Source organism: Pararge aegeria, chromosome 17 (genome assembly GCF_905163445.1).
Source record: "Pararge aegeria chromosome 17, ilParAegt1.1, whole genome shotgun sequence".
In the NCBI taxonomy this organism is placed as follows: Eukaryota; Metazoa; Arthropoda; class Insecta; order Lepidoptera; family Nymphalidae; genus Pararge; species Pararge aegeria.
Window position 1 is genome coordinate 8,517,615 of NC_053196.1, and position 69,610 is coordinate 8,587,224.

The window sequence follows — 69,610 nt, forward strand, 5'->3', positions numbered from 1 at the left end:
CGTTACATAATATGAGGTAAATAGGTACAAAATAAAATTGGTCCAAACATGTTTGCCGTAAAGGCGTGCAAATTTTTTTGCGATACTAATCTATACAATCGTGGAATTTATTTGTTTTTATTATTGTCTTGTTAATATTTTCATGTTCCAGCATTTTATATGAATGAATGAATACACTTTTATTGTACACCAAAGAAAAAAAAAAAGTAGTTACAAAGATATAAATACATATCAAGAGAGTACAATTTGGTGGCCTTATCGCAACATAGCGATTTCTTCCAGGCAACCAATGGCGTAAAAGGAAAAAACATAGAAAATATTATAATATAATTATATTTTATTAAAAAAAAAAAGTTTTATTTTTCTTCCTTTTCATCATAATCATCATCCCATTAACGGCCCACTACAGGGCAAGGGTCTCCTCTTAGAATAAGAAGAGTTTATTTCGTAGTCTACAGACTTCACACTCCGTTAAGAACATTTTGGCGAACTGCGCTGGCGAAAAAATTTTTACTTCACAGTTAATGCAAGTAATATTTAAATTGCTTAAATTAAAACCAAAAACGCACATACCTCGGAAAAATCAGTTGTGCGTGTCGGAGGATCGAACTCCATCACCACGAAAGGAAAGCCGAAGCTTTACCAACTAGGCTGTCAACGCTTATTTTTTCATTTATAAATTACTATTCCCTACAACGCCTTTAGAAATTTTACTTCCAAGTGACGAATAACTATTAAATACGAGCTACTTAATTTGTGGAATATTCTAAACATCAATCTTTGAGGTATCAACTACAAACGATATAACAATGCCTCGACTAGTCTTAAAGTGTTATGATCGCCTGTTGATTTCCACATAACGTGTAATCCCAAGACGCCACTCGATTTTGTTGTGACACACGCCGTCTTGCCATTCATTCATTTTAGCACTGAAGAAATCAGGAGTGACATTGTAACAGATTTTTGAGAACATTTTCGAGTGTGCTTCATTCATTCGCTTTTTTTTCATCAAACCCATGAATAATACGTGACATGCATTTTGATTTCATTTTACATTGAGCGTTAAATTTTTCTTTCGAGTCACATTTTAACATACGATTTTTAATAAAAGTAATAAAACTTCAGAATTCTACTGATTTCCAATAGTCCTAAAAACGTACGTATCTTACTAACTGATTTTCGTAATGAAAAAATGTTCACCTACTATATTAGATACAGCTGTTCTCGCAAAATCACGTCGATTCACCAAAAAATTAAACGCGTATCGAATCGCACAGTGTTCGCAGGACACTCGCATACGCTGCTATCGACAATACATCGATACAAAGTCGATAATTTGCATGACGGCTTTTTACCTACTTTATACCTACCATTGTTGACACCTCACTGGCAGCTGGATTTTGGAAATAAAAACATCTAGACGGAACCATAAACGTGTCTGAAATTCCTTATATTCGTATCTTTTGATACATATATGTAAATAAAATAAGGTTTAAGAAATATTATATATTTCTTAAACCTACGAGTATTTTCTAGTAGCTCATGTAACTAAACTTAAATTTTGATTCTTATTAATATTATGGATACATTTTTAGAAAAATAATAAGCCTCAAATAAATTACGAACTGTTTAAATTTTTGCTGTCGCAAAAAAAAACTTTTCCAGAAGTAAGAATTGTTAGTATTGATAACAAGCTCTTATTCTTGGAAGTATTATTAAACTAAATTCTAACACCTACATCCTTTTCAAACTACATTTGTGTTGATTGAAACATGACTTACATAGTAAAATCAATCATAAAGATGTTGTAGATATTATTCAGGTACTGATGTCCTACTCTGTTTCCACATATTTATATAGAAATTCACTTATACTGCAGTATTTTTCGCCATAGATCGACTGTGAGCGACAAGGGCGCCTTCTGTATTCTACTTCTTTCTTCGTGTTCTTCTTGTATATATTCTTAATTTGATACTTGATATGGACGGTGATGATTATATGATAAAATCATTAAAGAATAATATTAGTTAAAAAAGTGTGAAAGTAATGATCGTTAACATCAAAACTAAATGCCATATACCTACTTATATAAATTGACACCCTTTTAAATGGAGCGACTCTTCTAACATATACGTGACTTTCCCGTGATTTACTATTATTACCAGTAAATAAAAAGTGGTAGGGGAGCAAAGAGGTGGAGCGAAATGCTATTGTAATGGCCTATGAGTAGGGTCCCGAAATAATAGTGGCGGTGGACTTTGTAATTGATTCGCTCGTATCATAGCTATACTGCGGTAGGTTTAATGCTAACGTAACATGTCAAAAACAAGTTTAAATGAGTTCACTAAAGTTTCAATTGAAACTTAGGTATGTATAAAAAAGAATCCACAATAATAAGTTTTAAAATGATGTGCTTCAGTTCTCGTGAATTTGATAATAATCCGTGTATAAGTGAATAATACTGTGTTGTGAAAGATAATAAAATTCGATCGCAATTAAAAAAACAAAATGGATTACTCATCAGGAACCGCGTCTTCCATGAACAATATGAGACCAATCTTCGGAGCATACGCTTTTCAAGGTGAGTCACAAATTGTTATAGTCTTTAGACACGAATAGGAGATGAGAAAAAAGGTCCGATATGCTTAATTACAATGTTTCCAGGTACCAATAAAACAAGCAATAATACGTCGGAATCAAAGACCCGAAATCAATATCGAATATTGCTTAAACAATAAAAATTTGGAAACAGCGCATTACAATTACATTCCATGAGCGGTTCCGTAAAGAATTGCTGTAACTTAGCAACGCAAATTTTCTCGAGATACATAAAACTATCAAACTATGCCTAGACGTGGCTGACTCATAGTAAACATTTAAAAATGATAAAGAGCCACAAGCTTAAGAATCAGACGAATCTAATAAATCTTAATTATCAAAACCCGAAATAGATATTTACAATAATATAACGATCACAACAATCCGATCTTACAAATCGACTCATATTCCTATTATTGCCGCGGACCTCTAAAAAACGAAGATACCTTTCAAAAAGCCGCTTATTAACCTCTCATCGAATCCGACCGTAAAATGTAAACTCGATAAAGCCACCAATTAAAACTAAATATGAGAATTTTGATAATCAAAGCTCGAGCCGCTACATCTGACACCGAAAAACATTTCTTCCAATAAAAAAATAAATCGTTTTTTTGTATCGAAGGTCACAAACGTAGCATGATTTTCGCCTTCCGACAGGGATTACAAGGCAACAATATGCCCCTATACCGATACAAAAATGAACGCTGTATCTCGAGGCGCATATTAGAATCGGGACAAAAAGTCCCGTTCGAGAACGACAAAATGCATTTTGGAAAGGAATATAAGACGGGGTAGGTGGTGATAATAACAATGCTTTATGAAAAGGTTTAGCCAACTAATTTGTTTTTTCTCGGCTACTGTCGATCTCGGTAGCGATGCAACCTTTTTTTGTTGGAGGAGATCAATCAGTCAAAATAACAGTGTGATACCGCCTTTGATGCAGTCCGCCCGGGCTGGTTTAATCTCGCTCTGATACATGATTAGATGACCGATGATGCAGCAAAGCGGGTAACTGATCCAAAAATTGGACCAACATAACGCTTCGCCGGTAGATTAGCTAAAGATAATTATACAGTGCGTTTATAAGTATTTAAATTGATTTTCACATATTTGTTATCAGTAGCTATAGCAGTTTATTTTTTGTGTATATTTGGGTGCCTTTACATAACCTTTCATTCGCAAGCATATTATTTATGATTTAGAAGGAGTTATCTATAAGCTTATAAACAACTAAAACTTCAAAACGTTCGATAGCCCAAAGCCACAAAAGGCGCGGCTCCAGCGCGTAACGCAAAGTAAATGAAGGCGGACGAAACAAATGATGTCAATGACATCATAATGACTGTCCATCATTACCAGCCGTCAAAAGTGTCTCATCGAGCTTACCAGGGCTGCCCGCTGTATGTCAAACATACTATGTTATTTACAAAGTTTAAAACTATATATGTATGTATGTAATTAAACTGTGAGCTAGTTAAGCTAAACACACTCTGGCTGGTCATTCATTTCTTTATTATTTAGTATATCTGTTTTACAAATGCTCATTTTTAAACGAAAACCAAACATTACTTCTATTTTGTAAACCTTTACTTCATTATAGAGTGATTATTCTTCACTGAGCTTCAGACGACTATAACTAAAGATAATAATACACATCTGTAAGACAAAATTATAAAATTAAGATTATTATAATTAATCACTGTCACCAATAAAGTCATAAAGTTTTTTATAAGCATCGCATCAAAAAAATAAAACTAAAATATCTTTAATATTTAAAACTCATAAGGATCTTGCGTAGTGATAAAAGAGGACTCAACTATTCTTCTATAATCGACTTCCGGTGCTCACCTCTCAACCCTTATCGGCGCATCATCGCAATGGTATCAAAACCATTTATTGACATTATTATGAAACAAACAATCGGAAATCCATATCGAATAGAAAAAGGCTCAGTTTTTACCAAGCCTTATCTGCTATATCAAATCTGCGGCAACTAGATAAATCTGTTAAGAATATTGTGTAACTTATTTTAGACGCACAAGATTTTAAGCGAAAACTGTGGTTGATAAAAAAACTAAATTGCTAAAAATATCTTTATATAAAGTAAATAAATAACAAGATTTCCTCACCACAGATATATTAAGCCAAAATTTAAATTTTGACATCCCTTTAAACTTGCATTTCTGATGGCTGTTAACTTGCAAGTTTTTGCGGCATCTGATAAATTTCGCACCGACGTTACAAACACAAAGAGAATCCTCCCTTCTTTTTATATGTAGGTAGCGATAAACTCAATCATTCCAGGCTATCTTGCCGAAATCTTATTACATTTTTCCTCTTCATTCACTCTTTTGTTAAATGCAATTTCATATATCTAATGCGATTATACGATGTTCATTAATATAACAACTTTATTAAAAAAGAGGCACTATTCGTAATTTTAAAAGAAAGCACATTTCTGGCTATTGGTTGAATTTATTGAATATGTTTTAAAAAAGTAAAGTTAGAAAGCGGACTCTTTAGCATTCAATGTCCACATTTATCCAGTTCTTACATTGAATATTTATGTATGAAAAATTATCTTTTCATTTAAAACATGTACTTCTGTTTTCCATATTATTTACTAACTCAAAATTGTAATGGGTTGCTCGAAGATCGGAGAGAGTTAAAAAATATTTCAATGCATTAGATTGTTTTGCAAGACTATAAAAACAACGATACTGAATAAAAAACTTAATTTTACTACTAGTTATTTGGGTTTTGGGTTTGGGTTTCAGTCAGAGGTTAGTCACCAGAAATCCTTTACAATTTTAATAATATCCTACCTTAGCAGAATGATTTGCTAGCCAAAAAGCTTAGGAAAATTTATCATCATCATCATATCAACCCACTACCGGCCCACTTCAGAGCACGGTTCTCCTTCCACAATGAAAAGGGATTAAGGCCGTAGTCCACCAAGCGGGCTCAGTGCGGACTAGCGGACTTCACACACCTTTGAGAACGTTATGGGGAACTCTCGGATATGCATGACCTAGAACGCAAATAACTTAGAAAAGTTAGAGGTGCGTGCTGGGAGTCGAACCCGAAAAAGACCAAACCTACTGTGCTATCACCGCTTCTTAAAAATTTGTACTAAGTAGTTATTGATATCCTTAATAAAGACAGGGCAAGACATCGAAAACACAAATTTCTTTAAACTACATAATCAATCAGTTCTATAAAAAGAAAAACACATCACAGTTGCTACACACTAGAGTGCTATCAAATTAAATCGGGAGCTGGGTTAGTCCGCGTCCATTGAGAAACACAATGGTAATCACAAATCACACGTCTTGTGATTAATTACCCAGACGCGGACCTTTAATTCACTTCGGAAATACCTGTAGTATATCGAACCATAGTAATGAAAAAAATTATAGAATAAATCCAATAAAAGTTGCAGATATGTAGTAAAATTTGAACACAAACACAAAGGTTGTTTTTCGTTGATTTTCAAAGTTCAGACAAACTGTATACCAATCTCAAGAAAAGTAAAGATGCAATTAATATATTCTCATCTGTTCAGACGCTTAGATACATAGTACGACTTGTGCTCTATAACAAATTAAATAGAAAATGAAGAATAAAAATCGGCCGCGAAATCAATTTTGTCAGCCACATAAATCTCTACCTAAAGCTATTTTTGCTGTAAACGACATTTATTTATAGCCCTATATAGTTCGATCGGTAAAATGCGCGGAATTTCTCCCATCATGTTTTATCTTTCTACTCTTCTAATTTTATAGCGTTTGACGCTTGCTCGCTCAGTAATAGAAGTTGACATATTTGTTGGGCAGGAACGCGGCTTCTGGATGAAAAAAGTGCAAAATGCCTATCGTGCCACGCCACCGGCAGGACGGACTGATTGAGTTATAAGCTATAATGGCAATTCCATCGTGTTTTTGCACTGTTTTTCACTTGAATGCCATATGGTGAGGCGTCTACTCATATTTAATATACATTAGGTGCAGTCTTCGATCTTTGATTTGAGCTTTCTTGCTCGCCTACGGGAATGCGTGACTTGTTTATTTTGATTTGTCACCTTTGATATATGAATCCTTTTTGTTATTATCTGTAATATGTTATTATGGATGACTGGAGAACTTGATTACATCGCTTTTGAGTCTTCGTTACCATTTTCATATTATAACCGATACAAAGTGTTATAACTGAGTATGGTGTTTTGCTTATATTATGTTATATTATGTTATATTATATTATGTTATTTAGTTTATTCATATTAATTTGAAGAAAGATTGAATTTTGTTATGATGAAATACGTAAGCCACTATCTTTTTGGTATATGTTTGGTATTGAAGCTATTATAGTTTATATCATAAGATGGTATTTTATTATTATATATTTTTTTGCCCTTCTACCTTATATTGTTAACAATTCTTTACAAATATATAGTACTACATAGCTTTCGCAGTCTCTGCTTATTTGTTATCTTTTTAATCGGATTCCTTAAAGAACTGGTTCGATGTTTAATTTTATTTTCAGTGGCTTTTCTCCACCCCGTCGTTAAATCAGTTTTAATCATTGTCTTTTATTGACCGTCGAAATAGTAAATATTATATTTTTTTTAAAATTAACATCTATATGAGACACGTAAGTTGGTTTCGCGTTTTTAGGGTTCTGTTAACAAAATGGTTAAAATAAATCCCGATGGTGCGACTTTGTCCATCTATCACAACCAAATGTTTAAAAACCATTTTAGAGGTCATTAAAAATTGGATGATTAATTATCGAAAATGCTTGTTCAGCTTGCTTTGTTTTATTTTATTTAATCAAACTCAAGAAATTTGAATACATTTTCTAATATAAAAAATAAATGTAAGACTATCTATATACCATAATATATTAATGCTTTTGTAAATTAGTTTAGGAGTAAAAATAATACTGCTTAATGTTATATGTACATTATTATACATTGTATAGAACACGAGTCCGATTACTTCCAGAAGAATGTTATCAAAGGCGAGACAGCAAGTCGCCTGTCCAGATTTAATGCAACATAATAAATCGTATTACATTGACGTAAAGCATATTCTTGCTTGAACTTCCGATCTTTTGAATGTCCGGAGAAGGTATTTCATATTGACCGAATTGCGCTATCTCTGTTCACAAATTTCTTTATATTCAGCCAATTGTGTTGCAAAGATTAGTTGGATGTGTTTTGAAACTATTGGGCTTCCAATGTTAGAAATAAATATTTCAAATAGGTGATAGTATTTGATCATGCCTTTAACAATACATATGGTATTTCTCCGTCAAAAAGAATGCTCCAAAGTTCTTTAATTACTAAAAAGAGGTTAAAGCTTGTCTTGCTGTTGACCTACGTTTTATATAATCGTATTAGATAGGTCCTCGTAAAGCGTAAAGTTATTTATTGAAACTTTATAATGATTATTAAATCATTCCGCATTTACTTACAAATACTTATAATGAAACTATAAAGGCTTGAATTCTGCACATTGAAGGCATTACGAATTTTTTTAGTACCTATCCCGTTATATCCCGGTACAAATATTTGCGATTGGCAATATTTACTTGATTTATGGTATCAAATAGTAGATGATTATAGCTCAAAGAGAAAGAACATTATAAATATTAATAGCCCTCACCTCAGTCGATTGTTTTAATAGGTTGAAAGTAGTAGCATCGCTATCTTTCATTTATGTACTTAATATCAAAGGGATATATATTAAACACTACCAGTAGGCAGTGGCGTGCACAGAGTTTCTGTCCAGGGTATGTATAAGGAAGGAATATGCCATAAAATTGAACAATCCTTCGCATTTATGCGTTATACAAAAGTTTTAGGGTAGGCAGACCTTTTGTGCATGTATGAAGTGCACGCCGCTGCCAGTAGGTATGATTGAAAAACTTTGCGATAGGTATCTGATTTATTGAGGAAGGTTGTAGCTATTTTTTCGCGGGCGAAGCCGCAAGGCACAGCTACTACGAGTTGAATACAACATAGAAAACGGAAATCCTCCTATGTATAAAACCCTTTAGGGTAGGCAGTGCTTTTATAAAAGAGCATACCACTGGACTCAGAATACTATTTAAGTAAGAAGTTAATCGAAAAAATAATTATTCTGCTATATTTATCCAGACATACACGATACGAAAATGCTTAAAATCTGTGAATGTCCACTATGTGTAAATATTCCTACCGTTTTCATAATCACTGCTTGTCCAGTCATTGGGAATCTAGCCTCGATCGACGCTGGTTTCAAAGCCGGGTAGCCGCCTTATAATCGAAAGGCTGCTGGGATGCCTAATTAAAGGAGTGAATACATCACACATCAATGTACCAGTCACCTGAGATCTCATATTTTATACACCTCTTGAATATGTCTTATCAAGAGACCAGGTCGTGAATACAAATGCCTTCGGCTTAAGATATTTCTACAATCGTTATGATTTGTTGTAAAAACAGAGGATAGGTTCAACACAAATTTGTATAGTTGCAACGCTCACGAAATATAATAAAACAGCACGTTTCAATAAAATGGAAGTGTGTATATATGATCTCCTCTAAACCCAATTCCTATTTTAATCCTATTAAATAGAATTTCGAAAATACCAGCAAAAATTCTACATCGCGCTGATGAAGTTTTCAAGCTTTGAGGTCTCGCGTTGGAGGAATATAACTACTGCCGACAGATACATAAGTCCTACAATGTTATCATACCTCAGCTCGGATTGAGATATTTATTTTGGCCGCATAATCTATTTATACATAACTTGCCGAAATGACGTTATTAAAATTAAAACTAATTTAGGAATTATTATTATATGATTATATTAAAATAAATATCCAATATTTATTTTAATATAATCATATAATGAAGAAGGCAGGCGTTACTTTGCGGAATTCTATGATATATTATGAAAATTAAGCTTATTTTTCTCAACTCCTCGAAAAGCAGGAGAATCTGTTTAATTTATAATTTCGTCAATCCTTATACTCCACACCAAAAAGATCTTCGGCAATGTACCCTCTACGCACGTTTCGCTCCGAATCCGGAACATCCCCAGGAGATTTTGACTTAATCGTTGACTTAGTCAATAACAATTTTCATTATATTAAAATAAAAAGTTATCAAAGGTTTTTCTTTGCTCTGTCCAAGTTCTATTCTCGAGCGACTACGGAAATTAACTTTATTAATCAAAATTAAATACTCTTATGTACGATCGAATGATCGAATATATGAAAGTTCCACTTAGTTTCACTATTGTTTTGCCAATTTAATAAATGAAGTTTTATTTGCTTTGACTTTCGCTTTTCTGCAATTGCGAGTCGTAGCCTTGCAACGACGTCATGAAATATGGTTATTGAACAATAATATGTATAAATTGTAGCCAACTAATAATTCTGGTGCTAAAGCTTTTGGACCTAGAGATTCTTTAAAGGGGTAAAGGGGTCCAAGAAAGTGCAATAAGTAAAAGGTGTTTTTTAGAAAAATTCTTCCAGACTTGACCGTATCAAAGCATAATTGAAACAATAAGAAATTTTAAATGTCGTGTGGTTACGGCAGATTAGAATGCAGTGGTCATTAACCTTCCTCTGCCCGCGGGTGTCGTACAAAGCGAGGGAATATAACGGAGAAGAGGCAGCGTCCTCCTCTGTGTTACTACTACCGTCTACTGCGATTACAAACTATAAATGGGAAGACACCCAGCCAACCCTCCCGTTGGAAGAGGCCTTTAGTCCAATAATGGAATGTGGCTGTTATAGGATAGGATAGGAAATTTTATGTCGTGGAGTTTCCAAAAAAAATATATCAAATATATACCTATTATATATTTTTACAATAAAGTAACAGTTCCTCCAGTTTTTTCTATTAGATATTAGACGTATACACTCTATTAAACGGTTAGATGAAAATTACATACAAAAAATGAAATATATCATATACATATTATAATATTTCTATAATACAAGTTAATATTTAGGCCACCAGTCGATTTAATTCACTTGAGATGATTCTTTCTATTATGTCTCGACTGAGGCCGCGCCCTGGTAGAGATTTTGCTCTACTTCTGTACTATAGAAATATTTTAAGACGATATTACCTCATTCACCTGAGACTTAGTTTTTCCCGAATACGGAACAATAAAATCAAAATATTTCATTGTGTATAAAAAATAAACAGTCAAGTGCGAGTAGAGCCCGTGCTCTTAAATTTCGTGCAGCGTACCGACTCTGAAAATGGCGATCTACTAATTTATGGTTAAACGAATTTTCATTGTTCATTTTCAAATGGTAAAAACGAAAGCTTACAGCCACTTAGTTTATTACAATTTAATATTTTATTCCATAGATTTACATCTTGGAATTTTGTTTTATAACGTGTATAAAATAACTACAAATGTTTGTCCGAAAATAATGAATTGTCCATGGCAATTGAAATTTAAAATTTACACTTTTACCTCAACTAAGCCTATTTTTAAAGTCACTGAGAAGTAAATGATAGGTTTTACTAACTCATCAGAGAATTAGACTTTCAGAATGATAAAATACGCAATAGAAGTCTTATCTTTTTAAATTCTTTGAGAAATCTATATACCTTAGTATGCCATACTTATATTTGAACACAAGCAGATCCTGATACAAGAGACCTAGGATTTCCAATACATCAACAGACAGACAGAGAACAAAGCGACTTAATAATTAAAAATCGAATGACATCTCATTGGCGCAGAGGGAAGACACACCTATTCTCCTTCTTTCTGAGCGAAAGGCTGTGGCTTCGATTCTCACAGCTGTAAAATGTTTGTGTGATGAACAAAAATGTTTTTCAGGGTCTGGGATTTTTCTGTAAATAATAGTTATTTATTTAAATTATTCATATAATATATATATATCAGTTATTTTCGTACCCAAAACACAAGCTTAAGCGTACTTTTGGGGCGATGATGTTTGTATTTTCGTAGTATATTTATTCATAATAATAATACTTTATTACACTTAATAATACCCTTTTTCCGATACGAAACCAGATTAATCATGTAAAAAAAGTAACTTTGCGTGCGAGAGAAATGGACAGAATCTGTGTCCTTTGTCCTGAAAATCCTTTTCTCTCCCACGCAAATATTGTAAACTTTGTTTAGTAACGGATTCACGTTCTTTTAATTACAAGTATTTCGTATTTCTTAAAAAAAAAAATTTAAGGACTGTCATGTCTTTGAACCACATTAAAAGAATAACAGCCACGGATAAGCAAATAGGTAAGTAATATTAGAAGCAATAAAATCGTTATCGGCAAAGTTATCGCCGTGCAACGGAGCGCATTTTGCACGGCTCTAATGAACGCCTTATGAAACAGGCAATTTATCACATACGGCCTTATCACGAAACTGATAAATTTTATATGAAGAAACTTATTTAAACAATGGCCGCTATGTACCTTTTCAAACACTAGTTGGCATAAATTGGAAATACTGTAAAATTAAAAGCTTCTCACTGCTGAATAAACATCGTAACATAACTCTTCTTTATATTATGTGGTTTACACAATTTTATTTAGTGTTTTTTAGGTTAGTTTTATAAGTTCTAGAGTCAGGAATTCCACTGCTTAAAAAAAACATTGGAGCAACGATAATATTTATTTTATAATTATTTTTATTTATTTAATACTTTACAAGCCCCTAAACTGCATCAGTTTTATTAATTTAGAATTCCGCAGTTTATTCTTCGCATTTTAGTTCATACTGGGTATGTACCTACTGCGTCTTCTTTCTTTCCCAAAAAAGATGTATTTTCCACGCATGGCCTAAGTATAGTAGCGAAGCAAAAATGTATTGCAGTAGGTTCATTAGTTAATACTTATTTTAGTAAAGTATTAGGGATTGAGCTTCGCAAGGCGCAAAAATAGATTTTTTAAAAGATTGTCTTGCCTGCTTGTAGTATGATCGCCCATATTTTAATCATCTATTACTCATAAAAGCAATAAATCACAGACCTATAAATTGGATATTTGGTGTAGAATTTGGAATCAGTCCATTGTATAAAATAATGAATGTTGAGTTAGTAGTTAGTTAGGTTTTAATAGACACTTCTTATCTAAAAAAATTGATAGAGATGTTTATACTTAAACTACATTTTTTTGAATACTAAATGTACGGAAAGAAACGAAAAACTCGGTCGGTCGAAAAACGCACCGGAAAATAAATAGGTCTTCCATTGTACCTATTTGTTTTCTAAATTCCTAAACCTTTTAACAATTAGGCGTTCGGTTCGACTGAAGCTGTACGTGCCTCGTTATTTTGTAACGTTTCACATAAACTCTCATTACCAATTCGAACAAGATGTGTTTCAAAAGGAGCGTCTTTGTCGGCGCCTTGTATCTTCTTTGCGACCATGAATAAATCAATGAAAACAAATAGTATTCGGCTACCAGTGTTCCCAAAAGCCTTTTTTTAAATGACATATAATCTTGCATTGTTTCAGCTCTCGTTTTGTTAAGAAAACCTCATATATGTTAATTTATTCGGAAAGTTATAATAGGTAGAGCATATTCTCCTGCCAACATTTGAGTGTTGTACGTATAGATAGATCCGAGGCGTAATTTGGTAGACACCGAAACTAATTTATTTAACAAAGGACCGGCCGACTGATAGAACACTTTTTATACGTATACAAACATAATACGCTTGTAGCTACATGTAATTACTAATATTCTTAATTTGCTACCTGATGTACCCCAGGCCCCAGACATTCTGACCCGTTCGCTGCATAAAAAGCTTCATTCTTACATATGTAACGAACGGGCAATGGCCGCGGAGTATTCAGAATAAACTGTTCCTGGAAAATGTGTACCTAGTTTACATAATACTTCTAGCTTCTATTAGAGGTATAGGATGTTTTGAGGACTATAAATTCAAACCAAATATGTACTGCAGAGGATCACATAATGTTCAATAATTTTCACTAATTTATTATTTATTACATTTATTTATGCTTCTAGTTATTAGGTGGAGTTACAAGCATGACACTACAAATTTGTAAAGATAAATTATACACAAATTCGAATGTATGCACTGTTGTGTGTATATAGGATGTTAGGAGGACTATCACTTCAATCCAAATTGTTTTCAATAGACTCATAAAATTCAATTCAATGTTATTTGCTCAGACTTATTTTTATAGTTTATTTATACTTCTAGCTTCTACTCGTAGGTATACTTGCTATCATGTCACTTCACTTTTTTATAGAATATTGATACAGATATGAATTCAAATTTATGCATAGTCGTGTATATAATGTGGGATGATTTGAGGACTATCACTTGAAACCGTATATGTTTTAATGAAATGAGGAATAATATTTACCCACACATAATTTTTCCATTTATTTATGCTTCTAGCTTCTAGGTAGCGTCGCAAGCAAGTCCATACACTTTCGATTTTGCATTGTAGTGTATATAATATATTAAGCTTGGAGGACTTCAAAGCGAATGTCATTCATCGGGTTACAAAATTAAATGTTGAATAAAATTTACTCACGTATTTTATATTTACATGTTCGAAATTAATGACAGTCTAACCTTTAGTAAAGTGGACAGGGTTTTAATTATTGTGTATAGATAAAGAAGACTTAAAAAGAAAAAAACTGAAGAGATTTTGAAGTATCTAAATAAACATCTAAAAAATTAAAAAAAAAATCAACTACGCGGGTTTGATTTCCGGCAGAAAAGACTTAGGAATTTATAATTTCTGAATTTTCTCTGGTCTGGTCTGGTGAGAGACTTAGGCCGTGGTTAGTTACCTACAGGTGCAAAAACGTGCCGCTAAGCGATTTAGGTTTTTTTATACTAGATAGACTTTCGTTTGACAATTATCATGCCTCATCATCATCATCATATCAACCGATAGACGTCCACTGCTGGACATAGATATGAGGTATTTTGTAGGGAGTTCCAAATTCCACGATTTTGTGCCGCTTGAATCCAGCGGCTACCTGCGACGCGCTTAACTCCAACTCGTTGAGGGTCGACCAACGCTGCGCTTACCAGTGCGGGGCTGCCATTCCAGCACCTTGGGACCCCAACCGCTATCATGCCTGATGTAAAGCAATGATGTGGTCTAAGTTGGGGCGCGCTTGCTTAGAAAATGCCTATTCACTCTTGCCCTGAAGGCATTCAAGTTTTATGTATCAGGAAACACAGAAGCCGGAAGAACGTTTCTAACTTAGTAGATGAAAAGCGCTTCGTGCGTGTTGCCTGTATGTCAACCACAAAAAGATGCCACCGTTCAAGGTGTTTCGCTGTTCTGTGGAATAATGGTGCCAAAGTATATCCTGAAAAAAACCCCAAGACAAGCAACATTACGACGGTGCTGCAAGCTGTGTAGTTTAACCTCAGTAAGGGATTCGTTGCCAATGATACTTCTGGCGCGACGATCCACTTAGTCTAAGGCTCAGTCTGGTAATTGGTAGAGCCATCCCACAAGTGTTCCGGTGCGATGTAGCTTTGAAAGCTATTAGGGGTATAACAACAACAATAAGAATACCATACTCCCTAACAGGTTAGTCCGTTACCACCTTAGACTGCATCATCTCTTACCACCAGATAAGAGTTCAGTCAAGGACTTAGTAGTAGTGGAATAAATAAGTAAAGCTCTTGAATGCATTCTTATTTCTTTTTCTTATTTTTTTAATCATTGCTAGCATCCAAAACTTTATACTAAACCTATTAAGCTACTCAAAAATTTCAAAAACGTGTTTATTCTCGATAAAGAAATGACTTCTAAAAAATGTATCGAAAGTATAATATATCGGCACATAATACAATGTAATTGTTAGTAACAAATTAAGATTTCTCATCCTAATTTGTTTGGACATGAAAGATAGCATTTCTTTTTTAGATTATTATTAAAACAGAACTAAGAATTATATATGTCTTTGCTAGTTTCTTTACATAGCAGTGTTATATTCGGTAAAGCCCGTTAACCTTTATTAGAGCAGTGTGACGGGTACAAACTCTAAATACCTAATTGTTCATCAGTAGGACGTTAATAGGACTACGATGATGATCATGAAATGCAAGTCACTATTATTTCTGTGAGAATCACGAATTTTAACTAATTTTGGGATTTAAGGTAAAAAAGTGAGAGGAAATGAGACAGGAACGATTGGGGGGTCGGTAACGAGACTCGCCTGCTTGAGTGAACATGGCGTTTCCGGTGGCTTCAGTGGAAATTCCATACACCTGTTGATGAGTTTTAAAAGTAGTATACAATAGTAAAATTAAGAACATACAGAAACCGTGTACATGACTGTATTGGAGCATCAAAAACCATTCCACTTATTAGTCGTCCCCGAACATGCAGTTAATCACTTCATACCTTTTTATACCTTTTCGACGGCCGATTGGCGCAGTGAGTAGCGACCCTGCCTTCTGAGTCCAATGCCGTGGGTTCGATTCCCACAGCTGGAAATTTTTTGTGTGATGAAAATGAATGTTTTTCAGTGTCTGCGTACATGTATTTTATAAGTATTTATGTATATTATTCATTAAATTATTCATCAGTTATCTCAGTACTTTGCAAGTAGATGGCGATTTGTTTAGTATCGTATTATATTTATTTTATTTATTTATACCATTTAGCAGTTGACAGTAATTATTTTACCTCTAATGTTCTAAACGTTTACTAATAAATGGGAAAATGGGAAAAACTTTGTAAGATAACAACATTCCATGGGTTTGAAATGAAAGGTGCTCGGGATGTTTTCACTGCTCTTGCTGAATGAGGGTTCTGGTTGTACTTAATTCTGTGTATAAGTAGTTTAAATGTGGTAGACATTAAAATTGACTGACTATGGATGCTCAATCATCACTATCAATCTAACCGGCAACCAGGCAAGGTAAGGTCTTCTCTCAGAATGAAAAGGGGTTAAGACATAGTTCACCATGCTGGTCAAGTGCCGTTTTTAGACTCTACACACCTATGAGCATATGAAGGAGAACTCTCAAACATGCAGGTTTCCTCCCGATCTTCTAATTCACCGTTAAAGCAAGTGATTGAGTAATGAAAATTCATTTACTGAATAAAAATTGAGTAGATTAATATTGACATTGATTTAGCATCCCCAATAAAATCGGTTTTCCTTACACACTTTCCTTACAATGTTCCACTGGTGTTTAAGATATTCGTGAAATTATTTAATTTTAAAAATGGCTGAACCCAAACTGCTTTTACATACGATTTTATACCTTGTATAGGGGTATAAATAGGGATAGTTGGGAAATGTATTCGTACACAACTATGGCAATATTTTATCTGTTTAAGAAGAGTTGTGAAAGACTTTTCGTCAAACTCATATGAGGATGCCTATTGTAGAATAATTAAAACTAACAGCTAATTGATATTACAATAGATACTTTAAGAGTATGCTTATACATCATAAATGATGACATCATGGCAACGGAATGCAATATTTTGCTGCAGAACTGACTCGAAGGAAATAATAAATAATTTTATTGTTATATGAACAACGAAATAAATCGTTAGTTCTTCACTAGGGAGAAAAATAGAAAATCATCAGTTCTATGATTAAGACTAAAACCAGTTTTTGTTTACAGTTACGGTTCTCACGATCTTACTTGGCGAGACTGAAAGTAGCTCTCTGAGTTGTTAAATTTTCATGCGTGTTTATTGTAGGTACAATGTATTAATGTATATATAAAGATATATATATATATATATTTATATAGCTTATTTTATTTATCTCTTTTAATAATTTATTTTATTAGTTATTAGTAGTATGTACTTTAGTGTGTAAATTTATGTATAGTTTATTGTAATTGCGATTTCCCGTCTTTCATGTATTATTGTGTACTATCGTTAAGGTTACCTGGCAGAGATCTCTTTTAGGGATAAGGTCACCATTATTTTTTTAATTATTATTTTAATTTTTTTATAAAGTATATTTTTAATTTCTCCTTTACCACGCAGTAAAGATGTTTAAATAAATAAATAATAAAATAATGTCACTTCAGACATCTAAATTCCTTTCCTAAAAAATGACCGTCCGTCAGACCGTCCGATGGGCAGCGTATAGACAGCATTCGGGAGACTCCGTGACATATTTTCGTCAAAAATACCTAAGTGCACGAAGACTAAAGTTAGTGAGCCAGCCAGTGATGCCTTTTGGCTTCGAAACGTGCTCGCTTCCTAGGTTCCCATAAGAAGAGTCAGATTCACTCAGCGAGTGATGGAGAGAGCTATGCTCGAAGTATCTCTACCTGATCGAATTAGGAAAGCGGAAACTCGTAGTAGAACCAGATTTACCTACAGACATATTGAGCCAACACATAGCTTTGAGAACCGATTTACTTTGGTGTCCCAAGATGCTGAATGGCGACCTCAAACCGGCAAGAGTAGCGTGGGTAACCCTGACGAGGTGGACAGTATAAAAATATGATATGTAAAAAATAAAAAAATGTTTTAAGGCCGTTTAAAATTCACGGTAGTGATATTAAAAGTTGCCTACCGTAAGCCAAGTCTTTGATTATTCATGATTTGCATTGCACCTTACAATAGCATTGTTTGATTGAACCCACAGTCTATCCGCAATTTCGATTACTACCCTTTGTTACTTAACAATCATCATTTCTTTGACTCATCCTCTGTCTCGAAAATTCTATTTCTATGAACTTATATAGTGACTTATGTTACTTGTTGATATATATTATGAAATCAACCTTTTTTCTTGATAAAATTAATCTGTTGTGTTAATTCTTTACTCTTAATAATAATATGCTTTGGCGGCCCCAAAAATATTTCTACTTTCGAGATCTTAATGATATTATAAAATAACATTATTGTGCATTACATTAAAACTGTGTCCTCCTTTGTAGTTTTCGTAATTACAAAGGAAGTTCAAAATCAGGAATGCCTAAAAATAATCTTTATAAAAAGTCGGTCATTCCTTATATTTGACTCCTAGCGTCCATAGATCAGACCACAAGGGATAAAAAATTCGGCGCTAAAAAGAATAACACCAAGAGTCTATTACTCGTACAGCATGTCATCGGCAGTTCATTAAAATACGATGACTTAACACAAACACTATAGTGGACTTCATTGATAGCCACTGACGTAGGTTTGACTGCATAAAAACACCATCCGTCATCTAACAAACGAAGCTCACTCTTTGTGCGACGCAATAAGAGCTATACTTTTTTACTCATTAATTCTTCGTTTTTGGATGAAAGATCTCTTACAATAGCATTTCATTCCGTGGAATTCATTGATAAGTTTGATGCTACCAGTGTTACAAGAAGCTGGATCTCACGAGTGTTGAGAAAGTCAATTACTTCCGAATATGAAATACCAAAAGAAAATGAAAGTCTACCCCTAATGATATTTATAATCAAACTAGCTGATTCCTGAACGTCCGAGTTTCTTTTATTTTATTAAAAATCTCGCGGAAACTGTTTGATTTCCACTTTAAATTCGGCATCATAAAAATATGAACTAAAGTTCTATTATACTGCGTAAACTCTCATAACATTTGCTTAATTCATACTAATAAAGGTGTTTAATCTGCAGCATATCGTACCATCATAACATAATTAAATAACATTCAAAGAAACATATAATTTCTACCAATCCTAAAACAATAGAAGATGAGTATTACGAAAAAGACCCAGTGAAGTGTGAACTGACGAAAATTTTGATCTAGGTTATGTTATTTGCTAATCTGTGACTGTTCAGATTTGGTAAAAATAGAAAGCTAGTCTATTTGCTTTCCAAAACCGTGGGAAACAGTTTTTCATCGCTACCGATTGATGAACAGGTAGTGGGTAGGCAAGTAGTAACAAGGGGCAAAAACAGTAAACCGTAAAGGAACAGTTAAAAATTATTGTGCCGTGGAAATTACCAATTTAATGCAAAATTGAATGGCCTGAAGACACTCTGTGAGGCCAGTTTTATTTGGAATAAATTAATTAATGCGATTTATGTCGATTTTCCATCATCACTCGGTTTGGATAGCGTCTAAATTATAATATATATATATATCTTATTCTAATGTTTCCGCAGAAATTGCATAGTGAGAGGACTTTGGAGACTCACTTATTAACTTAATTAATTCGTCAGTTCTACATTTCGAGTTTGTCATTTCATAATCCATATTATACAGGCATGAGATATATACATATAGATAGTATCTCAGGGATTTTACTTCGATCTTTCGATCTTGATCACTATTTTACCATCGTCGTACTTACTGCAAGACAACGGATTATCATACTAAAGTCCTTGGCTCAAAACGATACGCGACTTTTTTTTTTATTCTGATTTAAATGGTATACCTACAAGTCAGGTTGTAAATCTGAATAGTATCAAAACAAAACAAAGCCTCTTATATATTATTATATGGATTTATACCTTACAAACAAGTAAACAGATCATCCAGGCAAGTGCATAAATACTACTATCACTTTCTATCAGGTTCTTAACTTCTCACAATCTCACTATTATGGTCATAGGTGAGCCTATATTTTATAATTATAATGTAAAATATGTATATAATGTTTTATAATAAATGTATTACATTAACTTATCCCTTTCAACTTATTCATGTTCCAGCCTGCAAAACTTTATGGAGTATGCTAAACTAAAAAACTTTATGGAGGGGGAGTCCCCTGGCTAAGCTTAAGAGGATCTATGTTTTATATAAAACTATACCTAGTATTATGAAATTTGTGGAAGTTCAAAGAAAACGCCCACGTCTCTTATCATGCTAATTGCGATCCTGCAATCCTATTCGAAATAGGAATTATTTCCAACTGATGCCGAATTTTTTAATTAAGAATTATAGAATCACTAGCTGATGCCCGCAACTTCTTCCGCGTTTGATTTAGTTTTTCGATGTGGCATTCAATTTAGTTGTAGTTCTAACAAAAACTAAAGTATCGCTAAGCCTTAAATGAGGGGTTAGATGCTGTCCGCTGAGGATTCTATCCTCTTATCTCCAACGTCATTCATTAGATCTAAACAAAGTTTAGGCTTAATTTAACACATATTATAACCTCTATAGCACAAAAATAATTATATAAATCGGTTATAATTTGTCGGAGTTATAGTGTAAAATCGTCAAACACTTTCATCCCCTCTCCCAAAGGAACCGAGCTTAATGTCGGGATAAAAAGTATCCTATATTACTTTTAACACTTTCAAAAATATGTGTACAAAGTTTTATGAAGATCGGTTAAGTAGTTTTTGCGTGAAAGCCTAACAAACAAACTAACATTGACATTTATAATATTAGTAGGGAAGGGATAGGGAATCATTTGAGTACCTACTCTTGTTTCTTTCCCATCTTGTTTAGCTGCCTTTTTAATCTTATAGTTTAGGATGCATATTTTAAGATTTATGTTAAACTAATACCTCAAATAATCTTCTCATGCTTTAGACAATTTAACAATATATCAATTATTATATTATAATTATTTATGTGTATTTCATTCATAAAAAATAAATATTCATCAGCTATCTTAGTACCCATAACACAAGCTACGCTTACTTTGGGGCTAGATGGCGTTTTGTGTATTGTCGTAGTATATTTAAAAAAAAAAAAAAAAAAAAAATAATACAATGCTTTACGTGAACAATTTTTAAATTTTCATGATTTATGTGTAAGGAACGTGAAAAATAAAATAATTTATAAATAGAAAACAGAAATAGTGAAAGAAATTTTTAGATGTACTTAGCGTTTTAAATTAAAAATATCTTTTAGATTGTAATCTCCAGTAATAATTTTAAGCTTTATATTAAACTGAAAATTGAAGATTTTCTCATTACGAATATTACTAATTCATTAGTTTTTAATAGTTACACTTATGGCCTACAAAGTACCTTTATCAAATCGATATAAATGAAAAGCTCTAGTAACAAAAGTAATATTTTTCAATTAATAACATTATTTTATGAAACATAATTTATGTTGTACATATCAGAGGATTAAAATGATAAAGCGCGTGTTGTATTAGTGTAAAAGAGACGTACATAGTTTTGTGAGCACTCTTCGGAATGAATGGGCAGAACTAAAGTCCCCTCCAATGCGCTAGCGTCTGTTTTCGTAAAATACTCGGGTGACAAAAATATTCTGCGTCATTTTGGGCAATGAAAAAATTCACTGAAATATGTCGTGAAGTTTGTATATAGGTACCTTTCTTACTGTAACTACAGATTTTGAGTTTATTCAGTTTATTTTACTATCATTAACAATTGATACAATATTTGATAAATAAATCTAGTAAATTATCAAGATCAAGAAATAAATTAAATAGAATCAATAAAGCTTTTAAATTAATTCATCTAACTACGTTAAATAACATTATGGATTACTATAAGCATTATTAAAAATTAAACTATCACTTTATTAAATAAAAGATACATTTAAATGTTATCATGCCCTTTAGTTCAACTAATTATTGCTTACTTAATATTTAAAATGAAAAGCAATAAAGCAAAAGCTAGAGGTGGAAAAGATTATCGAAATATGTCTCCATTTTATAACATAGTATATCCTGAAACCTTTTACGCTTGGATCTTCTACAAGAATTATACAGGTGACGTTCTGTGTGCACTCACTCACACTGACTCAACCGGACCTCACGTCTAAGGCTCTTCGCTTGTGAGCACAGGCCACGCACACCACGGCATTCTCTCTCTACGAACACAGTGGTACTCTCAGTTCTATACAACCTCCTCAGCTGCACTCACGCGCAGAAAAAAAGATAACGCGATCTATCGATCTTTTTTCTAATAAAAAGACACCGCCGTCTTAAAGACATCTTGGCTTATAGTCGGTTTAAACCGACCCGTACTAACGAACGCGTCGCCTTCACCGATTTTATTCAAATCACGATATTTATGACTCCGTAATTAATTCAACATGTCGTTATAATTATGTTAATACAAATGGGTGATGATCAATTTAAATTATACGTTCGAGACTTAATTTTATGTAAACAGACATTTATCATGTGTGACGTTTACGGTGCTATGTTTTTAATCGTATAAGCGTATTCGGAAGTGGTTTTCTGACAATTGTGTGTATGCGGTAGTACGTGGTTGCGGCCGACGTTGATCTTAAGATCATTGGCTATCATACCATTATGGAACGCCACCAGAATGGTATGGATGTGTGGGTAGGTAAGGGTATATAAGTACTTTTATAACTTTAATACTATTCTTATATTAACATAACCTAAGTTATTGCACACCTTGTTTATGGAAACAAATTAACTCTCTTGTTTTTACAATTAGAATGTTTTAATTGAGGAACAAGACACAAGCTAACTGTGATAGTAAATCAATCTGGGAGATGGATACAGTACCGACCCGGATCTCATTCTTCAGTACATACTAATAACGATAAACCCCGGTTGAAGCCGTAGGTACGGTTGCAAAAAGATTCTAAAATATTGAATTGAACATATACAACTATATATGGGTCTTATACAACTACTATAACTTTAATAGAGTTAGCTCACTACTTGACTGAATCATAAGTTACCACTAGGATAGATTGCAGTCAAGGGCTAACGTGTAGTGAAATAAAAAAAATAGGGCACGCTTTCCGGCTTAATGTAACCTGCTTTTGCATCCTCACATTGACGTTCACGATGTCAAGATATCGCTTTCTGATTTTCTTTCAGCTCCATATTTAAATCAAATTATGTAAAATATTTTTAGTATCAAATTCCTTTAAATATTTGCATGATTATAGTTTTGACTGGATAGCCAAAACACGGGTATCTATTTTCATGTTCGTTTATAATTCACTACCCTGGTTGGTAGTGCATCATCAACAACAGCCTATCACAGTCCACTGCTGTACTAAAGGCCTCTCCGACTGGAGGATTTGCCCATAATCACCACGCTGGGCAGACGGATTGGTGATCGCAGTAGATGCAGGTAGTAGCACAGAGGATCGTCCTCTGGTCGCTGCCCGCTCCCAGTCATATTCCTTTAGTCGCCTCGTACGACATCATGCCGTGCGGGATGAGGGGTGGTGTGTTCTGAACTTCCGTCACCACACGGTAGAACAGTTAGCATCAAATAACCTGTTTGAAGAAACCAAACGGGATTTGAGTATCCAAAAAGCTGCAAAATCGGCTCAAACGTTTAAGTGCCAGACATACTAGTTTAATATAGTTATAATTTGCTGACCAAGCAAATTGCATCGCCTATAAACAGAGGGACACTGGCATGCAAGGAATACGCCTTGTGTCCACCAAACTGAGACGTAGGTTGAACACCAGTGGCGTGCACTTAATACATGCACAAAAGCACTGCATACCCAAATTATTTTATATAACTCGTATTGGAGGGAATTCTTTCCATTTTATGCCATCTACCTGCTTTATGCATACCCTGTTGAAAACCCTGTGCACGCACTGTTGAACACCTACGTCTCAGTACCTGTAATAACACCGGCAAACACGCCCTTCAGACCGGGAGACAGCATTGCAACAATGCTGATTGGCGGCAGAAATAAGCTACGCGGTAGTAGTTCCCCATACGAGCTCTGTCAAAAAAGCTCTACTACTGAAACTTATTTCAGGGATAAGTCTTGCAGCAGTAGCGTTTAATACTGTTTAAATATTCATTAGACACGAAAATCCATATTCATCAAAAGCTTCTGTTGGCCAAAGAGCTGGCACTTATAGCCATATAAGTAATAAGTAAGTGCCAGCAAGGAAAGGATAAACCTTGCTTACCAACCATTAATTGGAGCAGCGTGGAGATTCAAAACTCAAAATTTCTCCTCTTGCCAGGACATACTGTAGCCAGCAGCCTATCATAGACGCAATAAGTACAAAAATATACACAGCCTGAAATTTTAGCAGAATTGTTTATAATGGAGAATGGCTAGCATACGCATGTATTCAGATCCACAGATGAAGTATCGTGTTGATGATGTTTCCATTATGGAAACCAAGCATTAGCAATAAAAGGCAAACGTATATTGTAAAGTGTACGTTATTGCTGGGGTTCAATAATTGTATAAAAAGAAGATATATATATTAGTAAAAAACTTAAGATTTGCGGTATATGCAGTTGTGTTATTTTGTTAATAAGCTCGCTTTATATATTATTATGGCACTTTTGATTTATTTAAATCAAGCTCTATACAGAATATAACAATTACCTAAGAAAATTAACGCCAAGTTCTTCTATTTCTATCACACGCTGAGGAAGTTTTCTTATAAGATCCAAAATTAGTAACCATGGTTAGGTTGTTATATAAATTAGTAAATCAACACGATAATATAACAAGTTTATAATGTATATAAATAAGTAGATATTAATATTGCTAATATTCAACACAATAGGTACACGTAAGTACTATTAGATATTTTTTATTGACTAACAATTACATTTATAAAATTTTGATCAATGTAATTTCATTAAACTATTTATCAATGCCGTTACTCTATTTAGAATATGTAATTGTGTGTGTTTAGTATTGCATTGTTAATATGATTCTCAAATACTTACTGCGAAAATTTTGTGTTCTCAAGGACTTTTCAAATTAGTTTCCAGAAAAGGCAGAGGTTCTTAATTTAGTTTTTTTTTTACAAAGCCATTTAGTTGCTCGCAAGAAACCACTGTGTTATGAGAAATTTATATCTCTATAGAGTCTGATATTGAAGAAGGAATCTCTGAACGGACAACAGCAGTACAAACCCCTATTACATGTTCAGAGTTACTCAAATCTGCCAGAAGAATGGGATAAATGTTTTTATCAATATTGTTTATTTTCTAAACAATAATGCCTTTGCCCAGTAGTGAATTAATTCATAAATAACACTTCTTCCCTCCACGATTTTTATTGTTACCGCCCTCCTTCCCTCGGCTATTTTAATTATTGATTCGTAGGGGATATTCTTGATCTTAGTATAATTCGTAAAGTCGTATCTGGGGGACCGAGCGATCAACATAAGAAATAGCCATACCAACTGCCATACTTATTTAAAATTTATATTTCACTATTAATTTTTTATAGCAAAACATACTTAATTTATATGTTTAGGTGCGACTGAATATTATTAATATTGGTGGGCCACATGGCCTGGGTATTTCAGTAACCTTTTTAATGCTACTTTTTACTGAAATAACCACAAAACAACTCAACATATTTTTTTTGTGAAACTTATCAGACAAACTACATATTCCTATGGTCCAAAATATCACAATAAAAAACATTCAAAGACGCAATGATTTAAATTATGTAACTCTGTCAAAACGCGTATCTGACAAGTACGCATATAGTGTACTAGGCTCTTATAGATTCTTGGTTCATAAGAGTTAAAAAAAAATTATGCTAATGATTCTGGGTATATTAAGCTTATAGAAAGTGTTGACCACAAAATCTCTTTTCTATAGGACAAGGTCGAGTTAACCAACTGGGTGGTTTATTCATCAATGGGCGACCTCTGCCCAATCACATCAGGCTGAAGATTGTGGAGATGGCTGCTGCGGGAGTGAGGCCTTGCGTAATCTCACGCCAGCTGCGCGTCTCGCACGGATGCGTCTCAAAAATCCTCAACAGGTATCAGGTAAGATCAGAGAAACAGGTATTTTATCAAATAAATCGGTGATTTCTAAAACCCCACAAATTACAGAGACCAAATATGCTATTAGACAAAGTTAAAGTGATTATTTATTTATCAAGTAAGTTTTTTTAGCTTATTCGGATAATTAAATTATAATAAAGAAATTTAACTTATTTAAAGAAGCTTGATTAAAGTAGTAGGTTACTCAAAATGTTTAATTAAGTTTTAAAACCCTCGCCATGTTGCGGATAAAAATGGAACTATGTTTTTCTTTACACTTACTTTGTCAAATGCTAGCAAATGTAGCGATCCCAGAAAAGGGTTTTTATTTTCTTGGTCAGACCTTAATGCTTAAGACTAATTCGCGTTAAATATGAATTTCTAGAAATCACCGATTTAAATAAGTTTTTATATAATCATCAACATGTCAACCGATTTACGCCAACTTATTGGCATAGGTCTTTTTGAAGGGATTTCCAGGTCCCACGATTTCTCCTTGCGTACTTCGACTCGTTTGATGGCGTCGTTACATATAACGGAAGGATCTAAACATATTCATAAATCGATAGGTATCATTATTTTGAACTCTTATATATTTCAGTTTTCCGTAAGAACTCTATGTACTTTGTGATTTCAAAACCTACGAACATACTCAATTCAGTTGAACCAAACAATCGCCATTGATCCCCTGCTCAGCCAAGCCTGAAGGTCCATTTCCACTACTCCCACCCACTGGGCTACAATGGCGATTGTTTTACTCAGGAAGTGCATTTTCACGCCCCATGAGAGAACCTGCGGCTTCTGTAATTACATTTGACCCAACTCACTAAAATATGATACAAAGTCTAACAAATATAATTATTTTTGAACCAATATCATGGACATTGTGGACTTCTAAAGAAAGCTTAGAAGACGCTAAGGGTGGAGGCGTAATCAGAAATAAGTTCCGTAGTTCTTGTTTTATTACTCCACTGACATTGAATGCACCTACTCGTAATGTTAAGGTGATGCCGTCTACGATGGTAGCAGGCTACGCTAGAGGTATGCCAGTTATATGAAATCCATACCCTATGGCATCTACATGATATCGTACCGGACCTGCTAAATCGCTTGTCAGCTCTTGCCTGTAATCTCACCTAAAGGTAAATGACGATGCAATCTGAGATGGTAGCGGGCTCATTCGCTAGATTTATGACAGTTATACCAACCCAGTTGGTTTTTACACCAAACCAGAAAAAAAATCAGAATATATTAATTGCCAAATTGTCCCTGCCTGGATCGAACACGAGACGACTTAGAAAACTACAGTCATGACTACTACAACAGAAGATGAGCTGGAATTATAGGCATAGCTGAACTAGTTTTGCCACGTAGCTTCCCACTAGTTAGTAGCGGACCACATAGAACCGAAGGCACTGGAGTTCCAAGGATCTGATACCGGAATGCGCAGCGTTTGGCATTAAACGAGTCGCATAGAGCCGCTGGATATGCTTACCTATATCCCCTTCCATACATACAGTAGCATATATGTTTACCTCACAGTCAAGTTTCAAAAGTGGAACGACTATTTCAAAATTATTTAATTCCAACAATGATTTCATTACTAACTTAAAATGAATTTTACATATTCTTTTAGTGTTTCACAGAAATTATAAACGTTTAGTTGAGATAGGTACTTCATGGCCGTTTACAACTCAGCACGTACTTTTATACTGAAAGGTTGACGTTTCTTTCAGTAGCCTAAAACGTCAGAATTTTTGACCCTGGAATCACTGCACAGGTCCCCCTTCACCAACGTTTTATATACAACTTACGATGGTTAAGATCTTAACCTAGAATATTGTCGCCTGTCATACTGTACAACAACAATGTACTTCCGAGTAGATGTAAAATTGCTGAGATCATTTTTCCCAAGCGGCGCTATTTCTTATGTTAGCATATTTCTGTGATACGCGAAGACAATTAACAAGTAACTTCTAAGTCTCTAAGTGGACTATTTGGTGATCATATATAATTGTTTTATTTTTTTATTTTACAATTGACCTAAATAGTTATATTTTTCATTAAAAAAATATATATATTTTTATATACCGGGAAGTATAAAATTGGGGGCGCAGAATTCTTGCTGCCTTGGACTTATGGCTCTATCATGTGTTTTTCTTGAATATTCATTTTTAAAAGGTATTGTGTTTGCAATAAAAACGTTTTATCGGTATGAAAAGGAAAATAGCTTAAACCGTTTTTTACGAGAATACACTGAATATTATTTTCATCCAGCTGAGATAAAGTGGCGTTGTTATACTTTAAACCTACAGTACGGCCGGATTCAAAATTTTTAATGTTCTAGTTAGCCCCTTGTTATTTATAAGCCGACATTCAATCCAGAATTTTGCGCTCGTCCGCTATAGAAGGTCTCATGAACACTGGTGTTCCATACTTATTACTTCAACGTTAATCATTGCACTCGAATATTATAAATCCCTAAGGGGATGGGATGGACGGAATTTATAATTTCTAAATTTTCTCTGGTCTAGTCTGGTGGGAGACTTTGGCCGTGGCTAATTACCACCCTACCGACAAAGACGTGCCGCTAAGCAATTAAGCGTTCCGGTACGATGTCGCGTGGCAGCCGATTAGCCGCTACCCCTAGCAGGTTAGCCCGTTACCATCCTAGATTGCATCATAACCAGCAGGTGAGATTGCAGTCAAGGGCTAAATAAATTGTAGTGAAATAGAAAAAAACAGTTGATTTTCTTAACACAATTTACATTGCACCTAGGAGACAGGATCTATCAGACCAGGCGTCATAGGCGGTTCTAAGCCAAGAGTAGCAACACCTGAAGTAGAATCAAGAATAGAAGACCTAAAGCGGCAAAACCCTGGAATATTCTCGTGGGAAATACGAGAAAAACTCATTAAGGTACTCTATTTGATACTATTATTTGATACATTGCTTTCCGACCGTATTTACTGGTACAAACCTATTTTTAATATATCGTCGCTCAGCTAACAATACCAAGTAAGTCAAATTAGCATATTGTTTATGAGATACAATAAACCGTTCTCTTATCATTTTATACTAAAATCACATGATAAAGCTGTATTTAATGATATAAATAAAGGTTTTCTTAGTAATTTTTGGAATATTAGGTAATTCATTTGCGTGTATTTTTAATTTGGTTTTAAGTATTTTAATATGATTTCAAATGTAAAGATAATTGAAATAGTATATCATAAAGTCTCTCTCGACCGAAAGGAAGAACCGATGGACGTTGGGGTTCCAAGGTGTTGGAGTGGCAACACCGCACCGGTAAAGGCAGCGTTGGTCGACCCCCAACCAGGTGGACAGACGACATCAAGCGAGAATCGTGGAGTTTGGAACGCACAAAAGACCTATGTCCAGCAGTGGAAGTCAATCGGTGGATTTGATGATGATGATCATAATTTGTTGTATTGGATTATCAAACGTTTTTTTAATAATGTCAGAAATAAATGAATTTTCTTTTGAATTTTTTAAATTCTAAACTGCATATTGGAATTCTTTTGGATGAACATTTTAACTGCCTTTAAAGTTATAACTATTTTTACCGTATAACTGCAACTAAGGTATAACTGTGAAAAGCTTTATGTAGGTATTCCTAGTAGATATTTCTAATATAGAATAGAAAAAACCTACCAAAAAGTCGTCAAAAATTACATTTTCTTTTAATAACTAAAATAAAATGTTTTATTATGATCAGTAATGAAGGTAGTAGATAAAGGTCTTGCGCAGAAACATATATACATAATACATAAATAATTTAAATAAATATATGTAATATATAAATATTACTAAGTTTAAAAATGTTTACAATTAAAACAAATCGTTGGTGACAGCTTTTTGTATGCAAAAACCTGTATATAATTTCCACAATGGCGCAATTTAACTTGGGTGCATCGTTTTAAAACGTTGTTTTGTTTGCCAACACAAAATATTCCATATTTTTGAGATTTTAATAAGGTAAATATTTTATTTTTAAAAGAATGATATTTTAAAATAACAATTTTTAACATATTATATGAGTTATAAATCAAATAAAGCAAGAATATCATTAGCGATTTGTCAGTCCGAATGTGGTGGGCCGGTAAGGTGTTGTTATCACTTACAGTTTTTGTAGGTTTAGTTTTTTTACACGCTTTATATTAGCTTCACTTGTATGTTTGTTTGTAACCGACTTCTTTGGGCGCGATTTTGACCCACTTTAAACGGTCAGATTTCTTTCAAACTTTGTAGAAATATCGAGGACCGATGACAATACACTAATCTGAAAAGATTATTCCAATTTTCACTATAAAAAATAAGATTTTTTACTAATTACTACAGCGCCATCTAGACCCAAATGTAAAAAAACCTATGGCGTTCGCGTACCTAACAAATTCCACAGAAAACATTAAGCTACTAGATGATAGAAGGCGTTAGCTATTACTTTTTAATGGCCTGTTTTAAATAATAATTAGAACGGGCACACTAAATTAAAAAAAATATTTTATCTCTTTAATGGTGGATGGGTTACCGATTAATTTTGCTCTAATAAAAATAATAGATCAAGAAAAACTAAAAAAAATCGCTATTATGAATAAACTAAAAGAAAGAAATTAGTTTAGTTTTATACCAAGCGTGTTTTTTTAGTTTGTTTGAACTATTTAATTATTTGTAAAATAGTTCTCGTTCATTTTACTGTCATAATTATGAAAAACAGTTTTAAACCCTCATATAGATATTATTTACCTCGTGTATGTTGTCTTTATTTTTGAAGTTTATTATTCCTGCATCATAAAAACACTTTTTTACAAAACCATTTGCTGTGCGGTGCGTATGGTATAATGCGGAAAAATTAGTATATAATAATTTACCTGTAATTATAACTTATGCTTAAAAGTGATTTTTCTGTCGAAAAACAAATAACACAAGTCGACGCGAGCTTTTAAGTGTCCACAATGTATAATAAAAAGCTCATTAAAAGAAAGATTTTAAAAAGAAACATCACGTTTACAGCTTAATAGTTTTCAAATAAAATAGTAGTAACATATGGACTAAAAGCCCTCTTGTGAGTCCATGGATCCTTAAAAACATTTCTTTATTTTCAGGAAGGAGTTTCAGACCCACCAAGCATATCCTCTATTTCAAGGTTACTGCGAGGAGGAGCAAGAGAATCAGATGGAAAAAAGGACTACAGTATCGATGGCATACTCGGAGGTAACGTTTTATTTATTACTCATATTTATTATTAACTATTTATTTTGTATTTCTGTGTACATTTTATTTAAATTGTGTCGTTAATAAGCCTAGTTTTATAATATACTAGCTAGTGCCCGCGACTTCGTCTGCGTTTGATTTTGTTTTTAAAGTATTCAGTATCGCTAAGCCTTAATTGAGTATAGTAGTAAGTATATATATATAACACGTGACTGTCAATTAATTATAGACAAATAATTTGCAATAAAATAAAATTGCGATTATAATTAAAGATCTAAGCTAACCTATCTCTTAAGTTGGACCAGACTGCTCACGGTGTGCCAATTTAATTTAAAATCGGTTAAGTAGTTTAAGAGTCCATCGCGGACAAACATCGTGACAGGAGATTTATATATATTAAGATAAAATCTTATTTCAAGGAGGCTTATTAAAAACGTCAAGTATGTCTGTTAATAGTCACGGGTTTGTTAGCGTTCTACCTAGAAGAAGCCGGCCAAAGTTCGGCAGTTGATCTTTTCCAATATCAGGATTTTTATAATCTTACTATCATTGTTATATCTTTGCAGAGAAGCCTATCATTGGTAGCTACTGTAAAGAAAAATAAGTTTGGTTAATCGATCCTGTAATCATACCGTTAAACATAAATGCATAATATAAAGACAATGTAAGTCATCAAAGTCACGATCATAATCGGTTTAATTTTCAAGTGGGTATATACTCGTATACCACTTCGCTGCTTAAAATCGTTTGGACAGGTCTTATACAACATAACAATACACAATATATATAAAAGTGATCCTTTCCTATCGTAATATAAATATTAAAGGTATAATCAAAATCCCATTTCTTTTTCCTCAACTAGTTACTATACATAAATCTAATAATCTTCTTTATTTACTACTTAGTTAAAAAATAAAAATTTACTTCTGCACTGCCATTGCATAACATCACGGCTTATTGTTAGCTATTTTGCAAACATCCCTAACCCGTCAAAGCTTTCTCACGGCGCGGTCAAAAAATCAATTTCCGCACACAAATCTTACACAGTCATTGTCGCTGGTGAAATATTGGCGTTCCTGCCCGCCAAAGGGGCGGTGCGTGTTTGGTGAAGTTTTCGCAAAGGTTTACCGACACAAGTTACCGCGAACGCCTGCGGAGACTCGATAGTGGTGAAACGTCCACAATTGACGTAACATGTTTTGGTTGTAGTGTCATTGTTGCATTATTCTGTAGCCACTTTGAGATTCACCGGTACTATGTACCTGTTGGTATATCCGTTTGACGCCTCTCTCGTTGTAGGATCTTTTGATAGTGTTACAGTATAAAGGTTGATTTTAAGAATGCGAGTCGAAAAAACTTAGCTACATAACTAAACTAACATATTTTAAACTAAGCAATTTGAATATCACTGGCTTTAAAACGGTGCAGGGAAACATCGTGATTAAACCCGCATGCCTGAGAGTTCTCCATAATATTTTCAACGGTGTCTAAAGTCTACCAATCCGCACTTGGCCAGCGTGGTACCCTACGGCCTAAGCCTTTCTCATTCTAAAAGGATCTATAGTGGGCCAGTAATGGGTTCATGACGACGATTTTATTTGATGTGATTTTTTTACTTTTTTATTCATCGGTATATGTGTGCCGCTCTAGTTTGTTTAGTACTCGCTCTCTTGGCTCATTTGAGGCTATGTTATTGCAATTAGACCCTTAAAGCCAGCTTCGGAAATGCTAATATCTAAATTCTTCTCTCCCATTGAAGAGGATGTGTAATCAATAAGCCTAAGATCTCAAGAAAGCACTTTGACTACGCTTAGACTTCACTTAGTTTTAGAGAGACAAATTTATGACCGACAAATAACTTTGTTACGTTTTGACAGTTTTTTAAATCAAAGCAAGGACGCAGTACCGATGCTGCTAAAATCCTAGTACCCTACCGACAAACGAGCCGCAAAGCGATTTAGCGTTCCGGTACGATGTCGCATAGAAACCGATTAGGGATATGGGTTTAACATTACTGCCATATCCCTAACAGGTAAGCCCTTTACCATCTAAGACTGCATCGTCACTTACGAGTAGGTGACATTGAAGTCAAGGACTAACTTGTAGTGGAATAGAAATAAAACATTCGTAGGCTCAGGATGATGATAACAATGAGTTTGCAGTGACCCAATTTAGATCTTGTTCTTAATGGTGGTATTCAGAGTTTCGGAGCTAGTTGGATCTAAATAATGGTCGGCTGAACGTTGTTTACAAAGTGTCAATGTATAACAGAAACTCCCTGAGTGGTTTCTGGAGTCCGAAAAGCCTTATAGAACTTCGTCCTTTGACATATTCCTAGCTAAATGCATAGAACGCAACAGAGCTGCAAACCGACGGACAACAATAACAGACAGTACTAATGATAAGTCCACACAACAATACAAAAAGCACAAAATATGATAAAATCTAGCGTTTGTATAATAACAACGGTCGTTATACCAAGTGATGTCACGGTACGTAGATGATGACACCTCCACAATGCGTGTAAGACAATGTTGTGTTTGTATTAAGATTACATGCCGCATTCTGAGTCACGTATAAAATGCATTTGCGGTCTGATTAGTGACAGTAAACTTTTTCAGGACATAATATATTGTGGTACACATAAATAATCCTTTTTAACTTTGTTTCATTAATAACAATGTATCAAATACAACTAAAGATCAACAACAAATAGCAATGAGCAATAGTACAACCAACAAACATAAACTGGTAATGACACCAGGTTCGCAAAAATAACAAGGGAATATGGTATTTTGCTTAATTTGGATTACCAAACCCTTAAACCTCGTATGCCGTAATTAATATAACTCGTCGCGATCATAAGAAATCCGAAAGCACGCCCACGAACGTGCTAATCCGGCCATCTGTTAACATCAGAACGAAGCGCTGAAACAAAGGCCGACCCGACCGATTTAATGAACCCAGATTATGAAGGTGTTAAACCGCCATCGTTGCTCTTTCAACTTCCAAAATACGATTTTTGAGACGCGCCGACTTCACGGGGTCACATTTCGGCAAACGCCAAAGCGCATCGTACCCTCTCCCACCCATATTTTCTGTATAACACCTTCGCTTTCTTTTAAACACTTATAATCCCTTCCAGAAGACGACGCGAGAGCTTAAATTATATGAACTGAACTTTATCACCGCGCTGTAGAGATTAAAAGGCTTTAGGTGAACGTAACCTTATACGTGTACATATAAATACTAGGTCATTTAGCCCCATACATTATGATCAAAGACGGAACAAAAAATGGCAAAATAATATTGTGTCGAGACCGCAAGGGAATTTCGGCAATGTAAATCATTTTATTACTACGTGTTATGTTTTATTTGATTTTCGCGGTCTTTGTGGCTACATTTACAAATAAATTGTTAAGTTTACTTTTACTTTACTATCAACTTACATTTAAGATAATAGGCATAATGAATAGTTTAGAAAAACTGCTTTATGATTTTCGGAAGCATCTGCTATATATACTGACATTATAGGTTTTGTTGATATAAATTGCAAATTATATTTTAAACAAGCACAACGCTGCACTTGTGCCGTAATAGGAGAATTAGAGCTATATAGCCTTAGTCCTTGTTCCGTAACCAAAGATTATTGATTTTGATATTGACAACACTAAACTGAGCAACTGATAGTTTGTAATCACAAAATACTTTTAGTTTAAGCGGTACAAAATTATTTTTATATAGACGTGACGTCATTTGGCGTTTCACCTGTCATGGCGGATCGCTAGATTTTGCAGTTATATAGATTGAAAATAAATAACAATCTCACTGAGAAGATAAATAAATATACATTTTTCATACGTTTTCATATATCATTAGATTAATACAATATTTTAGGAATTCTTTGTTACTATCATCATGCCTATTACGGCCTTGTCTGCCTCCTCTAACGGAGCGAGGATTAAGAGCTTAGACCCTCCCCGTAGCTCCAATGCGGGTAGGCAGACTAATCACATTTACTTCGAGTGGAACTATTCTGGGACACATCTAAATGTCATGTCAGGTTATATGGTATGCAGTCGTACTTCAGGTTCCATCAACTTAATTAAACTCAAACGTTTCCGTTTTTGTATTTAAGTGAGAAACTATAATTAGTTTAGAAAGTTTTAAATAATAAGAATGAAGGACGTAAGCCTCAGTTTGTGAACCACAAAGCATTTCTTTTATACCCACATTCAAGGCAGGTTGTATACATCCCATCCAAATGACGGCTAAATGAGTGCGAGCGCATTAAACTGCGTTGTCGTTTTACATGTCATAAATCCAGATCGCGACACCAAAATATTGAATGGTGCCAAAATGTCACCCGAACAGCAAAGACGCCGACAAAGAAACCGCCGCGCTGGGTGTTCTTATTCCTTCACTCTGAGCCCCCATTTTTTCATTTCATTCAATTTTGACTTCTTTCAATAGGCTATTAATATAAGCCGCGTTTTTTAAAATCGGTGTTAGGGCAAAGCCGCGTTTTGTTAAGGCGGTTTTTTAATATGTTCCATAGGATACCGCTACCGATTTATAACTGAGAAGGTCCGTGATGCCTTGACGGTTTTTGATTTAGGCGAATTAAATAGAGATTGGGATTTGTGAAAAAGTTTGCTATTATAAATAACGCGTGTCTAAAAAAAATATGCCGACAAATTGACATTACAATGAATCAATCTTAAACTTATAAAAAAGATATTAAGGAGACAGATTCTTGATAACCGATCTGCTGACTTTTGGCTCGTCTTTTTATCGAAGGCGCTCTGTAAGAACCCTGAAGAAGAAAAACCTTAAGTTTTAACCCTAAGAAGCTTAGCCTTACCCTTTAAAATTAATATATAATAAATTGAAACTTGACCATTGAAATTCTCCAGGTCGCTGCTCCGACTCATCGGACATCGAATCAGAACCAGGTCTAACCCTCAAACGGAAGCAGCGTCGGTCTCGTACCACTTTTACCGGCGAGCAGTTAGATGCGCTGGAAAGAGCCTTCCATAGAACCCAGTACCCTGACGTGTACACTAGAGAAGAACTGGCTTTGCAAACCGGCCTCACCGAAGCACGGATACAAGTATGTATATACGTTCTATATTTCTGATTAACCAGAACAGACAATTTAAGCGTTTTATTTTACTTCTTAAAGCAAACTAGGAAATAAGTAATTACTAGTGAACTTTATACTAGCCTAGTCAGTAAGTAAACCATGTCCTACCATACCATGTGGGAAATTACCACATCATGCCCGGCAATTCAAGAAATTATTTGCATAATAACAGATTACGACCTAACTTATATAATAGATTTACGCCATATTATTTCGAAACCCTTCTCACAGTGGGAGGAGACCCGTCCCCTGTAGTGGGTCGGTAATCGGTTGATGATGATAATGATTTTTAGTAAAAATTTTTTTTATTTGCAAAAAAGAAATGTAAAATTTGAAATAATCAGTGTAACTCGAACAAATATATTTTTTTTCTGAGCAACTTAGCATATAATATGGCATTTTGATTTGAAGGTAATCCAGTTTATGCTCGATAAGGACAATGGGTCATCAAATAGCGGAAAGCAGTCATTTTTAACTTTTCTTTAGTCTTGAGGATTTACAGATACCTGAAACTTTTAAAGTAAAACAATCATTGCTGCACATTGAGTTTTGAGATCACGTGTTTAGTCAGTGACTTTTCGTTTTTATAGTATATTCATAATATATAAATGTATTCCGTACGTCTCGTAACTTCTAAATGTGAAAGAAATAGTAGATGCCAATAGACACGGATGCTTCAGCCTATTTCCTAGAATGTGAATGGATTTCTCCTAAACTTTTAATCGGCTGATATAAATATCTAGTGCTAGCGTGACAATTATTTTTCTTATTATTCCAGGTCTGGTTCTCAAACAGGCGAGCCCGGCTTAGAAAAAATACGGGTTCCAATTCAGCTCCGTCGCTCGCCAGCTACTCAACATTACCAATGCCGCAAATACCCTGCCCATATCCCGCTGGAGAAATACCTCTATCTCAACATCATCCCCAACACCCCGATGCGTGGCACCATCAAAAATATGCAAACTATAATCAACTAATGGCGCAGTCTCAGCATCTTAATCAAGCTTTTCAAAGTGCAGCGTTTCCAAGCACATCAAGTTCTACTTTCAGTCATTTAGTTTCAGGCGCTGGCGTAGCATCTCATAGTCAGCTCTTGGATACCAATGTTCCAAGAAATGATTACGCTCGATACGCCACCAATGATGTTTATAATAAACCTATCAACTATATGCCCAAAGATGCTGAAGCTGACGATAAAGTAGTTAATGATGAAGCTATAGAGCAGAGGGATGCTTACGTGAAAACTACTGGACCTGAATACAAAGAGTTACCGAATAGTGATTATTCAAAAGTTCCCACAGACTTTTCTAAACTGCCAGTAGACCCAACTCCACCTAATTGGAGTCCATCCCACAACTCTTTGAACATGAGTCTAGCAGGATTATCTAGTGATTATAAATATATGAGTGATCCATATACATTTCCTAATATAGCCTCTGATCCTCTAAGTCAACATAACTACACGAATCCTGGTAACGCAGCCAACAAATACTGGATTTGACAATTTATAAAAGTTAAATTATATAGCTCTTATTTATAAAACTAGTTGTGCTCTGTGGTTTAAACCGATTGGAACCGGAACCGAATTGGAATGAAAAAGTAACTCTATTAAAATGAAATAGGAAACATAATTTCAGCCTTTCCATAAAACAGGTTATCCAACCCAATTTAGTTGTCGTTAGTTCCTCAGATTCCAAACTCTTCAGCTTTATAACCAACACTATTTTAATATTACAGAGCTTATGAGTTCTCTTACGCTGTTTATAAGCCTGGATCCGGATACAATTTAGACTAGACACAGAGATAGATTATAGTCTGTAATAGCAAATAGCCTACTTTTTATCCCGGAAAAATGTACGGTTCCGTGATTCTCAAAGCAAGAAATCGCCATGTGGTGTGCATCGTGCTAGTTGCAGAGGTCAAAGAATAACAAAACAGGTTATAAAATTCTTACGTGTGTGAAACCACAGGGCACTTTTAGTAATAGTTTAGGTCGGTAATGAAGTTTTGAAGTTTGAAGTTTTTAATTCAGATTGGTTGAATTTTTTAGTTACTTTTCGCTCCTCTCAGTTGAAGCTATCCATCCATGTTTAATCCATCTTATACTAATAATAAGCCGAAGACTTAGTTTATTTTATTTTGTTTCTTTTATAAACGCGCCTTGGATCAACCAGACATTTTAAAAAAAAGCCCATTTTTTGACGAAGGCTAGACTGTGGATAATTATTACCTCTTTCTTGAATAATAATAAAATAATGTGGATAAAATGACAAATAAAATAGTAAAATTCGTGTCTTTTGGATAGGACTTCGTAAAAATTCGAACCTCAGAAAAGTTAAATAGGGTATTAAGTTTATTGGTCAGACCACGCTATGCACAGAAAATATCCGAAAGATCAGATTAAAAAAAACCTTTTTTACATATCCAATTCTCATGGACTGAAGGTGATCAAGTTTAACCGCGTCAACTTGATCACCTTAGTCGGGGTGTATAAGGTGTACAAATATTATTGTATTAATAAATATACGTACAAATATCGTTGTATTTATCCGAAGCTGTACACCACCAACTCGCGGGGAACCACTAGTAGTTTCAATGTATTTTAATTAAAATATTAATAGTATTTTATCTCTGAATCCAGCCAAAATTAGTTTTCAACTGGAAAATGTTTGTGTGATGAGCATGTATGTTTTTCAGTGTCTGGGTTTATATATTATAATATATAAATCTCCTGTCACGATGTTTGTCCGCGATGGACTCCTAAACTACTAAACCGATTTTAAATTAAATTGGCACACCGTTAGCAGTCTGGTCCAACTTAAGAGATAGGATAGCTTAGATCTTTAATTATAGTCGCAATTTTATTTTTAAAAGCAAAATCAAACGCAGACTAAGTCGCGGGCAACAGCTAGTATATTATAAGTATTTATGTATTATATTCATAAAAATATTCAACAGCTATCTTAGTACCCATAACACAAACTGCGCTTACTTTGGGGCTAGATGGCGATGAAACAAACAAAAAAAGAAACCCGTCATGGCGGATTGTTAAATTTTGCATTGATTTTTTATTGAAAATAAATACCAATGTCGCTTTGAATAGAAATAAAGATACGTTTTTTTTATACATTAATGATATTATTAGATACATACAATATTTTAATTGTTCTTTTTACTGTCATCGAGTACGAGTACCAGTATATCGAAAGAACAGTCGGATTGACGGTTCTTTAGATATACTCGTTGATAAATACATATGAACTAACCCTTCGGCTTCATAATATTATTTTATTAGTTCCACACCTTCATTTAATATAGACTATTATTTTTAATTATTATTATTATTGTAAATTTATCGAAACAAAACTAATGCTGCAGTGAAATTGCAGTTTCCAGACTTAGCATAATTACTTGTATGCACATTAGGAATGTTTTAATGTAAAAATATTGTACATCGTATTAAAATATATTAATTAAGTGTTACTATAAGTAATAATTACTAATAATCCTTATGTATTGATTATTTAAATTACCTCTTTATGCATTCCATTTAATAATACCTATTTTAATACCAAAATTGTAAATTAAGTTAGAAAAGTCACTAGTAAATATTAAATATTTAGGGGAACATTTCATTTCATGTTTTTATTTTATAGCAGCTGAACCCAGCCTCTCTTCACTAGTCTGATGATAAAGACGGTTCAAGATGGAACTTAGGGTTAAAAGAATATAGAAACACTTTTGTTTAGATATTCAACGTTGGATAAAATGATTGAACTCTTTTATCTTATCTAATTTTGAGTTAAAAAAATCAAAAGCTGATTTTTGTATTAGTATATACACAATGAAAATAGGAAAATTGAATTAATTGCTTTATTTGGTAAAAATGCAAAAATGTACATATTATTCTTGTTATAAATAGAAATTAATTTCTTACAGCCATAGATTTACAAATATTTTTACATTCATCATACATTTTGCTTGGATTGTTTTTGGTTTTTATTTGATTGCTCAATTGTTATTGTGGTAATATTTCAACTACTGAAGCACCAAGTTCATCCGGTATCGTAATACCTTCAACAACAGCTAAAGGTGTTGGCAATTCTACGGGTGACACTGTATTAATTATTGAACTTTCACTCGTCTGTATCAGAGATTCTTCAATAGGTGCTGTTGTTTCATCGACCGTAGTTGAAAACGAATTTGCATCACTGACTGTTGAAACTCTTTCATTTTCTACGACATTGTCAAGAGGGTTTTGAGTTACGATAGAAGCTGGTTGAGCGGGTTGTTCAAATACATTAGATGTTTGAACTGAATTTATTATTTCCGGTGCACTTGTGGTCTCCGCATTTGGGTCAGCATTAGTGTTTGTATCTGAGGCAGTAACAGGTGAACCTTCAAGTGGAGCTTCAGAGTGGTTGCTATTTTCGAGGGTAATATCACTAATTCCAATCGAAGAACCAGCAATATCAGATCCAGTTGTATCATTATTGAGGTGTACCTCTACGGTATCTATTCCAACATTGACAGAGTTTACAGCTTCTCCACCTCCGATGTTATCTGGCACAGTTGACGATACAAACCCATCATCATTTACAGTAATTGCGTCACCAGTAGTGGCAGAAACAAGATCTGTACTTACGGAGGAGGAACTTTCAGTTACACTTGAGGATACAACATCAACGCTGCTTGCATCTGAGGCATTATCAGTTACACTAGTTGACGCAGCGTTTACACTGTGATCAGTTGTAACTTCTTTACCTTCGGAAGAGACAACATTTGAGCTCGGAGCTATAACATCACCAACAACGCTTGAAGATGGACTACTGGCATTGTTTACTGCAGTGTTATCACTGCTCCCAATTGAGACGGCATCAGAGTTTACAAGCGGAGAATCTTGACCAACACTCGTGATGGGCAATATAGAGCTATCAATAGAGGTACTTTCATTGCCATCAGATGTAACCACTACAGGGATTTTATTGAGTTGCGCATCAGTTATACTCGGTGAAACAACGTTGACTTTATCATCTATAACTTCATTTCCTTGAGATACGATCATGCTATCAGTCGGAATAACGACAATGTCAGTGACGTTGATATTATTTGTCGAGGCTGTATCACCAGGAGAAGTGACATCCGGGGTTATAAAAAGAGAATTATTAATGTTATTCTCAGAGGAAACTTTAGTATCGTTAACAGCGGTAGCTTCACCTCCTACAGAAGAGACCACATCGATATTCGTCTCGATGGTACTATCATTTGCAGTAGGTTGAATCACGCTGCCACCATTATCTGAGGTAATTTCATGTCCTAACGGAGAATCTGTACTCGAGAGTGGGTTTTCTTCAGCAACATTTAATGTTGGATTTTCCCCATTGTTTATTGAGGTAACATCATTTACTTCTGGAGATACTACATCAGGTACTATAGGTGTTATCGTATCGGGAATTGCAATAGAAACATCAGCGCTTTTATTTGAAGTAGTGTCAATTGCACTTGAGGAAACAATATCACCACTATCTCCTCCCAAAGCATCAGTTGTTCCAGAAGATAAGGTTTCACTGGGAGTAACTAGCCCACTAGAGCTCGCTGGTTCACTAGGGCTCACTGCTTCACTAGGGCTTGCTGGTTCGTTAAGACTAGCTGATTCATTAGGGCTAGCTTGTTCACTTGATACGGCGGCGGCTACGGTGCTAGGACTTGCTGGTTCACTAGAAGCTGCTGGATCACTTGGGCCCGCTTGATCACTAGATGATTCATTAGGAATAGCTAATTGAATGGAGCTAGCTACTTCGCCAGGGCTACCTTGTTCACTAGGACTTGCTGGTTCATTAGAGCTCGTTGGTTCATTTTGGTTTGTTGGGACACCAGAGCTACCTGGTTCACTAGGACTAGCTGGTTCATTTGGGCTCGCTGGTTCACCAGAACTTGCCGGATCACTAGGGTTTGCGAGGACACTAGAGCTAGCTATTTCATTAGGGCTGTTTGGATTGCTTGAGCTGGCTCCATCACTAGGGCTACCTGTTTCACTAGGACTAGCCGGTTCATTAGAGCTCGTTGGTTCGCTAGAGCCCGCTGGTTCACCAGGGCTCACTGAGACACTAGAGCTAGCTGATTCACTAGGGCTAGCTGGTTCGCTTGGGCTAGCTACTTCGCTGGGGCTAACTGTTTCACTAGGATTAGCTGGTTCATTAAGGCTTGCTGGTTCACTAGAGCTCGCTGGTTCACTAGAGCTAGCTGGTTCACTAGGGTTTGCAGGGACACCAGAGCTAGCTGATTCACTAGGGCTAGCTGGTTCGCTTGGGCTAGCTACTTCGCTGGGGCTACCTGGTTCACTAGGACTAGCTGGTTCATTTGGGCTCGCTGGTTCACCAGAACTTGCTGGATTACTAGGGTTTGCGAGGACACTAGAGCTAGTTATTTCATTAGGGCTAGCTGGTTCGCTTGGGCTAGCTACTTCGCTGGGGCTAACTTTTTCACTAGGACTAGCTGGTTCATTAAGGCTTGCTGGTTCACTAGAGCTCGCTGGTTCACTAGAGCTAGCTGGTTCACTAGGGTTTGCAGGGACACCAGAGCTAGCTGATTCACTAAGGCTAGCTGGTTCGCTTGGGCTAGCTACTTCGCTGGGGCTACCTGGTTCACTAGGACTAGCTGGTCCATTTGGGCTCGCTGGTTCATTTGGGCTCGCTGGTTCACTAGGGTTTGCTGGAACACCAGAGCTAGCTGATTCACTAGGGCTAGCTGGTTCGCTTGGGCTGACCAATTCGCTGGGGCTACCTGGTTCACTAGGACTAGCTGTTTCATTTGGGCTCGCTGGTTCATTTGGGCTCGCTGGTTCATTTGGGCTCGCTGGTTCACCAGAACTTGCCAGATCACTAGGGTTTGCGAGGACACTAGAGCTAGCTATTTCATTAGGGCTAGTTGAATTGCTTGAGCTGGCTCCATCACTAGGGCTACCTGTTCCACTAGGACTAGCTGGTTCATTAGAACTCGTTGGTTCACTAGAGCTCGCTGGTTCACCAGGGCTCACTGAGACACTAGAGCTAGCTGATTCACTTTGGCTAGCTGTTTCGCTTGGGCTAGCTACTTCGCTGGGGCTAACTGTTTCACTAGGACTAGCTGGTTCATTAAGGCTCGCTGGTTCAATAGAGCTCGCTGGTTTACTAGAGCTAGCTGATTCACTAGGGCTCACTGTCTCACTAGGGTAAGCTGATTGACTTGAGCTGGCTGATTCATTCGTGCTAGCTACTTCGCTAGGGCTAGCAGAATCACTCGGGTTAGATGGTTCACTCTGGCTAGCTACTTCGCTGGGGCTCACTGTTTCACTAGGGCTTGCTTGGACACTAGGGCTAGCAGATCCACTCGGGATAGTTTGTACACTGTTTACATCATCAGCTAAACTTGAGGCACTGTTTTCGAAATTAGCTCCTATTGATACATTGTCACCTATATTTCCCGATGCAACGTTTCCAGGATAAATAACATTAGTATTTGTCAATTGGACATCACTTACATTTTCATATGTAGAAGATACACTAGGATTTCCAGTAGTTTCGGGAGCACTTATGATTACATTGTTATTGTTACCTGAGAGATCATTATTATTTTCCGGAAGAACAGCACTATTAATTACAGATGCAGCGTTACTGATTCCAGTTGTAGATATAATGTCACCGCTAACTGAAGTTGCACCATTATTTTTTGAAGGAGCTTCATTATAATTTGAGGTTACTGCGCCTGGCATGTTTTTATCGTCTTCCGAGGCACCGTTATTAATTCCAGAATCAGCTAAGTTACTGGTTGATGGTTCGGCATTTACATTATTATTATTTTCTACCACGTTTAGGTTTCCAGTGGCCGCATGACTTCCGGAAACTGAATTCATATTATTTTCGGAGACAACATTAGGCCCATTTGAAATAGCATTCTGAGGTACAATGACACCAGAAAGACTAGGAACATTATTTGTATTTTGTACATTTTGCCCACCAGTTACCCAATTTGGCAAAATATTTGATAAAAATTGTGATATGGTTTGAAGAAATGATCTTCTGTCATCTATCTGCTGTTTTGCTACTGGAACCCAATGCAAACTGACGTTATTGAGCATTTCTGTTTTATTATTTAACTCTTCAAGATCTTTTTCAATACCTGCGCGTAACTTTTGAATAGATACAGCATTAATGTGACTTAAAAGTTGGTTTTTCAATGCAGTTCTTGCAGTGGGATCAGTTTGCAATTTAGTTTGAATTAACTGTACTATGGCTTGCAAGCGTTCTCTTTCGGTACTGTTTTGACCGATACTAAGTTCTTCTTGTAAGTACCTATTCAATGCAGCTTGTTTTTCTAATTTTGTACTTGTTAGGTTCAAACCATACTTGACGTAGATGTGCTCTTTCCAGATATCACTGAGCTCTACAGAATTTTCTTCCTCGGTCTCTAGGAAATCATTGTCCACAGGCTTACCTTGTAATGCCTCTCTCTCTAATTTTTTAAGCTCCTTACGTTGTTTTTCCTGCTTCTTTCGATCTTCCTTATTTTGCTTTTCTTCTTCTTTACGTTTTTCTTTTTCAAGTCTTTCAAGACGTTTTCGCTCTTCTTTTTCTTTCTTTGCTTCCTCTTTGCGTTGAGCCTTTGCTTGTTTTTCCTCTATTTTTCTTTGTTTTTCTTCATTCTTTTGTTGCTTAACATCTTTGTCCTCGGTATCTTCATCATCATTTTCACTGTCATTTTCGATTGAGTTATTATTACTTTCCGCCGAATTTGAAGAGTCATCGGAGTCGTCCGATCTTCTAATCCTTATTAACTCATTTGATTCTTTTGTTTGGTACGACAGATATTTTGCGCTTACTAAGCAGACGCCAACCTAGAAAAGAAAATTTAATGTGTTAAATTGATTAAATTGATGAATATGAATTGTTCGAAAAAATCAATCGTTTTTTGACGACGACCGACTCTTATCCCATTTAAGCGTCTTTATTTTATACTGGTTCAGACCGCAAATTTTCTTCCGTGTGCTATAACCATAAACTGAATTGTACACATGTACAACAGAGTTAAACATCATACAATATGAAAGCATAGCATAGATACATTTAATAACAAAACAAAACTATGTTACTATGTTTTACCTATCTTTAGCTTATCACTTCATGAGCTACTTCTTTTATAAATGTGCAAGAGAAATTGTCTTTCGACGCTCATTTATAATATTAGTAAGGACTAAGGAATGTTCACAACTTTATGGCCAGAAATTTTCGATTTCGCGTGGAACAAATGTACCTAATAATGTAATAAATATATGTTTTCAATCAAAAAGTAGCGATTTTCATGCTTATAAGTTTATAAACTTCCTAATAAACTATGCCCCATCTTCAGATCCGTAATATGGTCGTAATTAATCCCTTTAAAACGTAACTTGGTCGTAATTCCACGCGACGATTTATTATCTGTGAGTTACTAAGTCAGTCAGTAGGGGTATAGTTTAAGTTAAAAGATCACAAAAAGCAAACCAGAGGGACATGGTTTGGTGGTTTTTAGTTTGGGTATTAGATTGAGGAGTCCCATATAGCCTCCGTCCTGACTCCTGCCAAAGGATCGCAAATTTTGTATATATTGATATATATGATGTATATATGATTTGCAAATCTATATCTATGCTAATATTATAATGAGGAAAGTTTTTTACTTTGTTTGTTAGGACCGGTTTTGACCATTTATTTACCGAGATAAAGCTAAATTACTACGAAATAACTTTGTTCAAATAAAAATGGAGATTCTTGGAAAAATTGCAATAAAGTAAGCAACAATAGCAAACTTTTGTCTATAACAGTTATTATTCGGCGAGAGCTGGTTACAATTGATGATACATCAAAGTTAAATACAATATATTCAAAGAACTTATTACTAACTACAAAAAATTCCCGCAAATGACAATTCCAGCGGGATTTATAAAAAACCGTAATGAATGCACGAAGTCGCGGGTAACCGCTATTTGATTTTTGTTCCTCCACAAATTAGCCCTTGACTGCAGTCTCAAATTATGGTAACTGAGGATAGAGTCTAAGAAGGTTAACGATGTCGTACCGGAACGCTAAATCGCTTAGCTGAACGTCTTTATCGGTAGGGTGGTAACAATCCAGGGCTGAAGGCGAAACCAGACCAGACTAGAGAAAAATCAGGAATAATAAATTTCCCTGACGGGGATCGAACCCGGGACCTCCGAGAAGGTTGTCAAAATAATAAGTATTATATAAGACTAAATTAAAACATTAGAAAAGAGACAATATAATAAACTAAAAAGAACCATGCAATTCACTAAAAAAATAATTATCAAGAAAATTTTAACACTTCATTGTATTTATTACAGTATATTTTTATTATTAAATCTAGTTTCAAACTAGGTTTTAGTAATCTAAAATTCAAGATGTCAAATTGTAAAGCAATCACATAACTGTATTAAAAATGTGTTCATATTTAGGGCTGATAAGAAACAGGTAATTAAAAGCTCTGTACTTACAATAAATAGGAATATTGTGATCCTCATTTTGGAGGCTATCTTCGTATTCGTTCGTAAACTTAACTAGTCACTGATTCATTTGAACTCGTTCGTTAGTATGATCCGTAATAGTCAAACACCACCTTTTTATACACAGCCTAGCAATTAGTAGAGATAAGGTAGATAATGTTTCTATGAAGATAATTGAAGACGAAAATAAACAAAATGTTTTCGCAATCTGACTCACAGCCTGTCGCTGTAATAAAATGCTCTAATATAACTACGTGGGTGTAAACAACCGGATGTTTATAACTCATAGACAAATACTGTAAAGGAAATGGTAAATCCCATGTCTTTTGTTGATTAGGTAATTATTTAACGATTGTGATTATTACCAGTGTACCATGAAAATAATTAGGAACAATTCGCAAAATAGTAGTTAACTAATCTATTAATACTTTTATAAGAAAAAATATTACAGAGTTATCATTGGATATTCCGGATATCTTGTATTTGGATTATAAATACTTAGTTTACATTTCTGTTATAATTATAGCGATGTTATTAGTTTCCGCCCAAAATTATTTATTTATTTAGTCCCAAAAGAAGCGTGACAGGAGCTCGACTTCTTTTTCGTGAGGCCGATTTCGAATCCCTACACGCACCTCAAACTTTTCTGAGTTATGTGCGTTTTTGGTTACTCATATTTTAAATCATATCCTTATATTTCATAAAAATGTATTTTAATCAATTATTATCTACCTATATATATACTTATAATAAACCTGTAACTGGAAGATTTTTGTACATTTAATATATTTTCAAAATTTTTACCGGGGGATGCTTCATAATCGATACTGAGTCCCAAACAGATTTTTATTGAATTTTTGTCCGTCTGTCCGTCTGTCCGGGCATCACGTAAAAACTACTGAACGGATTTAAAAAAAATATTGGTATAGTGGTAGCTGATATTCCGGGTCAACATATAGGATACTTTTTATCCCGATAAACAAAAGTTTCCACCGGGATGAAATTTGATCTATTTTACTTCACAGCTTCGTTAAATTTGAACCGATTTGAATAATTCTTTTTTTATTTGAAAGTGTATACTATCAAACAGGTATTGTCGAATTTAAATGATAAAAGATCTGATCCATATTGTCGGAGATAAAGGACATAACTCTTCACAAATAACAGCAAGTCGCAAGGCATATGGCACAACGATCGAATGCACGCGTACCATCCTACTAATATTATAAATGCGAGGTGAGGATTTTTGTGAGGATAGATGTATGGATAGATGTATGGATAGATGTATGTATTATGTATGTATCAACTAAAAATTACATTAAATTAAATTATTAAAATAATGACAACTTACTAACTCAGTATACGTAAAATAATAGTTAGTACATAAATAGCCACGATGATTATGATGTTAGCATCAGATCTATTCTAGCTTCTCGTGACTCATACGCGGACCAAGTCGCTAGGGTCCGCTAGTACTTAAAAAAGAGGCACCCAATGGAACTTGAATCGAAATTTGACGACTCTTGTCGCGCAGTGTTGAGCGCCGTGGTTTTATAAATCTGAGGTCACGACTTCGATCCCCGGATTTGGGGCAATTAAATATCATAAACCCATTACACTAGCCAACTGCGGATTCATGGACTTAACACGCCTTCAAGAACATTATGGAGAGCTCTCATGCATGCAGGTTTTCCCACGATGTTTCCCTTCACCGTTAACAGATAGTTAACGGTGCAGCGTTAAGCCACACAGTCCAACCTGCACCCATAGCGGCGTTCCTGCATGCGATCAATCACAGAATTTCTCAAACCAGACGCGCCGGTTCGGTTTGAGAAAATCTTGATCGCTGGACGCAAACTTGAACACCGTTAATAAGCAAATTTTTCGCCTCATGCTTTATCCATGCGATTGGGCCAGCACTTTGATCACCAAAGAGTAACCTAACAACTTAATAAATACTTATTATAAATATATATATTTATATGTACCACCTACCTCTCTTCTTGAGGTGTGTTTTTAGCCATTGGTTGCCTGGAAGAGATCGCTATGTGGCGATAAAGCCGACAAATTCTATGCATTGTATGAAGAATTGGGGTAAGTCGATAAGTTTACTTATTTTGATACTACTTACCAATAAACTATTTAAATTTCTTTTTTAATATAGGAATACTTCTTTTTGTTACTTAAATTTAAAAGTTATACTTATATATATGCAGACTTTGGTCGGCATTATCACGCTCTACAACTTATCTCTAGAGCTCAATCATATATGTCTCTTCGTAAAACAGCGTTCGGAGAAGCGTTTTTCTCTGACTTACTTTGTAAATCCGAATAATACAAAAACGTCCTTTCAGTTTTAGGGTTAATACACAGGTTCCTAGCGTTATTAAGCCAGCGAGGCACTTACAAGTTAAGAAATTTGTCACGGCGCCCGCGCCCTAACCTAGCTGATTAAAAAGATAGGTACATGTTAGCTAGGCAGATAGGCAAAAAATAAAACATTCTCAGTATGAAAGTCATAAAACCATAATAAATAAATAAACCATTCTACTACTCACAATACTTATATCACAGATCACGTGGCGAGGCCATCTTTAGCGGCTGTACTTCATTAAGATTATTTTAGTACTCGCCGCATTAGGCAAGTAGCTAAATCAATACTTAATATTATAAAGAGGTAAAGTTTGAGAGGTTCTAGGCGGTAATCTCTGGATCTACTCAACACATTATTTGTGAGTGTCATTGGGTGGGTATATATTAACCCAGCACGGCTAGTATGGACAGGAGACCATTATATCCCCGGGGAAAGGATATAATTTATCTTCTCCCACAGCTTTATCAACTCTCAGAGCACTGGCGCACAAGTGGAAATAATATCCAAATAATATTTGTGTATTAATAAACGGAGGTAAGCTTCTCCTATTCCATGTTCCATTGATTTAGCAGGTGAGCACGTTAATTATATCCCTTGCCTGGAAATATAATCGGGGGAGATAATTTTTATCTCCCGCTCGTGCTAGCCCTGCAGGGCTTCCGAACCTGGGCGCCGTAGAAAGTACAAAAGTGCACCGCGAGGCGCTCCTACTGTACTTCAGAAAAATAAAAAAATTGCTAGTCTTTGTGCAGCGGTGTCAAGGCTTATCCTTCACTTTAAAAAAATCAGTGGAGATCGCCAAGCTCAGCTTCTTAATTCTTTGTTAAAATTTTCATCCGATTGAAGTCCACTGCTGGATATTTGTCTTTTGTATAGAGTTCCAAAGTCCATGGTCCTGGGACGCTTGTTTCCAGCGGCTCCCAGCGACTCGTTTGATGTCGTCTGTCCACCTCGTTGGGGGGCCGACCAACGCTGCGTTAACCTATGCGGGTTCACCATTCCAGCACCTTGGAAACGCAAAGTCCATCAACTTTTTCATACTTCACATCAAATTCCGACCTACAGTCTTCGAGTAAAAATTGCGCAATACAGGTCTTAAAAACTTATCTAAAAGATAACAATGTTTACTCATTTTGTCTATTGTCTTTTAAAAGGGCAGCGGAAATGGCGTATTAAAATTCCCAAAGTAAAAATAATATAGATACATAGTAGAAATATCATTAAGAAATGTCATTAGGTACCTACATAATGAGGCCCAGTTTTAAGAAAACAGTTACTTGGGCAATGCGTTTGTTAAATTACAATTAAGGAGTTTATTAAGATAATCGACTGCCGTGTTGGTGAAGTGGTTAGCATGTTTAACTACGGATGCAAGATCCTGGGTTCGAAATTGGGCCAACGTTGTATTTATTATGTTAAAGAATTTTCAGTAGCGGCTCGGAGTTAGGAAATTGGCGTTATTAAACCACATGCCTCGGATAGCACGTTAAACTGTCAACCCCGGATATTATCACTTACCTTATGACAATAGTCTTTAAAGCCCACCAACCCGCATTGGTCCAGCGTGGTGTGTCTATGCTCTAAAACCGTCTCTCCTATGAGAGAGAAGGCTTGTGCCTAGCAGTGGGGCGTTAATATGCTGCAGATAAGCTATTAAACCTATAATTTGACGTTTAAAAATCGATAAAAGATTGAAAAAATCTAATCTTAAATCCTCATATGGCAGATTGAATTAAATAGAGCTATTCTTTTCCTACTCTTCATTGTAGATATAAGGTACCAATCCTCAGTAAAATTTTTAATTTTAAGATTTTTGATCGGATTTATTATTAGTATTTTACCTGTTGCCCGCGACCACGTCCGCATTTATATGGGATTCTTTAAAATGATGAAGCGTATTCTTTGGCCGTCACGCGTCTCTAGCATAAGAACTATTTTTTTGAAAAAAAAACACCAAGATAAGCGGTAGCATATTCTATTTTATTTAATCCCGCAGTATACTTTTACCAGCAGAATGGCAGGGAGATATATCTCACATTTACCTAGTTTGCATGCTAGAGATCAAACTTCCATCTCTAGCATCCAAGCTTACATGTGTGCTAAATTTTATCAAAATCGGTTCAGCGGTTGTACCGTACGTAAATAACAAACAAACAAACACACAGTATTATTATGGATTCCTCTAGCTATTATGCTTTCGCGCCAACTAGTCAAAGAGATCATTATGAAATTTCGCATACTCGTTGTCATACACAAATACGGACAAATTACCTATTACTAAGAGGCAATCCCTTATATAATCCTGAAGCGGTGATAGCGCATTGGGTAGAGCTCGACTTGACTTTCGGGGGCCGAGTTTCAATCCCAGCTCTAACTTTTCTAAGCTTTGTGCGTTTTAATTAAAATATCACTTGCTTCAACGGTGAAGGAAACATCGTCAGGAAACCTGCATGCCTGAGAGTTCTACATATGAGATTAATAAATAAATAAATAAATAAATAAATATACTACGACAATACACACATCGCCATCTAGCCCCAATTTAAGCGTAGCTTGTGTTATGGGTACTAAGATGACTGATGAATATTTTTTATAAATAACTAGCTGTTGCCCGCGACTTCGTCTGCGTTTGATTTTGTTTTTAAAGTATTCAGTATCGCTAAGCCTTAAATGAGTATAGTAGTAAGTATATATATATAACACGTGACTGTCAATTAATTATAGACAAATATTTTTTTTTAATTATGATATACATAAATACTTAAAATATACATATAAACACCCAAACACTGAAAAACATTCATGCTCATCACACAAACATTTTCTAGTAGTGGGAATCGAACCCACGGCCTTGGACTCAGAAAACAGGGTCGCTGCAAACTGCGCCAATCGGCGGTCAAGATGTTCTCAAAGTTGGCTAACTTGTGGAGAAATTTGATAAAAAGCTTTAACAAGCTAACTCAGCTGTATCTAATTTATTTTAGAAAAGTATCTCCGGCCGCTTACAAGGTTCAACTGGATTCAACTGCGACTCTCGTGATGATGCTAATGATATCGATGATCGTGATGAAACATCAACACTAGTGAACTTTATTACAGACATTATTATATTGTTCCTGTAATATTTACATAAACATACCAATCCGCACTGGGCCAGCGTGGTGGACTACGGCCTTAACCCCTTCTCATTGTGGGAGGAGACCCGTGGTATGTAGTGGGTCGGTAATGGGTTGATGTGATGATGACGATGATGATTTTCATAAACCTCAATAACCCTTTCCTATTTAGATTTTTTCCTTTTTAAATTTCATGAGTAAAGGACAGTTATTTTTTATTGTAATAATAATTATAATAATAATTTATTTATTTTTTCATATATAAAAGTGTATTCAGCAGAAATCTCCTAATGGACACAGTGATACTCTATTTTATTTATTTGTGCACAAAGGAGTGCTTAAACACTCGCACTAAGGTAACTTGTGTTACGAGTGTCGCCACCTTCCTTCGGACCCATTACAACAACGTGAAATTAGGAAGATGCAAACATCGCAATACATAATAAATTAATTACAATGATGTGATTGTTTTTTTTTTTGTGGAATTGTGGTGTATGTGTGAGCGTGTGTGTGTGTGTGCATGTGTGCGTTTAAAAAGTGCGTAAAATACGAATCATTCTATGATTTTAAGTAGCTCCTCTGTTTCCTTGTATGTCAAAGTTTTTAACCACGACGTAAGTATTTGCTTGCATTGATTCCGTGGCTTGGAACTAATATTATTATGTATTTTGTTAATTTTATTATATATTCGAGCACCAAGAACACAACTGTGCCGACTGGCAAAAGCAGTGTTCCGTATACTGCGTTTTCTTGGTTTTAAGTGAGATTCTGGTGGAATTTCGGCATGCTTCCTTAATGCTATATTAAGGACATATAGCTGCCTGGCAGTGAGCAACGCACCTTCTTTATATAGAAGATGCGTTGGATGTCGCACTGGTTTCTTATAAATGACTTTTATTATTAGCTCTTTGTGCTCTTTCAATACGGAGTATAGTCGTTGCAAAGGAACCCCCCCAAACCGTTAATCCATATGCAATCTGAGACTGAACCAGAGCAAAATAAGCGGCTTTTAAAACGTCTTCGTCTGCTGTTTTTGTAATTTTTCTGAATATATACATAAGCTTCCTAATTCTTCGAGTGACGAGGTCAACATGCCTCTTCCAACGTAAAAGGTTGTCTACAATGATACCTAAATATTTTATTTCAGGAACTCGTGCTATATTAGAACACTTACAATCATTGCTTTCTTGTGTACAGTCGTGTATCTTTAATTCAAATGGTTCTGCAGTTTGTGATATTTCCCTAGCCGAAAAGGTTATAAATTTGGTCTTTTCTGGGTTTAATGTGAGTAAATAAATTTGTTAGCCACCTTTTCACTACACTTATAGACTTTTCAGCGTTCAAGCAAACCTGGTCCCAATTTTTTCCATGCACAAGCAGAACTGTGTCATCTGCATAAGATAGAACCTGTGTGTTAGGAATGGTCAATTTACATAAATTGTTGATATAAACTCTGAACAAGGTTGGGCCCAGTACGCTTCCCTGCGGAACTCCGTAATTGATAGTCTCCTCCCGGCTAATAAGGGAACCAATCTTAACAACTTGTGTCCGGTGTGTAAGATAGCTTCTGAAGATTTCTAATGTATTACCCCTTATACCAATTTTTTCCAGCATGTCTACAAGAATAGAGACAGAGACCGTATCAAAAGCCTTGGTGAGATCAATAAACAATCCTATAACTTTATTTTTACCATCTATGTTGTGGACGATTTTGTCAACTAGTACATTAATAGCATCTTCCGTAGATTTGCCCTTTCTAAATCCAAATTGGTTATCAGCCAGAATATTTTGACTATTTAAAAAGCTAGTTAAACGATTGTTTAAGATTTTCTCCAAGACCTTGGAAAGTCTTGTGAGCACTGATATTGGCCTATAGTTAGTCACCTTGTCTCTATTGCCACTCTTGTATACAGGATGTACGACAGCTTTTTTGAATACTGTTGGAAATATTCCTTGGGAAAAGCAGAGATTTATCACGTGATTAAGAGCAGGGATAACTGTCTGACGCGCAAGCTTTAGTACATTGACTGGTATGGCATCCCAACCAGCTGCACAATCACTTCTGAGACCCATAATTACAGAATTTATTTCAAGTTCATCTGTATCGAGAAGCCCCATTGAGTTACCTTGAATGTTGTCGTCAGTCTTGGGGTGAAAGCAAGAGTCAATTTGTTTGTATTGGCACAATAGTGGATTTGCCAGGTTCTTCCCTACATTAATAAAAAACTTATGGACATCATCAATCGAAGTTTGGGCATTTGTTGCAGATCTTATCAACTCATTAGGTGGTACTTTCTCAGATTGAAGGTGTGTTATTTGCCTTTGTGTTTCCCTTGGCTTTTATGAACTCGCTTTTTTCATAAATTTTTTTCAGGTTCCTTAGCAAATTGTTGCAGAAATTTCTATATCTAGTATAAGTAAGTTTAGCTATGTGATTTTCAAGATTTCGTCGTTCGAGGAATATAGACTAACTGAGTGTTACATGTTATTACATCAGAAATACTTCTAACCAAGCTGGCCGCTGCAGATTGTGCGTTATTATCACACAGAACTGAACTAAAATCCGTAGTTGTTAATTGTGATACAGCCGCATGCAAATTAGTTCGTTTAATAGAATTTGGTGAAGTTACTATTTTTATGTTTTTTAGTTCTACACTTGCAAATGTTGTGGCGTGGTCAGTGATAAAGCTATCAAAAATTAAATTTACTGTATTGCTGCTTGTTTTTACCATAACAGGCAGTGGCGTGCATCTCATAGATGCAAATAAGCAGTGCACACCCTGACCTCAGGGCCTCTCAGACCATAAGGAGGACTTAAAATTTAAAGATTGAAAAAAAATTAAACAATTTACAGAAAACTATAAAAGCGCCATCTAGTTAAAACCGGCCGCACTTCTATGTAAATCAATGGACAAGTCCCGTGTCATGGTTTAGAACTAAAATAGACAAACTGCATAATATTTCGACTATATTTTAATTTTGAGTTGTAAACAGTATCCCTAAATAAAAAGTAACGCTTTAAATATAATTTAACTCTCATAAAATTAGCTGGGGTTTTCACGATTAAGTATCCCTTGCCGGGCAAATCGTTTATTCGTCGCTCGAATTAATGCGCCGCGCCGCCGCGGTCTCCATAGAAGCACGGCGATTGAATGCATCTGTCGTTACTTGTGTGCACCAGCACACATGGAAGTTCTGGTGTGTAGTGATATAATCGCGTGCGTGCTTACACAATATTTGGCTCTTTCTATGTGTGCGAGTTTTCCAGGTTTCCAGTATAGGGGTTTCGCTTGTGTGCAAATCTTAAAAGCACTGCTTACGGAAATTTGAAATCCAAATGTATGCTTTGTTTTTTTATAAGCACAAGTAATTTGCTTTGTTTGTTATTGTTTAAAACGGCAATAATTCTTTTTTGTAGTTAAAAAATTTATCAATGAATTTTATTACATTCAAGGTCTTTAGAAATTTATAAGTACCTAATTTGTTCAAAAAGTATATTAAAATAACCAAATTAAAAGTTGCCGAATTATGTTAAATAAATTATTAACGTATACCAGGTGCCATTGGTAACTGATGAAGTAATATTCTTCAAATGACAACTTTTAATAGCATTTGTGTACTAAGAAAATATTACGGACATATTTTGACTATGATATTCTCATTATCGCTGGCGATCGCTCAGCGCCATTATTGTTTACCTTTTACCTTCTGTCATAACAACTTATATTCACCGAATTAGAATTAATTACTGTTTTTTCGTTTGCTGTACGGTTGTTTGTAAATAGTTACAATTATTATTGTTAACATTAACCTTTGTGACAGTGTACTGTTTGTAAACGATTGTGAGGAATATTCTTAGTGTAAGAAAGTTCTTATATTCGGCGTGTGATCTGATGGTTCAGTGTGCTTGGAAAATGTAGGTAAGTTTAGAGCTAATTCTTAACTAACGTTTAATTGAGATTATTCGTAAAGTAAGGAATGCACCTACAAGGAGCGGCACGTAAAAAGAGCTCTGACTGACTTACAGAAACAGGCGAATAGCAGTGATCAATGTTTTGTTTCATTATTTATTTATAATAATACCTATGTTTGTTTATTGTTTACACTAAAAAACATTATTTAATGTAATTGCCGCAATGGCAGACAATTTTAAAAACTCGCTAGTCGGTCGTCTCAGAGCTTACTATACCTACTGGAAATAGGAGATGATGAGAAGATCTACATGGGTATCACAAACAATGTTAGGTTAGGTACCTACTCACAAATAAAATTATACAGTAACATCAAAATAGCATGTTCAGTACCTATTTTTTTTTATGCATACCCTGACCGAAAACCCTATGCACGCCACTGATAACAGGGTCTAGACATCTGTTACTTCGTGTGGGTAGGGTATGAGTAGGCAGAAATCCATGATAGCTAATTGCAGTAAGATATGCGTCCCCATTTGAATCACAATTAATGGGATTTATATTGATATTCATATCCCCTACAATTATCACAGTCTCACAGGAACAAGGGACTCCAACACATTTTCTAGACTTTCGAGAAATTTATCGATTTTTCGATACGAAGGAGAACGATAAATTGCGACTATAGCAAAAGTATCACCATATTTCAAGACAGCACAATTTGCATCATTAAAAATGGGTTCTGAGAAATTGCAGCCGATATCTGATCGAACATAAGCAACTATACCATCATTCTGATTTTTAAAAGTTGTTCTAAAGTGAGTATAGCCTGGTAAAATTGGAATGACTGGCGATTTACTAAGCCAGCATTCAGTTAAGATAATAGTATCGCATTTAACATCCATCGAACAAAGTAAGACTTCTAATTCGCAAAAATTACAATTTAAACTCCTTTTGTTAGAGTGCAGAACATTAAAATATTTATTTGAAATATTTATGTATTTCTGACATTGATCGGGACTGCAAACATATGTTTTAAACAATTCTAGGGTATCTATATTAGTTGCAACTTCACATGTATCAAGCACTGTACAGCTTTGAACAAATATGACACAATATTTCGTTTATCAGTAATAGCGTAAGTAACATATGTAGTTTATATTTAGCCATCATAATGTTAGAGGAGTATAGTATCAATGAGTACTTGTAAATTAAATACAGTTTGATTTTATGAGAGAGCGTGTGTTTTGCTTGCATGTGTGAATATGAATGTTTGTAGTTTTATGTGTTTTTTTGTGTAATGTTTTTTATCAATCTGTTAATGTTAGTATGAGTTACAATTATTTTTATTAAAAAATTCAAATAACATGCAAAGATTATTAAAAATAACATCAAATATAATATAATTTTACCCGTGTCTTTACATACTCGGTGGGTGTGACACTTTTGAGACACCAGTACTGATAGCCCAGTAAAATTATTAGTGGTTATCACTTTATAGCATAAATTTATAAGAATAATACTCCACGTAACGAGAAGATAGGCTTCTTACCATCAGGTATTAATATAAACTGTGACACACTTCGCAGGGCATGCCTGGAACATGTTCCATAAAGTTCCATAAATAAATAAATATATAAATATACTACGACAATACACACATCGCCGTCTAGTCCCAAAGTAAGCGTAACTTGTGTTATGGGTACTAAGATAGCACTGTGTACAGTGTACTAACAGTGTACTCTATCTGCTATCATTCATTAGATTTTCGAAAAAAGACGTCATCGCTTCAGTGTTTGTTAGTTAGGGGTTACTTACGACAAGCAACCCAGTATGTGAAGACAGAAACATATTAAGACAACTTTTTTTTCAAAAAGACTGCGTGTTTTATAAAAAAATTTGTGTAACGCCGAAGTTTTAGCATCTATACCAAAATTTCTATTCTAAGTACAAAACAGATAAGAAAATAATGTGTTTCTACTAATATCAGAAATTCCACAGTAATAGCCAATAGCTTTAACAAAAACACTGCGTAGTATTTGTTTAGCTACGCTCATACGCAGATCATACATAACTATATCACATTATAATTAACAACATTGCGGATAAATTGTGAGCTACATGTAACTACTGTGCAGTAAAGAGTAGGTACACATCTTGTCAAAAGAATTAAAATGTGTGTACACTGTCGGCCGCTATCACATGTTTGTTGGGACAAATAAATAAACACGATACCAACCTTCATTGACGATGACGTGATCATATCATTTTCTATCTGTCTAAATAGTTGTTCTTAAGTATTTTGGGGGACTTAGTAACAACTTACATGGATGGCGATGAAGGCAACTGTTAGGATTAAGGCACAGCGTGTCCGAAACACCTGGAAACGATCGAACCTACACTGTGTAGGTTCCATCATCACAATTAAAATCAAAACTAACAATATCACGACGTCTTCTTTGAGTAGGTAATCTTATTAGTTATATACATATATATAAGTCTAGTTTACTAAGCAATCAAACGTATCGGTAACGTATATACAGTATAGTTAAACAAACTATTTTTATGTGTCTGAAGGTTTTAAATGATAGTTTAAGTTAGACGGCTAGCATGGACAGGAGAGAATTATATCCTCGGGTAAACGATAAAAATGTATCTTCTCCCAGAGCTTTATCAACTCTCAAAGCACTGGCGCACAAGTGGAAATAATATCCAAATAATGTATGTGTAATTAAATAAACGGGGGTAAACTTCTCCTATTCAATATTCCCGTGCTTTAGCAGGTGAACACGTTAATTATAAACCTTGTTAGGGGATATAGTCGGGGGATTTATTTTTTTATCTCCTTCCCGTATTAGCCCTGCTCAAACTCCAATAGATATTTTATTCAAATTCAAATTCTTTATTTTGCTAAAACATTATTAATATAAAATAGTTGTTAAAAATTTGTGAGGTGTACGCAGACAGTCATGGGCTCATATATAACGAGAAAAAGAGTGAATACATGATCTTTAGGGCAAAAGGTATACCGACGAAAGTGAACTGTATCATACTGAATGGTCGCCCACTTAAATATGTTAAGCATTTTAAATATCTAGGACATTTTGTTACCGATGACCTTAAGGATGATTCAGACATAGAACGAGAGCGTAGGGCTTTGGCGGTGCGCTGTAATATGTTAGTCCGCAGGTTTGCCTGTTGTAGCCATGAAGCAAAAGTTAGTTTGTTCAAAGCCTTTTGTCAAACCTTTTACACGGAATCCCTGTGGACCAACTATACACGGGCATCGCTAAACGCCCTACAAGTTCAGTATAATGATGGTGTCAGAATGCTGTTGGGCTTACCCCGTTATTGTAGCGCATCAGAAATGTTCGCGGTGGCTCACACTGATGACTTTTTTGCCATCAGAAGAAATCGAATAGCATCCTTGATGAAAAGAACGTGGGTAAGCAGTAACGGCATTCTGAAAGCACTAATATATCGATACGACTCTCCAATTTACAAGTTGTATATTAAACTCCACGTAGGGCTGCCTGGACGCAGAAAATTTTAATTTGTAACTTTTTTTTTTATTGCATATTAATATTTAATGTAAGTTTTTTTTTGTATTTAATTTAGTTTTTAATTATTCCATTTATGTTATAGTGTAGTGCGTAGTGATGGGTCATAAATACCAAATAAATAAATAAAAATGAATAAATTATACTGTATAAGACAGGAGTTCCAAACTATAACAAGCCAGCGACGCACTTACAGATTAATATATTCATTAAACGTAACTAACTGGTTAAAAAAACGATCTGCCTTTATAACAAGTAACAAAAGCAAATCGGCGCAAAAAATAAAACATTCTCATTATGAAACTAATAAATAAACAAATAATTTAGAAAAACAAGACTACTCTAACCATGGGATGGCTGAGATTGGTTATGGTGGGACCAGCCGTGGTACTGCTGTACAAAAACTACCAAAATAATATTTTTCTTGAATTCTGAAGAACAGATGGAGTGCCTCGAGGCGCACCTCTATACTTTTTACGGCGCGTCAGGTTGGGAAATCCTTACATAAATTATTCAGAGTTTTAGTAGTACAGATATGAAACATCTTTGCGCCAGGTAGTTCTGAACAATTGCAATTGATGAACGTTGTAGACGAATGGAATTACGCTGCGACCCGTTGATGAGGCGCGTAAAACCGCAGCGCGTAGCGATTCAATTTCGCACTCCTCAGGGTGGCTCTGGGAAAAGGATGGTGTTAGAAGGACGAACCGACGGACAAACAGACACACGAGTGATCCTATAATTAAATTTTTATTCATAACCCTAAAAAGTTGTTAGATTTGCTACTAGTCGACTAATCCAAAAGATACATCAGTCATAATCTCCATAGATCTAGCTCTACATTCATACCACAAAGGCAATAAAAACCTCGGCCAGATATATGTCAAAATAAGCGTGGGAAGGTAAAGCTGAAGTTCCGTCTGAAAAGCTTTCATCAAACCACTTAACTGGTGCACTATTTCGAAAGTTCAAGTAGCCGTAATGTTCCATAACCTTTCGTAAAGGCTTTTTTCATGAGAGACTTAATAGGCCTCTTCTAACGGTCACAATATGTCCTAATTTAAAAACACAGAATTAATTAATTGGAATACCGAAATACCAAAAGTATGACATCGTTGATAACGGTTTATATCAGTAACTAAACAGAGAAAACCAAATATTTTAAAATTGAGCTAAGAAACCAATTGCTCTTATATTACTCGTAATTTATATTGTTACATTCCCTAGAAGCCATGCTTAGCTAATTGCCTCAATATTAATAAACGAATAAGTTAATTACGCATGTACTTCTTAAATATGGATATATTGTTAATTTATGGTTAAGTAAAATATATAGGTACTTGTAATTACATGACTACCTATCTTATATTTTGAACTATAAGAACGTAAGTAAGTGAAAATTATTAAAATTAAAAACAAGGCGTACATTTTAGGAAATACTTTAAATTTTACGAGAATTGACTGAGTCACAATGTAAATAAATAAACTAAATCGTTTTTTAAAATTGTAGAATAATTTTAGAATTAAAATTTACCAATCCTTTTATTACCAAAAAAACTAACTAACTAGAAAAACCCCCGGAAAAAATGTGAGACACGTGATTTTATTCTTGGGAAAATTTCTAAGATAAATCTTTAGCGCATACATCTGAAAGAAAAGTACTTTATAAACAACATAGTAACGACAACAAAATAATCATACTATTTAAGATCTCTCTAATGTGCCATTTTTTCTTTATTATAATTAAAAAGTAATTCTATACGATGAAACATTTTATCCCATACGTAACTATTGTCTGTCATAAAACATCATCATCATAAAACATCATCATCATAAAACATATTTTTTCATATGAGCTTCTGTGCAATCATTTAGACTCACCAGTATAAGCTGGTGTGTAAGTTAATCTTTCAGTACAGAAAATTTAACGTATGATTTTTATTCATGGTAATGAAAAAACAACATGAAAAACTAGGCTTGAAAAAGTTCGACAAAATAAATTTGTTTAATTATTATTGGACCACGTAGTAAGATCCAAACATCTCTACATATTTTTAACAGGTTTCGTGATATAAGTAAATGATTAAAGATGTGGATCGCTAAGTGTAAGTGTAATTTAATACAAAATTTACGGCTTCGTAAATAATATTTACGTATTTTTTGTAGACGTTTTAATGAATTGTTTTGCTGACCTTACAGTTTCAGAGATCCCCCATGAACAAACAACTACTTACATATTATCTGATTCTACATTCTTATCTGTTGTTATATTCGTTTGCTACAGGGAAAACCATGTTGTTGATATCTATTCAGGTTTTCAGTTTAATCTTTCATCAAACAAAAGAGGGTATAAAATGTATTATTCTCATGCCTTTTACATTAGTTGAATTGAATCCAACCAAGGAATACAAAGTATCAAACATGGTTTCCAAAGTTTTAATCGGTCTTTGCCTTCTTGTAAGTATAATATAAAAAATATATAAATAATTATTTTAAGCTACGAGATTTACTACGAAATTAAAAACTTATAAAGTACCTAATAATGATGGTCTATTCTTAAAATAAATTAAAAATAAGTCTAATTAAAAAAAATTATAAATCTTCATTTATATGAACTAATATTTCGTACAAATCGTATTAATTTAAAAGGGTTATGATGAACCCAATGCGTATTGAGTAATTTATACAATTACATTACTAATATATTTTATAACAACAAAAGTTTATTTGATAAAATGTACACTGACCAAAAGCCCACGCTCACCATGAGATGATGATCTTTTCATGTTATATCTACTGTACATGATATGTCTACTGTAATACGAGTTTTTTCCTGAATAAATAAATATTTTCAGGTAACAATAGCGGCTGCAGTACCTGCCGTCTCACCACCATGGGGTGGTGGAGGATGGGGAGCTCCAGCTTGGCCTGGCGTCGGCGGCGTGAACCCATGGATACCATCATGGATATCTGGGGCCCCCTGGATCCCACAATGGTCGCCATGTACCACTGTTGGCCCCTCATGCGTCAACTGTAACACTCGTCTGATTTGCACGAAGGTTGGCGGCATGCAGAAGGCCTGTGATGACCCTACTATGCCTCACTGCAACCTCGGAGAATGCTCCGCCACACCATCCGACCAGTGCGCGGTCCCCGTAGTTCCGGCTAATGTTGTCTAATTGAATAGCAAAATATGATACTCAAGAATTTGCATCCACTTATAAAATCGTGTTCATTTAAAGTTATTAGTTTAATTTTTTATCATTGTTTTAATGATTACGTAGTCTCAATTTAAATTATTTTGTTAAATATAAATTTATTTTCTTTATTAAACCCTACTGTTCTTCATATAATAAAAACAACATATCTAAATAAGACTTATTATTTATTTAGTCGCTTTATTTTGATACTCATAGCCTTAAAATATAAATAAATTGTTCTTAATTCTTATTATTTTGTCATTTTATTATTTTTCGATTTTATATTTTTCAATTCATCCTAAGTACAACCAACATATTTTGTTCGAGCTAACGAATATTGTCTTATTTACGTACAAAAATGATAGTAAAATATAGAAAATACCTTCCCCTTTCTCAACTTCATAAAAAATGCACTACAGGGCTATTATTTTATTAGAAGGCTTGAAGTGCACTCAAACTGCCAAGAAGTTCTTAAAAGCGGTTCGGTGGAAGTACTCGGGAACTTCATAAACATTATATTTCTGAGTTCCATTATGACCTGAGTGATGTAGTCTAATAGACATACTATAGTTTACTAACCTTCTTGCGGCCCAGAATACATAGTTCAAAACTTCCACAGCTTAAAAGCAAGAAACAAATACTTCACCACCGGCACCAACTTAAAAATGTTATAGAAAATTTTTATGTCTGCCATTTTATTTATTTTAAAAAGTCAGTTCTTTTTTGTGAAAAAAACCACGCTTTACAAGTGGGTCGGTTTGCAAACACATCTTAGTTATAATAGCTAAATGACACCTGCTCTTAACCTTGATGCCATAAGAAAGTCCATAAAAACTTGCGCCTATAAATAAATTACACTTGAAACTGGCCGGTACTTTGCAGGACGTGTCCCTCGCATACCCTGCGAAGTTTTGCTCTGTTTATAAGCAATGGTTGTCCACATACGAACAGGTCTATGGTCCGTCAAATATTACTATAAACAAATTTTAATCGCACAATATTCGCATCAGCGTTAACGCACGTATATTGTGAAAGAAATATCAGGGCAATATCGAAATCTAATATTTAAATTCGCGGATTATACACAAATAGGACTGCAGTTCCAAGTATGTATAATCCACCATTAAAATAAAAACATATAACGGAAATATTCTTCCGGAAGATTAGGTACCAGTGTATTCCGTGCAACGTATAATATTCTCTAATGAGGAGCTTTAAAGCTTTATCCGGCTCAATGCTTGAGCACTGCACCCTTACAGTAAATATCTCTTTCAAGAATATTTTGCTTAGTTGTAAAAGAATAAAAATAATCATGAGAGTGTAATGTTTATTTTAACACATTTATTTTTATTTTTATTTTTGAGATTTATATTTTTATTAATTGCTGTCCACGACTTTAACCGTGTTTGTTTCGGGTTTAAAACGATCCCGGGTACCATCTGCTTATACGGGGTACAAGCAATTTTGTGTAAAACTTGTTCAAGATTTAATAAGCTTTTAAGACTTGCATAGATATAGATAAGGTTTTCTTCAATCCCATGATATAGCCTATAGCCAATACATATTTGAAAATTTAATGTATGTTCACAAAAATATATCAAAATTTAAAAGAAAATGTGACTGCAATAATTTGAACGTTAGAAGCAAAAATAAACTTGCAGTGCAGTACACTAGACTACACAAAATAAGCAATTCATTTAAAGGAAATTGTATACAATTTTACAATAAATTACCGGTTGATATCTTGGGGATGTCACTAAAGAAGTTCAAAGTTTGTATTAAGCGAAAGCTTATAGAAAAGTCCTATTATAGTATAAAGGATTACGTAAACGATAAAAAAGCTTGGGTGTAAACAATTGCTCTAACCAGGTTGCTTCTTAAATATTTTCTAATGACAATGTGAGATGGTGATAACAAAAAGAACACCCGGCTAAGTTTGTTGTGGGCTTCTTCTTAGACCAGGGCGCGATTGGAACCCTCGTAGCTTTAGTTTTAAGTTTACGATTGTAGTTATCGCCATCACTACTCACTGCTATGTACACATTTTGTATATAATAACGCATCAAAAGTGCCATCTATGTGCCTATTTGAATAAAGATATATTTGACTTTGACTTTGATAAATGTCCCAGATAATCCAAGATAATAATTTGTTTTTCTTTTTGGGAAGTCCCAGTGAAATTTATATGGGATTATTCCGAAGGTATACTCAGTCCGACGCAAAAGTAATGGTTAAAATAGGTCGCTAAAATGTTATCCGTACGTACCACTGTAAATTATCTTCAGCTACAGAAAAGAACATAGATACTTCGCTCTAAATGCTACCTAACCTACTAGCGGTACACTACAGTATTTATGAGTGTGGGCTTATGTAATAATACCTTTTTAATGAGATACTTAACGTATTTTTCACATCAATAAAGACGTCATGTTGCAAATGATACGTTTCTCCAGCGTTTTTCGAGGTATAAAAAGTAGCATATGTAACTCTCCGTCCTTTCAACTAACTCCGTGCCTATATTAAAATCAAGTTTTTATTATTTTTATTAGTGTTTTTACTTACACTTGGAGGAATTATAATTTTTTATAAATTTAAAATGTTTTTCAATTAAATTTTTCCAATTAAGCTACGGCTCTCCTACCATCATGGCGATTGCCAGATATTAAATAATTTTTATATGCATTTTAAATTTATAAAATTATAAAATTTAAAATGAAGCTGGCTAGCTTAGTTAGGACGTAAAGGAAGGTCAAAGAAACAAACACACTTTCCTATTAATAATATTAGTAAGGATTGTTACATCGTTGTAACAACTCTAATACATATACCTACATTCATACACACAATATACATATGTGTGTATATTAGTATATATACATATATACCATGTGCGAAGTCTGATAAAATTTGAAAGAAATTCTACTCGTATTTCTAAATGAAACAAAAGGTTTTGTAATTAAGCCCGAATTAAGCCCAATCATATTAACTTTGTCCCGAAAGCACACGTGTACAGTTAATTGCGAGGTATTATGCAATCGTACCTGTATTAAATTTAGAACCAACAGCAAAGCTCTGAACAATATGTTGAATTTCGCCTCCGGGTGAATTTTCACAAATGAATGTGTAATCTAGTACAGAATTTCAGCCTGTAAGGCAACGTTCCAACTAAAAGGCGAAAAATATGTTAAGCAAGGCTGCATTTCTCGCTTTGAGTCAGACCAACCAAATTCACTTCATGTACATTTTTCGGAAGGTCGCTTGCCGCTAACCACTTGAGGGGTTGCTACGGCGTCACCGGTGGAGTGGGGCGAGCGTGCAAGCTCGCCATGAGAAGAGCCCCAGGGCTCGACGACATCGGGGGGGAAAGTGGTGCGTGTTGGTGGACTTTTTGACTAATTATTGTTTAGTCCGAACATACCCGTGACCGTGGTAAGGATCCACGTCCGGATGGCGTCAGAAATCAGGGCTCTCGTCTTCGCCGGTGAAGACGCTGTGTTTGTTGCGTGTGTGTGTGTTGTTGGGACAAGTTGTCGGTTGTTATTCTATCGACAGGGTCGTCAAGGACATGCTTCGGACGTCGCCGCTTTAGCTCGACGTCGGGGACGGGGGTGTAAGTGGACGCCTCGACCACCTCGACCTCGGGGGTTGGGGTGTCGGACTGCTTTTTCAAAGTAGGTCTTTGATAATAATTTCATGTACTGGGCTATGGTGGGAAGATCGAGGTCTCGGTTGAGATCTACGTTGTGCACGAACCACGGACTGTCCGTGGTCATGCGCATAAACTTGTTCTGCAGGACTTGAAAGCTCTTGTAAGAGCTGTGAGGGCGATGGGCGAATATGACGCTGGCGTATGTCATAATGGGACGTATGCACGATTAATACAAGGTTACCTTGTGACGGAGGGAAAATTTGCTTTTACGGCAAATCATCGGATGGAGACGACCCATCACACTCGCAGCCTTGTTGCGGGCCTTGCACTTCATGTATTAGGTAAGTTGAGCTTTTATAGAGAGTGGTTCGGCTAAGCGAATTGCATTTAAATACTTACTACTTTAGCCTATTATTCCTATTATTATTCCTCTACTGGAACAGGCCTCCACTCTCATAGGATAGGTTTATCACAAGTAAGTAATAATAACCGGGCTTAACGTTCTTTCGGGTTGACACCACCAAATTTCTAACTCAGGGCCGGTACTGAAAATTCTTTAACAGAAATTACACAAAAACCAAATTTTTTCACCTGACAGAAGATTAAAACCAGGATCTTGTGATCCGTAGTTGGACATGCTCACCACTAGACCAACAAGGCAGTTGTGACTGTTTTATCCAAAAAACAAATTAGATTTCCTGATGAACAAATTGAAAAATAACTGAGGTTTACTGCAAAATAATGTCTACTTATTCAAAATAACAGCTATTGCTGTTGAATTTAGCAGCAAATTTTAACTGAGACCAATCAGTAATGCAGTTTAAACTCTTTATTGTGGAATCTTTCATTGCTGGAGACAAAATTTTGTCCCGGTAATATCCACTAACCAAGGATAGATTTACTTGTTGCCAAAGCACGGCAACAGGGGACAGTAGAAGTTTACACACGTTTGAAATTATAACGCTTGTTTTCAATAAACCTAGGAAACGATTAAATCGGATGCCTAATGATTTGGGTGGTGCGTAGAGAATAAAAAACGTTTCAACAACTCTTTTATGATGAATAAGGACGTTAGACACAATCTAAAGTTACGACACCGATTCAGCGGTGCGTAATGTTAAGGGAACACGTAGGCTGAAATTTGACAGAAAAATAAGATATAAATTCGGTTTTTTTTTATTTTAAAACCTTACGAGCAATGATAATACAAACACAAAAAACTTTACCTTGTGGCTAGTTAGGTTATGAGTTGTCTCGTAAAAATCGGTTGGAAAATCGTATATATGGCAAGGAATCTCCTTTGATTAGGCATTACTTACTAGGTATTGCCTTGTTTGTCGTGCTTTAGTGTCATCATCATCACATCAACCGATAGACGTCCACTGCTGGACATAGGTCTTTTGTAGGGAGTTCCAAGTTCCACGATTCTGAGCCGCTTGGATCCAACGGCTACCTGCGACGCGCTTAATGTCGTCTGTCCACCTCGTTGGGGGTCGACCAACGCTGCGCTTACCAGTACGGGGCTGCCATTCCAGCACCTTGGGACCCCAACGTCCATCCTTTCTCCGAACTATGTGCCCGGCCCATTGCCACTTAAGCTTCGCGACTCGTTGAGCTATGTCGGTAACTTTGGTTCTTCTACGAATCTCCACATTTCTGATTCGATCGCGTAGAGATACTCCGAGCATAGCTCTCTCCATCGCCCGCTGAGTGACTCTAAGCCTTCTTATGAGGCCCATAGTTAACGACCATGTTTCAGAGCCATAGGTCATCACTGGCAACACGCACTGTTCGAAGACTTTCGTCTTCAGGCATTGAGGGATTTCTGACGAAAAGATGGCACGGAGTTTCCCGAACGCTGCCCATCCGAGTTGGATTCGGCGGTTCACCTCCTTCTCGAAATTGGACCTACCTAACTGGATCGTGTGTCCTAGGTATACGTATTCGTCAACAATTTCGAGTGCAGTGTTCTCAACGATTACTGGTTGAAGCGGAACATGAGCATTAGACATAATCTTCGTCTTGCTCATGTTCATTCGTAGGCCAACCTGTTGAGAAGCTCTGCTGAGGCCATCGAGCATCGTATTTAGGTCTCCCAGAGTCTCTGCCATTATGACTACATCGTCGGCAAACCGAAGTTGAGTGATGTACTCGCCGTTAATGTTGATGCCAAGTCCGTTCCATTCCAGAAGCTTAAAGACGTCCTCCAACGCAGCGGTAAATAGTTTCGGGGAGATAACATCTCCCTGTCGCACGCCTCGCTGCAATTGGATTGGTCTCGTAGTCTGATCCTGTATACGAACTGACATAGTGGCGTTTTTGTACAAACACTGCAACACTTGGATATACCGGTAGTCAATTCGGCATCTCTGCAGTGACCTAAACACAGCCCAAGTTTCCACCGAATCAAAGGCTTTTTCATAGTCCACAAACGCTAAGCAAAGTGGCCGGTTATACTCTTCAGTCTTCTGTATAACCTGCCGCAGCGTATGAATGTGGTCTATGGTACTAAAGCCCTTACGGAAACCGGCTTGTTCGGGAGGCTGGAAGTCATCAAACCTACGAGCGAGACGATTCGTAATGACTCTCGAAAACAGCTTGTAGATATGACTCAGCAGCGAGATGGGTCTGTAATTCTTCAACAAGGTATTATCA

General features: G+C 35.3%; 3 protein-coding genes across 6 annotated transcripts; 2 read left to right on the plus strand and 1 right to left on the minus strand.

The window, feature by feature from the left end:
• The first annotated feature begins 22,374 nt into the window (after positions 1–22,374).
• On the plus strand, positions 22,375–38,328 carry LOC120631185 (protein gooseberry-like). Of its 3 annotated transcripts, none has more exons than XM_039900656.1 (6): positions 22,375–22,819; positions 26,060–26,232; positions 29,009–29,149; positions 31,357–31,465; positions 36,382–36,578; positions 37,390–38,328. In XM_039900656.1, exons 1-6 carry the CDS (start codon positions 22,783–22,785, stop codon positions 38,110–38,112), a joined length of 1,380 nt encoding a protein of 459 aa, XP_039756590.1. In that variant the 5' UTR covers positions 22,375–22,782; the 3' UTR covers positions 38,113–38,328. The 3 variants fall into 3 exon arrangements, with proteins under 3 accessions (XP_039756590.1, XP_039756591.1, XP_039756592.1); XM_039900657.1 differs by having other exon boundaries at positions 29,012–29,149; XM_039900658.1 differs by having other exon boundaries at positions 22,762–22,815.
• A 2,142-nt stretch (positions 38,329–40,470) lies between these two features.
• On the minus strand, positions 40,471–47,245 carry LOC120630833 (platelet binding protein GspB-like). Of its 2 annotated transcripts, XM_039900127.1 has the most exons (3): positions 47,137–47,245; positions 42,945–45,483; positions 40,471–42,494 (listed from the first exon to the last, which is right to left on the minus strand). In XM_039900127.1, exons 1-3 carry the CDS (start codon positions 47,161–47,163, stop codon positions 40,630–40,632), a joined length of 4,431 nt encoding a protein of 1,476 aa, XP_039756061.1. In that variant the 5' UTR covers positions 47,164–47,245; the 3' UTR covers positions 40,471–40,629. The 2 variants fall into 2 exon arrangements, with proteins under 2 accessions (XP_039756061.1, XP_039756060.1); XM_039900126.1 differs by having other exon boundaries at positions 40,471–45,483.
• Positions 47,246–62,474: 15,229 nt separating this feature from the next.
• Positions 62,475–63,559, plus strand: LOC120631013. The gene is made up of 2 exons (XM_039900403.1): positions 62,475–62,563; positions 62,962–63,559. Exons 1-2 carry the CDS (start codon positions 62,528–62,530, stop codon positions 63,283–63,285), a joined length of 360 nt encoding a protein of 119 aa, XP_039756337.1. The 5' UTR covers positions 62,475–62,527; the 3' UTR covers positions 63,286–63,559.
• Positions 63,560–69,610: the final 6,051 nt, after the last annotated feature.

Excerpts from the sequence above, each read along its gene's own strand:
- LOC120631185 (XM_039900656.1), top strand. The coding sequence starts at position 22,783 with ATGGAACGCCACCAGAATGGTATGGATGTGTGGGTAG. Across the intron at positions 29,150-31,356 it reads TACGAGAAAAACTCATTAAG|GAAGGAGTTTCAGACCCACC; the intron begins GTACTCTATTTG and ends CTTTATTTTCAG. Across the intron at positions 36,579-37,389 it reads TCACCGAAGCACGGATACAA|GTCTGGTTCTCAAACAGGCG; the intron begins GTATGTATATAC and ends TTATTATTCCAG.
- LOC120630833 (XM_039900126.1), bottom strand. The coding sequence starts at position 47,163 with ATGAGGATCACAATATTCCTATTTATT. Across the intron at positions 45,484-47,136 it reads TCACAATATTCCTATTTATT|GTTGGCGTCTGCTTAGTAAG; the intron begins GTAAGTACAGAG and ends TTTCTTTTCTAG.
- LOC120631013 (XM_039900403.1), top strand. The coding sequence starts at position 62,528 with ATGGTTTCCAAAGTTTTAATCGGTCTTTGCCTTCTT. Across the intron at positions 62,564-62,961 it reads TAATCGGTCTTTGCCTTCTT|GTAACAATAGCGGCTGCAGT; the intron begins GTAAGTATAATA and ends AAATATTTTCAG.